We start from the raw sequence: 72,089 nt of genomic DNA, 5'->3' as shown, positions 1-72,089 counted from the left end.
CTAAGGACAGTACTACTTAACACAATATAGTTACCATGGGTCCCAGAACGCATGTGTTGTTATTATATTTTGTTAGGGTAATCATGCAGGCCATATAGACATGCTCCGACAGGGTGAGTAAAAGGTATTAAAATGCTAAGAACAGTACTACTTAACACAACCTATTTACCATGGGTCCCAGACCAAGAGCAGATGTCTTATTATTATATTTTGTATGGGTAATCATGCAGGCCATATAGACCTCCCCCGATAGGGGGAGTTAAAGAGATTAAAGTGCTAAGAATAGTACTACTTAAAGCACAACCTAGTTAACATGGGTCCCAGACCGCATGTCTTATTATTATATTTTGTCAGGGTAATCAGGCAGGCCATATAGACCTCCCCCGATAGGGGGGGTAACAGGGATTAAAGTGCTAAGAAAAGTACTAATTCACACAAGCTAGTTACCATGGGTCCAACACCGTGTGTCTTGTTGTTATACTTTGTCAGGGTAATCATGCAGGCCATATAGACCTCCCTTGATAGGGGGAGTAACAGGGATTACAGTTCTAAGAATAGTACTACTTAACACAACCTAGTTACCATGGGTCCCAGACCAGATGTTTTCTTGTTATACTTTGTCAGGCTAATCATGCAGGCCATATAGAACTCCACCGAAAGGGGGGGTAAGAGGGATTAAAGTGCTAAGCAAAGTTTTACTTAACACAACCGAATTACCATGGGTCCCAGACCGCGTGTCTTGTTGTTATACTTTGTCATGGTAATCATACACGCCATGTAGACCTCCACCAATAGGGGGAGTTACAGGGCTGAAAGTGCTAAGAATAGTACTACTTAACACAACCTAGTTACCATGGGTCCAAGACCGCATGTTTAATTATTATACTTTGTCAGGGTAATTATATATCTAACAAATCTATCTATTTCTCTTCTATCGACTCTATCTAACTATCAATCTATGTATATCTATCCTATCTATTTATCTATTTTCTGTCCAGACTGTTTTGAGACAGATACTTGTGTTTTTGACAAATTTGAAGTAGGAGGACAGACCAATCATCTTCTTCCATCTCCCGGTTCCAAAAATGAAGGCCATATAGACCTCCCCCGATAGGGGTAGTAACAGGTTGTAGTAAACTGCTAAGAATAGTACTACTTAACACACCATGGGTCACAGACCGCATGTCTTATTGTTATACTCTGTCAGGTAAATTATATATATTTCAAATCTATTTATTTATCTATCAAATCGATCGAACTATCAAACGTATCTATCAAATGTAGATTGCATCTATTGATCAATGTAATTCGTATATATAAAATGTATATTACATATTTTGGTTGATGTCATTCGTATCTATAAAATGTATATTGCATCTTTGATTCGATAACATTCGTATCTATCTAATGTATATTGCATCTATTGATCGATGTAATTCGTATCTATCAAATGTATATTGCATCTATTGATCTATGTAAATTGTATCGATCATATGTATATTGCATCGATTGAGCTATGTAATCTATGTATCTATCAAATCTATCTATCTCGTGGTTGTGCAAATGGACTGTTTGCGGTTGTTTGTGGTACGTTACACTTGGAGTTTGCTCTGTCACTGTGAAGCGGCCGTAACCCTTACACTACCTAATAGATACGACATCATAACAGATGTTTTAAAGCACGTTATTGCAAACAATTTGGGAATGTTAGGTGATTTAGGCCCTTTATGGGTTAAAAGCAGACTCTGCATAAACTATGTAATTTTCCATGGGAGTTTTGCCAGTGATCCCCCTCCAGCATGCCACAGTCCCGGTGTTAGTCCCCTTGAAACAACTTTTGAATCACTATTGTGGCCAGAAAGAGTCCTTGTAGGTTTTAAAGTTCGCCTGTCTATGGAAGTCAATGGCGGTTCGCGAACAATACCGGAAGTTCGAGTCCGCCGTTCGTGAACCAAAATTTTTAGGTTCGCGACATCACTATTGTCAGAGGTGTAAAGAATTTATGTCAAATTAAGATGTGGTGGGTTCTGGGATATTTAGAATGGGGTGTAGGCATTGTAATGATTGTGAGGGAGGATCTGTAATAAGGAAGGGGGGTAGTAGGAATGTGTAAAGTGTGAGATCAGAATGGACCTGGCAGATCTACAATAGGCTTTGGGATATAGAGTTGTGGAAGGGATCTGTGAGGCAAGATCTGATTTACAATAGAGTTAAGGCAATTGGGTAAAATGTGGGAAATAGTGAGGTGGAAGGGCATTATATTGATATACTGATGGGTTCCAGCAGTGTTAGTGGCTTAGGCCCCTTCTTCTTTTCAAATTAGAGAAACCCTAAGGCTTACATGAATGGGCCGACATTGCCCTTTTGTGGGTTAGATATAGATTCTAGTGCTCATGTGGCATTTGTTCATGTGCATGTGTGTGGCTGTTTTTTTCTTCACAAGTCAAAGGCAAGGAGTGTAGGGCCTGTCAATGAGATAGTTTTTACTACAGCCAGAAAAATGCCTTTGGGCGGGGAAGCTAGGATGCTCTGTAAGCCTTAAAAGCAAATGTTCTGGGGCACGATAAAGTAAGGGCCTCTCCTTGCACTGTTGCAGGGATCACAGTTGTACTGTATTTCCCCTTGCAGACTGCTTTTCTGGACATGGGTTCATGTTAAGGCAGTAGCTTTCAGACAGCAAGTAAACCATATGATTTCATCTGAAACTTTCCTTTGGAAAGATTTCTTGAAAGCTGCTGCTGCTGCTGCCGTGCTACTCCCGGAGCATGGGAAGTAAGGACCAGATTCAGGGTACATTAGATCTCAAGGAGAAGAGGAACTGATGGCATACCAGTCGCCCTCTGCTGATTTTGCCTTTCTGTGCTACATTAGCATTGCTAGAGGTAGCTCTGGGTAAATCTGATATGTAGGTGCATTTGCAAGGCCCTTTTGAGAAATGCCGGCATGATAAAAATCAGCCATCTTTCCGTGGATTACACTCTCCTCCCTGCCCTTGAGGGCAAGAGTTAGCCTCCCACTGTGCAGCAAAGTATCATTGCTTGATTCCAACATGAAAGAAATGATACCCTTTATAATCAATTAAAAAATAAGGGCCCATTAAGAGAGTTATCTGTGGGTTTTCTGAACTACTGCTTTCCCTATTCCCCCGATTACGCATTGTCTCATATTTCTTCAATTATTACAGGCAGCATGTTGATCGGAATGCAGTTTGCAATAATAAAAAAAAACCACATCTTTGGCTGGCTAGTAATAGCATTTAGGCAAGGTTAAGCAACATAAGAAAAGTAGCAACTCAGCAGGATCGCTATGCTCTACTTTCAGTTGACTGGGGCATTCAGCTAGCCAGGGGTCTACAGCTGCTTTCTGCAGGAATGTGGGGAGAAACCAAAAGGCATTTTATTTTCATGCTTTTAGGCTTTGCATCCATACATTGAAATGTGCCATAGCTGTAGGTGACCCTAGGTCTTAGACATGACTTCTTTTCAAAACATAGAATAAAGTTTGCAAAGCTAGATGAATTCTAGATGAAGTAAATTGGAAAGTTGATTTAAAATTGTATGCTCCATCCCATTCACGAAAAATTATAAAAATGTGGGTTTCATGTTTCTTTAATGCAAGAAAGAGAGTCTGAACAGTAAAGTGATGAACATGTGCCAAGGAGTCAACAACTAGGCCACAACAGTAAAGAAATGGCTTTCTCAAGGAAAATAACATTTCCAAAACAGACATTGATATTCAGCCTGCTAGAAGGACATTCCCCATGAGGAACCTGCGCCAGCTGATGGTTTACAAACTTTAAACCTTCAGCCTGCAGGTAAGCTAAGCACCGCACCACCACGGAGTCCTACGCTTGCCCCTGTCAGGGCAACTACCACATCATTTTTATGATTTTAGACAATTAATAAGGAAACAGCAGTAAAGAGATCATTTGCTTTAAACAGCATTAAAGGCACATGAAACCCCAAATTTTTATTTCATGATTCAGACAGAACATACAATTTTAAACAACTTTCCAGTTTACTTCTTTAATCAAATTTTCTTCCTTGTCTTGGTATCATTCATTTGTTGAAGGAGCAGCAATCCACTACTGGTTTCAAACTGAACACATGGGGAAGCCAATTACAATAGGCATATAAATGCAGCCACCTATTAGCAACTTGCACCCAGGTGCTTTGCTGCTCCTGAGCTTACCTAGATAAACCCTTCAACAAAGGATAACAAGAGAAAGAAAAAATAATAATAGAAGTAAATTGGAACGTTGTTTAATATTGTATGTTCTGTCCAGTGACGTGCAGTGAGGTCAGAGGCAGGTGAGGCACTGGCTAGGATATGCCTTCATTCTTTAGATATCCTTTGTTGAAGAAATAGCAATGTGCATGGGTGAGCCAATCACATGAGGTATCTATTGTGCAGCCACCTATCAGCAGCTACTGAGCATATTTAGATATGATTTTCATCAAAGGATATCAAGAGAATGAAGGAAAGTAGTAATAACGGGTGGGAGAGACAGGGAGAGAGAGATAGACAGAGAGACAGAGGGGGAGAGAGAGACAAAGAGACAGAGGAGAGAGAGACAAAGAGAGACAGAGGGTAGAGAGAAAGACAAAGAGACCATGGGGGAGAATGAGACACATAAGGATAGAGACAGAGGGGGTTGGAGAAACAGGGAGAGAGAGATGGATAGAGAGAGAGAGAGAGACACACAGAAAAAGAGAGAGAGAAGAGAGAGAGACACAGAGGGGGAGAGAGAAAGATACACAGAGGAGAGAGAGACAGAGGGGGAGGGAGAAAGGGAGAGACAGAGGGGGAGGGAGAAAGGGAGATACAGAGGGGGAGGGAGAGAGAGACAGAGGAGAGAGAGAGACAGAGGAGAGAGACAGAGGAGAGAGACAGAGGAGAGAGAGACAGAGGGGAGAGAGAGAGAGACAGAGGGGAGAGAGAGACAGAGGAGAGAGAGAGACAGAGGGGGGAGAGAGAGACAGAGAGGAGAGAGAGGGGGAGAGAGAGAGAGGGATAGGGATAGAGAGACAGAGGGGAGAGAGAGAGACAGGGGGGGAGAGATAGAGAGAGAGAAAGACAGAGGGGGAGAGATAGAGAGACAGGGGGAGAGAGAGAGAGACAGGGAGAGAGAGAGAGAGAGAGAGAGAGACAGGGGGGAGAGAGAAGGGAGAGAGAGAGAGAGAGAGAGAGAGACAGGGGGAGAGAGAGAGGGACAGAGGGGAGAGAGGGGGAGAGGGAGAAAGAGAGGGACAGAGGGGAGAGAGAGAGACAGAGGGGAGAAAGAGAGAGAGAGAAGAGAGAGACAGAGGGGAGAGAGAGACAGAGGGGGAGAGAGAGAAAAAGAGACACAGAGGGGAGAGAGAGAGACAGACAGAGGGGAGAGAGAGAGAGAAAGAGGGGGAGGGAGAAAGGGAGAGAAGGAGGGTGAGGGAGAAAGGGAGAGACAGGGGGAGGGAGAAAGGGAGAGACAGGGGGAGGGAGAAAGAGAGAGACAGAGGGAGAGAAAGAGAGAGAGACAGATGGGAGAAAGAGACAGAGGGGGATGGAGAAAGGGAGAGACAGAAGGGAGAGAGAGAGGGGAGAGAGAGAGACAGATGGGGGAGAGAGACAGAGGGGGATGGAGAAAGGGAGAGACAGAAGGGAGAGAGAGAGAGGGGAGAGATAGAGAGAGAGAGGGGAGAGAGAGAGAGAGAGAGAGAGGGGGGAGAGAGAGAGAGAGAGAAAGAGGAGAGAGAGAGAGACAGAGGGGGAGGGATAAAGAGACAGAGGGGGAGGGATAGAGAGAGAGAGGGGGAGAGAGAGACAGAGGAGAGAGAGAGGGGAGAGAGAGAGACAGATGGGAGAGAGAGAGAGAGACAGAGGGGGATGGAGAAAGGGAGAGACAGAAGGGAGAGAGAGAGGGGGGAGAGAGAGACAGAGGGGGATGGAGAAAGGGAGAGACAGAAGGGAGAGAGAGAGAGAGAGAGAGAGAGAGAGAGAGAGAGAGAGAGAGAGGAGAGAGAGACAGAGGAGGAGGGATAGAGAGACAGAGGGGGAGAGAGAGATGCGGTGAGAGAGAGAGAGACAGAGGGGAGGGATAGAGAGACAGAGGGGGAGGGATAGAGAGACAGAGGGGAAGGGATAGAGAGACAGAGGGGAGAGAGAGAGAAGAGAGAGGTAGAGGGAGAAAGAGAGACACAGAGGGGAGAGAGAGACAGACAGACAGAGGGGGGGAGAGAGAGAGACAGAGGGGAGAGAGAGAAGAGAGGGGGAGAGAGAGAGACAGACAGAGGGGAGAGAGAGAAGAGAGAGGGGAAAGAGAGACAGAGGGGGAGAGAGAGACAGAGGGGGAGAGAGAGACAGAGGGGAGAGAGAGGGGAGAGAGAGAAGAGAGAGACAGTGGGGAGAGAGAGACAGAGGGGAGAGAGACAGAGGGGGAGAGAGAGAAAGAGAGACACAGAGGGGAGAGAGAGACAGACAGAGGGGAGAGAGACAGAGGGGGAAGGAGGAAGGGAGAGACAGAGGGGGAGGGAGAAAGGGAGAGACAGAGGGGGAGGGAGAAAGGGAGAGACAGAGGGGAGAGAGAGAGACAGAGGGGAGAGAGACAGAGGGGAGAGAGAGACAGAGGGGAGAGAGAGAGACATGGGGGAGAGAGAGAGACATAGGGGAGAGAGAGAGACAGAGGGGAGAGAGACAGAGGGGGAGAGAGAGAGAGAGACAGAGGGGAGAGAGAGGGGAGAGAGAGAGAGAGACAGAGGGGGGAGAGAGAGAGAGACAGAGGGGAGAGAGAGACAGAGGGGAGAGAGAGAGAGGGGGGGAGAGAGAGAGAGAGGGGAGAGAGAGAGACAGACAGAGGGGAGAGAGAGAGAGACAGAGGGGAGAGAGAGAGACAGAGGGGAGAGAAACATACAGGGGGAGACATAGGGGAGGGGGGGAGAGACATAGGGGAGGGGAGAGAGACACAGGGGAGGGGAGGAGAGACACAGGGGAGGGGGGTGGGAGGGAGACCCAGGGGAGGGGGGGTGGAGGGGAGACCCAGGGGAGGGGGGGTGGGGGGGAGACACAGGGGAGGAGGGGTGGGGGAGACACAGGGGATGAAATGGAGGTTCTGAAGTCAGCAGTGGTGTACCATTACCAAGCAAATTGAGCAGTGCACATACCTTTAATCTGCAGCTCTGCTAGACATGGTGACACTGTCTGACTGAGCACTTCACACTATGGCACCGGGCAACTGCATTACACACGCACAGGCAGCTTCTTTCCCTCTCAGCAGGAAATGACAGTTTGAAATCAGAGTGCTGTCCCAGGTTACCAAGGCAATGCTCTGATTTAAAACTGTCATGTACCAGTGGGGGGGCCGCGGGGGTCGAGGGGGGGCCGCGGGGGGTGAGGGGGGGCCGCGGGGGGCGAGGGGGGGCCGCGGGGGGGGGGGGGGGGGGGTCGCAAGAAAAAAAAAAAAGTTGAAAAAAAAAAGTTGAGAAAATAAAATTACACCAGCACCAGTACAGTACCATAGTGTAACTTACTCTCTCTAGATTGTCATTGTAGACCTGTAGGCTGCCTGGCTCACAAACAGGGCAATAAAATACTTTAGTTACCGTTATCCAGGGCAGGTCCATCTCAGCACTGTCAGGCTCAGCACTCAGCTCTTCTGTCTTCTCCGGTCTCTTCTCTCTTCTTGTCCTTGATTCCCGCCAGTCCTACTGGAGCAAGCCTCCAATAGCAGTGAGCTCTGAGCCTCTGACACCCACGTCACACTCAGGCAGCTGCTTAGAGAGCAGCCTCTAATAGGATCTGTATGGGCTGCAAAGAGACTTAAGTGCCACTGGGTGGCGCAGTCTCTAGCAGCACTTAGACATGGAGCAGTGAGCTGAGCTCTGACATCACACTCCGGCAGCTGCTTAGAGAGCAGCCTCTATAAGATACGGTATGGGCTGCAGACAGAGACTTAAGTGCCCCTGGGTGGCACATTCTCTAGCTGGCGGGTGGCAGGCGGCAGAGGTGGGGGGGGGGCGGGGGATACCTTGGTTACCTAAAAAAAATTTATATATAAAAATAAAAAATATATATATTTTTTATTTTTAACATTATAAATAAAGTGAGTGTAATTACACACATAGGACAGGGGAGGCGCTGCCTCCCCTGCCTCCTATGACAGCACGTCACTGGTTCTGTCTGAATCATGAATGTCTAATTTTGACTTTACTGTCCCTTTAAATGTATCTTCATTTTGTTAAAAAAATATTGTGCTTGTCTCAAACTCTATGGAGAGGTCAAAACACAAATTCAGTAGCCTTCAAATCAATAATGGTGCTTTAGGCAATGATATTTGTAGGACTTGCATTATGGAGAGCACTTAGCCACAGCAGGATTTGATCTCTAGACCTTCAGCTTTCGAGGAAGCATAGTTTTCCACTAATCCATTGTAGAACACCTTGATTGGTCATGGCAGGATCTGTTGTTATAGACTTGTTGATTTTATTTATATTTTTAAAGGACATAAAACACATTTGCTTTGCTGCTCCTGATCTTACCTCGGTAAACCCTTCAACAAAGGATAAAAAGAGAAGGAAAATAAATAAATAATAGAAGTAAATTGGAAAGTTTTTTAAAAATGTATGCTTTGTCTGAATCGCGAATGTCTAATTTTGACTTTACTGTCCCTTTAAATGCATCTTCCTTTTGTTAAAAATAAATAAATTCATAAATTGTGCTTGTCTCAAAACTCTATGGAGAGGTCAAAACACAAATTCAGTAGCCTTCAAATCAATAATGGTGCTTTAGGGAAGGATATTCGTAGGACTTGCATAATAGAGAACACTTAGCCACAGGTGGATTTGAACTCTTGACCTTCAGCTTTCAAGGTAGCATAGTTTACCACTAAGCCATTATGGGACACCGTGTTTGGATGTGGCAGGATCTGTTTTTATAGACTTGTTGTTGTTATTTATATTTTTAAAGGACATAAAAAACATTTGCTTTGCTGCTCCTGATCTTTCCTCGGTAAACCCTTCAGCAAAGGATAACAAGAGAAGGAAAATAAATAAATTATAGAAGTAAATTGGAAAGTTGTTTAAAGTTGTATGCTTTGTCTGAATCGCGAATGTCTAATTTTGACTTTACTGTCCCTTTAAATGCATCTTCCTTTTGTTAAAAATAAATTAATTAATAAATTGTGCTTGTCTCAAAACTCTATGGAGAGGTCAAAACACAAATTCAGTAGCCTGCAAAACAATAAAGCTGATTTAGAAACGGATATTTGTAGGACACGCATTACGCAGAGTACATAGCAACAGTGGGATTTCAACTCTCGACATTTAGCTTTCAAAGCATCAAAGTTCACCGCTAAGATATCATAGGAAATTTTGATTTTTTGAGTATTTTTAATGAACATAAAATGCCTTTTTTATTTTTATTTTTTGTATAAAAATCGGGCATGTCCCATGCTTCATAGAGAGGTCAAAAAGCAAATGATGTAACCTGCAAATGAATCAAATGTTCAAATAGTTGGTTTAAGGAATGTGCAACATTTTGAAAACCTAGGTTGCAGAATTTTGTTTTTGGCCTCTCTAGGGAGAGTGGGACAAGTACCATTTTTGCATAAAAATAAGAGGTGTATTATGTCTGTTGAAGAAAATATAATAGAATAAAATTTGCAAAACAATTTTTGAGATGCTACTAGTCTGTTAATTGGCAGACATGGAAAATAAATAAAAAAAACTGCTGTAGCAGCCAGATGCGACCTCTCAACCGCCTGCTTGCATGGGTACACACTAGACCACAAGAGTACATCTTGCTTGGACCTGGCAGGATCGGTACTCATTATTTTGCTGACCATGAATTCTTTGGGCAGCTAATTTGGAGTAAAGAGATTAATTGTTTTAAAGAAGATTAAACAAACTCTCTTTTGTGTGCAAATTGTGCTTGTCCCATTCTCCATGGTGATGTCATAAAGCAAATTTTGTAACTTGCAAATGTTTCAAACGATCGCATAGTTGGTTTAGTCAATTTGCAGCATTTTAAAAACCTAGCTTACAGGTTTTGCTTTTTGGCCAATCTAGGCAGAGTCGGACAAATACATTTTTACACAAAAAACAAGAGGTGTTTTATGTCTCTTTAAGTAAATAAAATAGAATACAATTTGTAAAAGACATTTTAACGTTAGAATTATATTTGCAATGTTATTAGAAGTGGATGCAACAAGAACAGCAAACTTGCAACCTGTTACTTGTGAGGTGGGCCAGATAACCACTAAGCTACAACTACCTACGCTTTAGTTACCGGCTGTGCCAGTTCCTATTAATTTTCTATTCAGTCCCAGAGCATATGTCTTATTATTATATTTTGTTCGGTTAATCATGCAGGCCATATAGACCTCCCCCGATAGGGTAACAGGTATTAAAATGCTAAGAAGAGTACTACTTAACACAACCTAGTTACTATGGGTCCCAGACCGCATGTCTTGTTATTATATTTTGTAAGGGTAATCATGCAGGCCATATAGACCTCCACCGATAGGGTGAGTAACAGGTATTAAAATGCTAAGGACAGTACTACTTAACACAATATAGTTACCATGGGTCCCAGAACGCATGTGTTGTTATTATATTTTGTTAGGGTAATCATGCAGGCCATATAGACATGCTCCGACAGGGTGAGTAAAAGGTATTAAAATGCTAAGAACAGTACTACTTAACACAACCTATTTACCATGGGTCCCAGACCAAGAGCAGATGTCTTATTATTATATTTTGTATGGGTAATCATGCAGGCCATATAGACCTCCCCCGATAGGGGGAGTTAAAGAGATTAAAGTGCTAAGAATAGTACTACTTAAAGCACAACCTAGTTAACATGGGTCCCAGACCGCATGTCTTATTATTATATTTTGTCAGGGTAATCAGGCAGGCCATATAGACCTCCCCCGATAGGGGGGGTAACAGGGATTAAAGTGCTAAGAAAAGTACTAATTCACACAAGCTAGTTACCATGGGTCCAACACCGTGTGTCTTGTTGTTATACTTTGTCAGGGTAATCATGCAGGCCATATAGACCTCCCTTGATAGGGGGAGTAACAGGGATTACAGTTCTAAGAATAGTACTACTTAACACAACCTAGTTACCATGGGTCCCAGACCAGATGTTTTCTTGTTATACTTTGTCAGGCTAATCATGCAGGCCATATAGAACTCCACCGAAAGGGGGGGTAAGAGGGATTAAAGTGCTAAGCAAAGTTTTACTTAACACAACCGAATTACCATGGGTCCCAGACCGCGTGTCTTGTTGTTATACTTTGTCATGGTAATCATACACGCCATGTAGACCTCCACCAATAGGGGGAGTTACAGGGCTGAAAGTGCTAAGAATAGTACTACTTAACACAACCTAGTTACCATGGGTCCAAGACCGCATGTTTAATTATTATACTTTGTCAGGGTAATTATATATCTAACAAATCTATCTATTTCTCTTCTATCGACTCTATCTAACTATCAATCTATGTATATCTATCTATCTATCCTATCTATTTATCTATTTTCTGTCCAGACTGTTTTGAGACAGATACTTGTGTTTTTGACAAATTTGAAGTAGGAGGACAGACCAATCATCTTCTTCCATCTCCCGGTTCCAAAAATGAAGGCCATATAGACCTCCCCCGATAGGGGTAGTAACAGGTTGTAGTAAACTGCTAAGAATAGTACTACTTAACACACCATGGGTCACAGACCGCATGTCTTATTGTTATACTCTGTCAGGTAAATTATATATATTTCAAATCTATTTATTTATCTATCAAATCGATCGAACTATCAAACGTATCTATCAAATGTAGATTGCATCTATTGATCAATGTAATTCGTATATATAAAATGTATATTACATATTTTGGTTGATGTCATTCGTATCTATAAAATGTATATTGCATCTTTGATTCGATAACATTCGTATCTATCTAATGTATATTGCATCTATTGATCGATGTAATTCGTATCTATCAAATGTATATTGCATCTATTGATCTATGTAAATTGTATCGATCATATGTATATTGCATCGATTGAGCTATGTAATCTATGTATCTATCAAATCTATCTATCTCGTGGTTGTGCAAATGGACTGTTTGCGGTTGTTTGTGGTACGTTACACTTGGAGTTTGCTCTGTCACTGTGAAGCGGCCGTAACCCTTACACTACCTAATAGATACGACATCATAACAGATGTTTTAAAGCACGTTATTGCAAACAATTTGGGAATGTTAGGTGATTTAGGCCCTTTATGGGTTAAAAGCAGACTCTGCATAAACTATGTAATTTTCCATGGGAGTTTTGCCAGTGATCCCCCTCCAGCATGCCACAGTCCCGGTGTTAGTCCCCTTGAAACAACTTTTGAATCACTATTGTGGCCAGAAAGAGTCCTTGTAGGTTTTAAAGTTCGCCTGTCTATGGAAGTCAATGGCGGTTCGCGAACAATACCGGAAGTTCGAGTCCGCCGTTCGTGAACCAAAATTTTTAGGTTCGCGACATCACTATTGTCAGAGGTGTAAAGAATTTATGTCAAATTAAGATGTGGTGGGTTCTGGGATATTTAGAATGGGGTGTAGGCATTGTAATGATTGTGAGGGAGGATCTGTAATAAGGAAGGGGGGGTAGTAGTAATGTGTAAAGTGTGAGATCAGAATGGACCTGGCAGATCTACAATAGGCTTTGGGATATAGAGTTGTGGAAGGGATCTGTGAGGCAAGATCTGATTTACAATAGAGTTAAGGCAATTGGGTAAAATGTGGGAAATAGTGAGGTGGAAGGGCATTATATTGATATACTGATGGGTTCCAGCAGTGTTAGTGGCTTAGGCCCCTTCTTCTTTTCAAATTAGAGAAACCCTAAGGCTTACATGAATGGGCCGACATTGCCCTTTTGTGGGTTAGATATAGATTCTAGTGCTCATGTGGCATTTGTTCATGTGCATGTGTGTGGCTGTTTTTTTCTTCACAAGTCAAAGGCAAGGAGTGTAGGGCCTGTCAATGAGATAGTTTTTACTACAGCCAGAAAAATGCCTTTGGGCGGGGAAGCTAGGATGCTCTGTAAGCCTTAAAAGCAAATGTTCTGGGGCACGATAAAGTAAGGGCCTCTCCTTGCACTGTTGCAGGGATCACAGTTGTACTGTATTTCCCCTTGCAGACTGCTTTTCTGGACATGGGTTCATGTTAAGGCAGTAGCTTTCAGACAGCAAGTAAACCATATGATTTCATCTGAAACTTTCCTTTGGAAAGATTTCTTGAAAGCTGCTGCTGCTGCTGCCGTGCTACTCCCGGAGCATGGGAAGTAAGGACCAGATTCAGGGTACATTAGATCTCAAGGAGAAGAGGAACTGATGGCATACCAGTCGCCCTCTGCTGATTTTGCCTTTCTGTGCTACATTAGCATTGCTAGAGGTAGCTCTGGGTAAATCTGATATGTAGGTGCATTTGCAAGGCCCTTTTGAGAAATGCCGGCATGATAAAAATCAGCCATCTTTCCGTGGATTACACTCTCCTCCCTGCCCTTGAGGGCAAGAGTTAGCCTCCCACTGTGCAGCAAAGTATCATTGCTTGATTCCAACATGAAAGAAATGATACCCTTTATAATCAATTAAAAAATAAGGGCCCATTAAGAGAGTTATCTGTGGGTTTTCTGAACTACTGCTTTCCCTATTCCCCCAATTACGCATTGTCTCATATTTCTTCAATTATTACAGGCAGCATGTTGATCGGAATGCAGTTTGCAATAATAAAAAAAAACCACATCTTTGGCTGGCTAGTAATAGCATTTAGGCAAGGTTAAGCAACATAAGAAAAGTAGCAACTCAGCAGGATCGCTATGCTCTACTTTCAGTTGACTGGGGCATTCAGCTAGCCAGGGGTCTACAGCTGCTTTCTGCAGGAATGTGGGGAGAAACCAAAAGGCATTTTATTTTCATGCTTTTAGGCTTTGCATCCATCCATTGAAATGTGCCATAGCTGTAGGTGACCCTAGGTCTTAGACATGACTTCTTTTCAAAACATAGAATAAAGTTTGCAAAGCTAGATGAATTCTAGATGAAGTAAATTGGAAAGTTGATTTAAAATTGTATGCTCCATCCCATTCACGAAAAATTATAAAAATGTGGGTTTCATGTTTCTTTAATGCAAGAAAGAGAGTCTGAACAGTAAAGTGATGAACATGTGCCAAGGAGTCAACAACTAGGCCACAACAGTAAAGAAATGGCTTTCTCAAGGAAAATAACATTTCCAAAACAGACATTGATATTCAGCCTGCTAGAAGGACATTCCCCATGAGGAACCTGCGCCAGCTGATGGTTTACAAACTTTAAACCTTCAGCCTGCAGGTAAGCTAAGCACCGCACCACCACGGAGTCCTACGCTTGCCCCTGTCAGGGCAACTACCACATCATTTTTATGATTTTAGACAATTAATAAGGAAACAGCAGTAAAGAGATCATTTGCTTTAAACAGCATTAAAGGCACATGAAACCCCAAATTTTTATTTCATGATTCAGACAGAACATACAATTTTAAACAACTTTCCAGTTTACTTCTTTAATCAAATTTTCTTCCTTGTCTTGGTATCATTCATTTGTTGAAGGAGCAGCAATCCACTACTGGTTTCAAACTGAACACATGGGGAAGCCAATTACAATAGGCATATAAATGCAGCCACCTATTAGCAACTTGCACCCAGGTGCTTTGCTGCTCCTGAGCTTACCTAGATAAACCCTTCAACAAAGGATAACAAGAGAAAGAAAAAATAATAATAGAAGTAAATTGGAACGTTGTTTAATATTGTATGTTCTGTCCAGTGACGTGCAGTGAGGTCAGAGGCAGGTGAGGCACTGGCTAGGATATGCCTTCATTCTTTAGATATCCTTTGTTGAAGAAATAGCAATGTGCATGGGTGAGCCAATCACATGAGGTATCTATTGTGCAGCCACCTATCAGCAGCTACTGAGCATATTTAGATATGATTTTCATCAAAGGATATCAAGAGAATGAAGGAAAGTAGTAATAACGGGTGGGAGAGACAGGGAGAGAGAGATAGACAGAGAGACAGAGGGGGAGAGAGAGACAAAGAGACAGAGGAGAGAGAGACAAAGAGAGACAGAGGGTAGAGAGAAAGACAAAGAGACCATGGGGGAGAATGAGACACATAAGGATAGAGACAGAGGGGGTTGGAGAAACAGGGAGAGAGAGATGGATAGAGAGAGAGAGAGAGACACACAGAAAAAGAGAGAGAGAAGAGAGAGAGACACAGAGGGGGAGAGAGAAAGATACACAGAGGAGAGAGAGACAGAGGGGGAGGGAGAAAGGGAGAGACAGAGGGGGAGGGAGAAAGGGAGATACAGAGGGGGAGGGAGAGAGAGACAGAGGAGAGAGAGAGACAGAGGAGAGAGACAGAGGAGAGAGACAGAGGAGAGAGAGACAGAGGGGAGAGAGAGAGAGACAGAGGGGAGAGAGAGACAGAGGAGAGAGAGAGACAGAGGGGGGAGAGAGAGACAGAGAGGAGAGAGAGGGGGAGAGAGAGAGAGGGATAGGGATAGAGAGACAGAGGGGAGAGAGAGAGACAGGGGGGGAGAGATAGAGAGAGAGAAAGACAGAGGGGGAGAGATAGAGAGACAGGGGGAGAGAGAGAGAGACAGGGAGAGAGAGAGAGAGAGAGAGAGAGAGACAGGGGGGAGAGAGAAGGGAGAGAGAGAGAGAGAGAGAGAGAGACAGGGGGAGAGAGAGAGGGACAGAGGGGAGAGAGGGGGAGAGGGAGAAGAGAGGGACAGAGGGGAGAGAGAGAGACAGAGGGGAGAAAGAGAGAGAGAGAAGAGAGAGACAGAGGGGAGAGAGAGACAGAGGGGGAGAGAGAGAAAAAGAGACACAGAGGGGAGAGAGAGAGACAGACAGAGGGGAGAGAGAGAGAGAAAGAGGGGGAGGGAGAAAGGGAGAGAAGGAGGGTGAGGGAGAAAGGGAGAGACAGGGGGAGGGAGAAAGGGAGAGACAGGGGGAGGGAGAAAGAGAGAGACAGAGGGAGAGAAAGAGAGAGAGACAGATGGGAGAAAGAGACAGAGGGGGATGGAGAAAGGGAGAGACAGAAGGGAGAGAGAGAGGGGAGAGAGAGAGACAGATGGGGGAGAGAGACAGAGGGGGATGGAGAAAGGGAGAGACAGAAGGGAGAGAGAGAGAGGGGAGAGATAGAGAGAGAGAGGGGAGAGAGAGAGAGAGAGAGAGAGAGAGAGAGAGAGAGGGGGGAGAGAGAGAGAGAGAGAGAGAAAGAGGAGAGAGAGAGAGACAGAGGGGGAGGGATAAAGAGACAGAGGGGGAGGGATAGAGAGAGAGAGGGGGAGAGAGAGACAGAGGAGAGAGAGAGGGGAGAGAGAGAGACAGATGGGAGAGAGAGAGAGAGAGACAGAGGGGGATGGAGAAAGGGAGAGACAGAAGGGAGAGAGAGAGGGGGGAGAGAGAGACAGAGGGGGATGGAGAAAGGGAGAGACAGAAGGGAGAGAGAGAGAGAGAGAGAGAGAGAGAGAGAGAGAGAGAGACAGAGGAGGAGGGATAGAGAGACAGAGGGGGAGAGAGAGATGCGGTGAGAGAGAGAGACAGAGGGGAGGGATAGAGAGACAGAGGGGGAGGGATAGAGAGACAGAGGGGAAGGGATAGAGAGACAGAGGGGAGAGAGAGAGAAGAGAGAGGTAGAGGGAGAAAGAGAGACACAGAGGGGAGAGAGAGACAGAGGGGAGAGAGAGAGACAGAGGGGGAGAGAGAGCACAAAAGAGAGGGGGAGAGAGAGAGACAGACAGAGGGGAGAGAGAGAAGAGAGAGGGGAAAGAGAGACAGAAGGGGAGAGAGAGACAGAGGGGGAGAGAGAGACAGAGGGGGAGAGAGAGACAGAGGGGAGAGAGAGGGGAGAGAGAGAAGAGAGAGACAGTGGGGAGAGAGAGACAGAGGGGAGAGAGACAGAGGGGGAGAGAGAGAAAGAGAGACACAGAGGGGAGAGAGAGACAGACAGAGGGGAGAGAGACAGAGGGGGAAGGAGGAAGGGAGAGACAGAGGGGGAGGGAGAAAGGGAGAGACAGAGGGGGAGGGAGAAAGGGAGAGACAGAGGGGAGAGAGAGAGACAGAGGGGAGAGAGACAGAGGGGAGAGAGAGACAGAGGGGAGAGAGAGAGACATGGGGGAGAGAGAGAGACATAGGGGAGAGAGAGAGACAGAGGGGAGAGAGACAGAGGGGGAGAGAGAGAGAGAGACAGAGGGGAGAGAGAGGGGAGAGAGAGAGAGAGACAGAGGGGGGAGAGAGAGAGAGACAGAGGGGAGAGAGAGACAGAGGGGAGAGAGAGAGAGGGGGGAGAGAGAGAGAGAGGGGAGAGAGAGAGACAGACAGAGGGGAGAGAGAGAGAGACAGAGGGGAGAGAGAGAGACAGAGGGGAGAGAAACATACAGGGGGAGACATAGGGGAGGGGGGGAGAGACATAGGGGAGGGGAGAGAGACACAGGGGAGGGGAGGAGAGACACAGGGGAGGGGGGTGGGAGGGAGACCCAGGGGAGGGGGGGTGGAGGGGAGACCCAGGGGAGGGGGGGGTGGGGGGGAGACACAGGGGAGGAGGGGTGGGGGAGACACAGGGGATGAAATGGAGGTTCTGAAGTCAGCAGTGGTGTACCATTACCAAGCAAATTGAGCAGTGCACATACCTTTAATCTGCAGCTCTGCTAGACATGGTGACACTGTCTGACTGAGCACTTCACACTATGGCACCGGGCAACTGCATTACACACGCACAGGCAGCTTCTTTCCCTCTCAGCAGGAAATGACAGTTTGAAATCAGAGTGCTGTCCCAGGTTACCAAGGCAATGCTCTGATTTAAAACTGTCATGTACCAGTGGGGGGGCCGCGGGGGTCGAGGGGGGGCCGCGGGGGGTGAGGGGGGGCCGCGGGGGGCGAGGGGGGGCCGCGGGGGGGGGAGGGGGGGGTCGCAAGAAAAAAAAAAAAGTTGAAAAAAAAAAGTTGAGAAAATAAAATTACACCAGCACCAGTACAGTACCATAGTGTAACTTACTCTCTCTAGATTGTCATTGTAGACCTGTAGGCTGCCTGGCTCACAAACAGGGCAATAAAATACTTTAGTTACCGTTATCCAGGGCAGGTCCATCTCAGCACTGTCAGGCTCAGCACTCAGCTCTTCTGTCTTCTCCGGTCTCTTCTCTCTTCTTGTCCTTGATTCCCGCCAGTCCTACTGGAGCAAGCCTCCAATAGCAGTGAGCTCTGAGCCTCTGACACCCACGTCACACTCAGGCAGCTGCTTAGAGAGCAGCCTCTAATAGGATCTGTATGGGCTGCAAAGAGACTTAAGTGCCACTGGGTGGCGCAGTCTCTAGCAGCACTTAGACATGGAGCAGTGAGCTGAGCTCTGACATCACACTCCGGCAGCTGCTTAGAGAGCAGCCTCTATAAGATACGGTATGGGCTGCAGACAGAGACTTAAGTGCCACTGGGTGGCACATTCTCTAGCTGGCGGGTGGCAGGCGGCAGAGGTGGGGGGGGGAGGGGGATACCTTGGTTACCTAAAAAAAATTTATATATAAAAATAAAAAATATATATATTTTTTATTTTTAACATTATAAATAAAGTGAGTGTAATTACACACATAGGACAGGGGAGGCGCTGCCTCCCCTGCCTCCTATGACAGCACGTCACTGGTTCTGTCTGAATCATGAATGTCTAATTTTGACTTTACTGTCCCTTTAAATGTATCTTCATTTTGTTAAAAAAATATTGTGCTTGTCTCAAACTCTATGGAGAGGTCAAAACACAAATTCAGTAGCCTTCAAATCAATAATGGTGCTTTAGGCAATGATATTTGTAGGACTTGCATTATGGAGAGCACTTAGCCACAGCAGGATTTGATCTCTAGACCTTCAGCTTTCGAGGAAGCATAGTTTTCCACTAATCCATTGTAGAACACCTTGATTGGTCATGGCAGGATCTGTTGTTATAGACTTGTTGATTTTATTTATATTTTTAAAGGACATAAAACACATTTGCTTTGCTGCTCCTGATCTTACCTCGGTAAACCCTTCAACAAAGGATAACAAGAGAAGGAAAATAAATAAATAATAGAAGTAAATTGGAAAGTTGTTTAAAAATGTATGCTTTGTCTGAATCGCGAATGTCTAATTTTGACTTTACTGTCCCTTTAAATGCATCTTCCTTTTGTTAAAAATAAATAAATTCATAAATTGTGCTTGTCTCAAAACTCTATGGAGAGGTCAAAACACAAATTCAGTAGCCTTCAAATCAATAATGGTGCTTTAGGGAAGGATATTCGTAGGACTTGCATAATAGAGAACACTTAGCCACAGGTGGATTTGAACTCTTGACCTTCAGCTTTCAAGGTAGCATAGTTTACCACTAAGCCATTATGGGACACCGTGTTTGGATGTGGCAGGATCTGTTTTTATAGACTTGTTGTTGTTATTTATATTTTTAAAGGACATAAAAAACATTTGCTTTGCTGCTCCTGATCTTTCCTCGGTAAACCCTTCAGCAAAGGATAACAAGAGAAGGAAAATAAATAAATTATAGAAGTAAATTGGAAAGTTGTTTAAAGTTGTATGCTTTGTCTGAATCGCGAATGTCTAATTTTGACTTTACTGTCCCTTTAAATGCATCTTCCTTTTGTTAAAAATAAATAAATTAATAAATTGTGCTTGTCTCAAAACTCTATGGAGAGGTCAAAACACAAATTCAGTAGCCTGCAAAACAAGAAAGCTGATTTAGGAAAGGATATTTGTAGGACACGCATTACGCAGAGTACATAGCAACAGTGGGATTTCAACTCTCGACATTTAGCTTTCAAAGCATCAAAGTTCACCGCTAAGATATCATAGGAAATTTTGATTTTTTGAGTATTTTTAATGAACATAAAATGCCTTTTTTATTTTTATTTTTTGTATAAAAATCGGGCATGTCCCATGCTTCATAGAGAGGTCAAAAAGCAAATGATGTAACCTGCAAATGAATCAAATGTTCAAATAGTTGGTTTAAGGAATGTGCAACATTTTGAAAACCTAGGTTGCAGAATTTTGTTTTTGGCCTCTCTAGGGAGAGTGGGACAAGTACCATTTTTGCATAAAAATAAGAGGTGTATTATGTCTGTTGAAGAAAATATAATAGAATAAAATTTGCAAAACAATTTTTGAGATGCTACTAGTCTGTTAATTGGCAGACATGGAAAATAAATAAAAAAAACTGCTGTAGCAGCCAGATGCGACCTCTCAACCGCCTGCTTGCATGGGTACACACTAGACCACAAGAGTACATCTTGCTTGGACCTGGCAGGATCGGTACTCATTATTTTGCTGACCATGAATTCTTTGGGCAGCTAATTTGGAGTAAAGAGATTAATTGTTTTAAAGAAGATTAAACAAACTCTCTTTTGTGTGCAAATTGTGCTTGTCCCATTCTCCATGGTGATGTCATAAAGCAAATTTTGTAACTTGCAAATGTTTCAAACGATCGCATAGTTGGTTTAGTCAATTTGCAGCATTTTAAAAACCTAGCTTACAGGTTTTGCTTTTTGGCCAATCTAGGCAGAGTCGGACAAATACATTTTTACACAAAAAACAAGAGGTGTTTTATGTCTCTTTAAGTAAATAAAATAGAATACAATTTGTAAAAGACATTTTAACGTTAGAATTATATTTGCAATGTTATTAGAAGTGGATGCAACAAGAACAGCAAACTTGCAACCTGTTACTTGTGAGGTGGGCCAGATAACCACTAAGCTACAACTACCTACGCTTTAGTTACCGGCTGTGCCAGTTCCTATTAATTTTCTATTCAGTCCCAGAGCATATGTCTTATTATTATATTTTGTTCGGTTAATCATGCAGGCCATATAGACCTCCCCCGATAGGGTAACAGGTATTAAAATGCTAAGAAGAGTACTACTTAACACAACCTAGTTACTATGGGTCCCAGACCGCATGTCTTGTTATTATATTTTGTAAGGGTAATCATGCAGGCCATATAGACCTCCACCGATAGGGTGAGTAACAGGTATTAAAATGCTAAGGACAGTACTACTTAACACAATATAGTTACCATGGGTCCCAGAACGCATGTGTTGTTATTATATTTTGTTAGGGTAATCATGCAGGCCATATAGACATGCTCCGACAGGGTGAGTAAAAGGTATTAAAATGCTAAGAACAGTACTACTTAACACAACCTATTTACCATGGGTCCCAGACCAAGAGCAGATGTCTTATTATTATATTTTGTATGGGTAATCATGCAGGCCATATAGACCTCCCCCGATAGGGGGAGTTAAAGAGATTAAAGTGCTAAGAATAGTACTACTTAAAGCACAACCTAGTTAACATGGGTCCCAGACCGCATGTCTTATTATTATATTTTGTCAGGGTAATCAGGCAGGCCATATAGACCTCCCCCGATAGGGGGGGGTAACAGGGATTAAAGTGCTAAGAAAAGTACTAATTCACACAAGCTAGTTACCATGGGTCCAACACCGTGTGTCTTGTTGTTATACTTTGTCAGGGTAATCATGCAGGCCATATAGACCTCCCTTGATAGGGGGAGTAACAGGGATTACAGTTCTAAGAATAGTACTACTTAACACAACCTAGTTACCATGGGTCCCAGACCAGATGTTTTCTTGTTATACTTTGTCAGGCTAATCATGCAGGCCATATAGAACTCCACCGAAAGGGGGGGTAAGAGGGATTAAAGTGCTAAGCAAAGTTTTACTTAACACAACCGAATTACCATGGGTCCCAGACCGCGTGTCTTGTTGTTATACTTTGTCATGGTAATCATACACGCCATGTAGACCTCCACCAATAGGGGGAGTTACAGGGCTGAAAGTGCTAAGAATAGTACTACTTAACACAACCTAGTTACCATGGGTCCAAGACCGCATGTTTAATTATTATACTTTGTCAGGGTAATTATATATCTAACAAATCTATCTATTTCTCTTCTATCGACTCTATCTAACTATCAATCTATGTATATCTATCTATCTATCCTATCTATTTATCTATTTTCTGTCCAGACTGTTTTGAGACAGATACTTGTGTTTTTGACAAATTTGAAGTAGGAGGACAGACCAATCATCTTCTTCCATCTCCCGGTTCCAAAAATGAAGGCCATATAGACCTCCCCCGATAGGGGTAGTAACAGGTTGTAGTAAACTGCTAAGAATAGTACTACTTAACACACCATGGGTCACAGACCGCATGTCTTATTGTTATACTCTGTCAGGTAAATTATATATATTTCAAATCTATTTATTTATCTATCAAATCGATCGAACTATCAAACGTATCTATCAAATGTAGATTGCATCTATTGATCAATGTAATTCGTATATATAAAATGTATATTACATATTTTGGTTGATGTCATTCGTATCTATAAAATGTATATTGCATCTTTGATTCGATAACATTCGTATCTATCTAATGTATATTGCATCTATTGATCGATGTAATTCGTATCTATCAAATGTATATTGCATCTATTGATCTATGTAAATTGTATCGATCATATGTATATTGCATCGATTGAGCTATGTAATCTATGTATCTATCAAATCTATCTATCTCGTGGTTGTGCAAATGGACTGTTTGCGGTTGTTTGTGGTACGTTACACTTGGAGTTTGCTCTGTCACTGTGAAGCGGCCGTAACCCTTACACTACCTAATAGATACGACATCATAACAGATGTTTTAAAGCACGTTATTGCAAACAATTTGGGAATGTTAGGTGATTTAGGCCCTTTATGGGTTAAAAGCAGACTCTGCATAAACTATGTAATTTTCCATGGGAGTTTTGCCAGTGATCCCCCTCCAGCATGCCACAGTCCCGGTGTTAGTCCCCTTGAAACAACTTTTGAATCACTATTGTGGCCAGAAAGAGTCCTTGTAGGTTTTAAAGTTCGCCTGTCTATGGAAGTCAATGGCGGTTCGCGAACAATACCGGAAGTTCGAGTCCGCCGTTCGTGAACCAAAATTTTTAGGTTCGCGACATCACTATTGTCAGAGGTGTAAAGAATTTATGTCAAATTAAGATGTGGTGGGTTCTGGGATATTTAGAATGGGGTGTAGGCATTGTAATGATTGTGAGGGAGGATCTGTAATAAGGAAGGGGGGTAGTAGGAATGTGTAAAGTGTGAGATCAGAATGGACCTGGCAGATCTACAATAGGCTTTGGGATATAGAGTTGTGGAAGGGATCTGTGAGGCAAGATCTGATTTACAATAGAGTTAAGGCAATTGGGTAAAATGTGGGAAATAGTGAGGTGGAAGGGCATTATATTGATATACTGATGGGTTCCAGCAGTGTTAGTGGCTTAGGCCCCTTCTTCTTTTCAAATTAGAGAAACCCTAAGGCTTACATGAATGGGCCGACATTGCCCTTTTGTGGGTTAGATATAGATTCTAGTGCTCATGTGGCATTTGTTCATGTGCATGTGTGTGGCTGTTTTTTTCTTCACAAGTCAAAGGCAAGGAGTGTAGGGCCTGTCAATGAGATAGTTTTTACTACAGCCAGAAAAATGCCTTTGGGCGGGGAAGCTAGGATGCTCTGTAAGCCTTAAAAGCAAATGTTCTGGGGCACGATAAAGTAAGGGCCTCTCCTTGCACTGTTGCAGGGATCACAGTTGTACTGTATTTCCCCTTGCAGACTGCTTTTCTGGACATGGGTTCATGTTAAGGCAGTAGCTTTCAGACAGCAAGTAAACCATATGATTTCATCTGAAACTTTCCTTTGGAAAGATTTCTTGAAAGCTGCTGCTGCTGCTGCCGTGCTACTCCCGGAGCATGGGAAGTAAGGACCAGATTCAGGGTACATTAGATCTCAAGGAGAAGAGGAACTGATGGCATACCAGTCGCCCTCTGCTGATTTTGCCTTTCTGTGCTACATTAGCATTGCTAGAGGTAGCTCTGGGTAAATCTGATATGTAGGTGCATTTGCAAGGCCCTTTTGAGAAATGCCGGCATGATAAAAATCAGCCATCTTTCCGTGGATTACACTCTCCTCCCTGCCCTTGAGGGCAAGAGTTAGCCTCCCACTGTGCAGCAAAGTATCATTGCTTGATTCCAACATGAAAGAAATGATACCCTTTATAATCAATTAAAAAATAAGGGCCCATTAAGAGAGTTATCTGTGGGTTTTCTGAACTACTGCTTTCCCTATTCCCCCAATTACGCATTGTCTCATATTTCTTCAATTATTACAGGCAGCATGTTGATCGGAATGCAGTTTGCAATAATAAAAAAAAACCACATCTTTGGCTGGCTAGTAATAGCATTTAGGCAAGGTTAAGCAACATAAGAAAAGTAGCAACTCAGCAGGATCGCTATGCTCTACTTTCAGTTGACTGGGGCATTCAGCTAGCCAGGGGTCTACAGCTGCTTTCTGCAGGAATGTGGGGAGAAACCAAAAGGCATTTTATTTTCATGCTTTTAGGCTTTGCATCCATACATTGAAATGTGCCATAGCTGTAGGTGACCCTAGGTCTTAGACATGACTTCTTTTCAAAACATAGAATAAAGTTTGCAAAGCTAGATGAATTCTAGATGAAGTAAATTGGAAAGTTGATTTAAAATTGTATGCTCCATCCCATTCACGAAAAATTATAAAAATGTGGGTTTCATGTTTCTTTAATGCAAGAAAGAGAGTCTGAACAGTAAAGTGATGAACATGTGCCAAGGAGTCAACAACTAGGCCACAACAGTAAAGAAATGGCTTTCTCAAGGAAAATAACATTTCCAAAACAGACATTGATATTCAGCCTGCTAGAAGGACATTCCCCATGAGGAACCTGCGCCAGCTGATGGTTTACAAACTTTAAACCTTCAGCCTGCAGGTAAGCTAAGCACCGCACCACCACGGAGTCCTACGCTTGCCCCTGTCAGGGCAACTACCACATCATTTTTATGATTTTAGACAATTAATAAGGAAACAGCAGTAAAGAGATCATTTGCTTTAAACAGCATTAAAGGCACATGAAACCCCAAATTTTTATTTCATGATTCAGACAGAACATACAATTTTAAACAACTTTCCAGTTTACTTCTTTAATCAAATTTTCTTCCTTGTCTTGGTATCATTCATTTGTTGAAGGAGCAGCAATCCACTACTGGTTTCAAACTGAACACATGGGGAAGCCAATTACAATAGGCATATAAATGCAGCCACCTATTAGCAACTTGCACCCAGGTGCTTTGCTGCTCCTGAGCTTACCTAGATAAACCCTTCAACAAAGGATAACAAGAGAAAGAAAAAATAATAATAGAAGTAAATTGGAACGTTGTTTAATATTGTATGTTCTGTCCAGTGACGTGCAGTGAGGTCAGAGGCAGGTGAGGCACTGGCTAGGATATGCCTTCATTCTTTAGATATCCTTTGTTGAAGAAATAGCAATGTGCATGGGTGAGCCAATCACATGAGGTATCTATTGTGCAGCCACCTATCAGCAGCTACTGAGCATATTTAGATATGATTTTCATCAAAGGATATCAAGAGAATGAAGGAAAGTAGTAATAACGGGTGGGAGAGACAGGGAGAGAGAGATAGACAGAGAGACAGAGGGGGAGAGAGAGACAAAGAGACAGAGGAGAGAGAGACAAAGAGAGACAGAGGGTAGAGAGAAAGACAAAGAGACCATGGGGGAGAATGAGACACATAAGGATAGAGACAGAGGGGGTTGGAGAAACAGGGAGAGAGAGATGGATAGAGAGAGAGAGAGAGACACACAGAAAAAGAGAGAGAGAAGAGAGAGAGACACAGAGGGGGAGAGAGAAAGATACACAGAGGAGAGAGAGACAGAGGGGGAGGGAGAAAGGGAGAGACAGAGGGGGAGGGAGAAAGGGAGATACAGAGGGGGAGGGAGAGAGAGACAGAGGAGAGAGAGAGACAGAGGAGAGAGACAGAGGAGAGAGACAGAGGAGAGAGAGACAGAGGGGAGAGAGAGAGAGACAGAGGGGAGAGAGAGACAGAGGAGAGAGAGAGACAGAGGGGGGAGAGAGAGACAGAGAGGAGAGAGAGGGGGAGAGAGAGAGAGGGATAGGGATAGAGAGACAGAGGGGAGAGAGAGAGACAGGGGGGGAGAGATAGAGAGAGAGAAAGACAGAGGGGGAGAGATAGAGAGACAGGGGGAGAGAGAGAGAGACAGGGAGAGAGAGAGAGAGAGAGAGAGAGACAGGGGGGGAGAGAGAAGGGAGAGAGAGAGAGAGAGAGAGAGAGACAGGGGGAGAGAGAGAGGGACAGAGGGGAGAGAGGGGGAGAGGGAGAAAGAGGGGAGAAAGAGAGAGAGAGAAGAGAGAGACAGAGGGGAGAGAGAGACAGAGGGGGAGAGAGAGAAAAAGAGACACAGAGGGGAGAGAGAGAGACAGACAGAGGGGAGAGAGAGAGAGAAAGAGGGGGAGGGAGAAAGGGAGAGAAGGAGGGTGAGGGAGAAAGGGAGAGACAGGGGGAGGGAGAAAGGGAGAGACAGGGGGAGGGAGAAAGAGAGAGACAGAGGGAGAGAAAGAGAGAGAGACAGATGGGAGAAAGAGACAGAGGGGGATGGAGAAAGGGAGAGACAGAAGGGAGAGAGAGAGGGGAGAGAGAGAGACAGATGGGGGAGAGAGACAGAGGGGGATGGAGAAAGGGAGAGACAGAAGGGAGAGAGAGAGAGGGGAGAGATAGAGAGAGAGAGGGGAGAGAGAGAGAGAGAGAGAGAGAGAGAGAGAGAGAGAGAGGGGGGGAGAGAGAGAGAGAGAGAGAGAAAGAGGAGAGAGAGAGAGACAGAGGGGGAGGGATAAAGAGACAGAGGGGGAGGGATAGAGAGAGAGAGGGGGAGAGAGAGACAGAGGAGAGAGAGAGGGGAGAGAGAGAGACAGATGGGAGAGAGAGAGAGAGAGACAGAGGGGGATGGAGAAAGGGAGAGACAGAAGGGAGAGAGAGAGGGGGGAGAGAGAGACAGAGGGGGATGGAGAAAGGGAGAGACAGAAGGGAGAGAGAGAGAGAGAGAGAGAGAGAGGAGAGAGAGACAGAGGAGGAGGGATAGAGAGACAGAGGGGGAGAGAGAGATGCGGTGAGAGAGAGACAGAGGGGAGGGATAGAGAGACAGAGGGGGAGGGATAGAGAGACAGAGGGGAAGGGATAGAGAGACAGAGGGGAGAGAGAGAGAAGAGAGAGGTAGAGGGAGAAAGAGAGACACAGAGGGGAGAGAGAGACAGACAGACAGAGGGGGAGAGAGAGAGAGACAGAGGGGAGAGAGAGAAGAGAGGGGGAGAGAGAGAGAGACAGAGGGGAGAGAGAGAAGAGAGAGGGGAAAGAGAGACAGAAGGGGAGAGAGAGACAGAGGGGGAGAGAGAGACAGAGGGGGAGAGAGAGACAGAGGGGAGAGAGAGGGGAGAGAGAGAAGAGAGAGACAGTGGGGAGAGAGAGACAGAGGGGAGAGAGACAGAGGGGGAGAGAGAGAAAGAGAGACACAGAGGGGAGAGAGAGACAGACAGAGGGGAGAGAGACAGAGGGGGAAGGAGGAAGGGAGAGACAGAGGGGGAGGGAGAAAGGGAGAGACAGAGGGGGAGGGAGAAAGGGAGAGACAGAGGGGAGAGAGAGAGACAGAGGGGAGAGAGACAGAGGGGAGAGAGAGAGACAGAGGGGAGAGAGAGAGACATGGGGGAGAGAGAGAGACATAGGGGAGAGAGAGAGACAGAGGGGAGAGAGACAGAGGGGGAGAGAGAGAGAGAGACAGAGGGGAGAGAGAGGGGAGAGAGAGAGAGAGACAGAGGGGGGAGAGAGAGAGAGACAGAGGGGAGAGAGAGACAGAGGGGAGAGAGAGAGGGGGGAGAGAGAGAGAGAGGGGAGAGAGAGAGACAGACAGAGGGGAGAGAGAGAGAGACAGAGGGGAGAGAGAGAGACAGAGGGGAGAGAAACATACAGGGGGAGACATCGGGGAGGGGGGGAGAGACACAGGGGAGGGGAGAGAGACACAGGGGAGGGGAGGAGAGACACAGGGGAGGGGGGTGGGAGGGAGACCCAGGGGAGGGGGGGTGGAGGGGAGACCCAGGGGAGGGGGGGGTGGGGGGGAGACACAGGGGAGGAGGGGTGGGGGAGACACAGGGGATGAAATGGAGGTTCTGAAGTCAGCAGTGGTGTACCATTACCAAGCAAATTGAGCAGTGCACATACCTTTAATCTGCAGCTCTGCTAGACATGGTGACACTGTCTGACTGAGCACTTCACACTATGGCACCGGGCAACTGCATTACACACGCACAGGCAGCTTCTTTCCCTCTCAGCAGGAAATGACAGTTTGAAATCAGAGTGCTGTCCCAGGTTACCAAGGCAATGCTCTGATTTAAAACTGTCATGTACCAGTGGGGGGGCCGCGGGGGTCGAGGGGGGGGCCGCGGGGGGTGAGGGGGGGCCGCGGGGGGCGAGGGGGGGCCGCGGGGGGGGGAGGGGGGGTCGCAAGAAAAAAAAAAAAGTTGAAAAAAAAAAGTTGAGAAAATAAAATTACACCAGCACCAGTACAGTACCATAGTGTAACTTACTCTCTCTAGATTGTCATTGTAGACCTGTAGGCTGCCTGGCTCACAAACAGGGCAATAAAATACTTTAGTTACCGTTATCCAGGGCAGGTCCATCTCAGCACTGTCAGGCTCAGCACTCAGCTCTTCTGTCTTCTCCGGTCTCTTCTCTCTTCTTGTCCTTGATTCCCGCCAGTCCTACTGGAGCAAGCCTCCAATAGCAGTGAGCTCTGAGCCTCTGACACCCACGTCACACTCAGGCAGCTGCTTAGAGAGCAGCCTCTAATAGGATCTGTATGGGCTGCAAAGAGACTTAAGTGCCACTGGGTGGCGCAGTCTCTAGCAGCACTTAGACATGGAGCAGTGAGCTGAGCTCTGACATCACACTCCGGCAGCTGCTTAGAGAGCAGCCTCTATAAGATACGGTATGGGCTGCAGACAGAGACTTAAGTGCCACTGGGTGGCACATTCTCTAGCTGGCGGGTGGCAGGCGGCAGAGGTGGGGGGGGAGGGGGATACCTTGGTTACCTAAAAAAAATTTATATATAAAAATAAAAAATATATATATTTTTTATTTTTAACATTATAAATAAAGTGAGTGTAATTACACACATAGGACAGGGGAGGCGCTGCCTCCCCTGCCTCCTATGACAGCACGTCACTGGTTCTGTCTGAATCATGAATGTCTAATTTTGACTTTACTGTCCCTTTAAATGTATCTTCATTTTGTTAAAAAAATATTGTGCTTGTCTCAAACTCTATGGAGAGGTCAAAACACAAATTCAGTAGCCTTCAAATCAATAATGGTGCTTTAGGCAATGATATTTGTAGGACTTGCATTATGGAGAGCACTTAGCCACAGCAGGATTTGATCTCTAGACCTTCAGCTTTCGAGGAAGCATAGTTTTCCACTAATCCATTGTAGAACACCTTGATTGGTCATGGCAGGATCTGTTGTTATAGACTTTTTGATTTTATTTATATTTTTAAAGGACATAAAACACATTTGCTTTGCTGCTCCTGATGTTACCTCGGTAAACCCTTCAACAAAGGATAAAAAGAGAAGGAAAATAAATAAATAATAGAAGTAAATTGGAAAGTTTTTTAAAAATGTATGCTTTGTCTGAATCGCGAATGTCTAATTTTGACTTTACTGTCCCTTTAAATGCATCTTCCTTTTGTTAAAAATAAATAAATTCATAAATTGTGCTTGTCTCAAAACTCTATGGAGAGGTCAAAACACAAATTCAGTAGCCTTCAAATCAATAATGGTGCTTTAGGGAAGGATATTCGTAGGACTTGCATAATAGAGAACACTTAGCCACAGGTGGATTTGAACTCTTGACCTTCAGCTTTCAAGGTAGCATAGTTTACCACTAAGCCATTATGGGACACCGTGTTTGGATGTGGCAGGATCTGTTTTTATAGACTTGTTGTTGTTATTTATATTTTTAAAGGACATAAAAAACATTTGCTTTGCTGCTCCTGATCTTTCCTCGGTAAACCCTTCAGCAAAGGATAACAAGAGAAGGAAAATAAATAAATTATAGAAGTAAATTGGAAAGTTGTTTAAAGTTGTATGCTTTGTCTGAATCGCGAATGTCTAATTTTGACTTTACTGTCCCTTTAAATGCATCTTCCTTTTGTTAAAAATAAATTAATTAATAAATTGTGCTTGTCTCAAAACTCTATGGAGAGGTCAAAACACAAATTCAGTAGCCTGCAAAACAATAAAGCTGATTTAGAAACGGATATTTGTAGGTCACGCATTACGAAGAGTACATAGCAACAGCTGGATTTCAACTCTCGACATTTAGCTTTCAAAGCATCAAAGTTCACCGCTAAGCTATCATAGGAAATTTTGATTTTTTGAGTATTTTTAATGAACATAAAATGCCTTTTTTATTTTTATTTTTTGTATAAAAATCGGGCATGTCCCATGCTTCATAGAGAGGTCAAAAAGCAAATGATGTAACCTGCAAATGAATCAAATGTTCAAATAGTTGGTTTAAGGAATGTGCAACATTTTGAAAACCTAGGTTGCAGAATTTTGTTTTTGGCCTCTCTAGGGAGAGTGGGACAAGTACCATTTTTGCATAAAAATAAGAGGTGTATTATGTCTGTTGAAGAAAATATAATAGAATAAAATTTGCAAAACAATTTTTGAGATGCTACTAGTCTGTTAATTGGCAGACATGGAAAATAAATAAAAAAAACTGCTGTAGCAGCCAGATGCGACCTCTCAACCGCCTGCTTGCATGGGTACACACTAGACCACAAGAGTACATCTTGCTTGGACCTGGCAGGATCGGTACTCATTATTTTGCTGACCATGAATTCTTTGGGCAGCTAATTTGGAGTAAAGAGATTAATTGTTTTAAAGAAGATTAAACAAACTCTCTTTTGTGTGCAAATTGTGCTTGTCCCATTCTCCATGGTGATGTCATAAAGCAAATTTTGTAACTTGCAAATGTTTCAAACGATCGCATAGTTGGTTTAGTCAATTTGCAGCATTTTAAAAACCTAGCTTACAGGTTTTGCTTTTTGGCCAATCTAGGCAGAGTCGGACAAATACATTTTTACACAAAAAACAAGAGGTGTTTTATGTCTCTTTAAGTAAATAAAATAGAATACAATTTGTAAAAGACATTTTAACGTTAGAATTATATTTGCAATGTTATTAGAAGTGGATGCAACAAGAACAGCAAACTTGCAACCTGTTACTTGTGAGGTGGGCCAGATAACCACTAAGCTACAACTACCTACGCTTTAGTTACCGGCTGTGCCAGTTCCTATTAATTTTCTATTCAGTCAGGCAAGCCAGCCAGTAGACAAGGAGCATGCACAGAGTTGCTCTGGTGGAGCAGAGGTAAGGTCATGGGCTAGCAAGCACAGCAGCCAGTGGTTCGGTTCCACTCTCTGCCTGAGTTAATGGCTATGACAGATTCCATAATGTTCTATGGAAGGGTATAAATATGGGTAACATATGGAAGGGAATATGAATATATAATAGGAGAAACATATAATAGTAAAATATGGGATATTGGGAGGAGGAGGATCCAGAACCTAGAGGGGAAATGATTGGATCGGGAAGGCTGGGAAAAGTAGGAGGGCAGAAGATGGGAGGGAACTGGAAGGGGAAAAAGTATAGTTGCGGATGGGCTGGGAAAATTAGGAGGGGAGGAGATTGGATGGGAAAAATGGTAGTGGTCTGGATAGGGAAAAACATAGGAAGGGGAGGAGACAGGATAGGGAAGAAGTATAGATGTGGTCAGGCTTGCAATACTCGGGAGGGGGAGGAGACTGGTTGGGGACAAGGGGGAGGAGATTGGAGGGAAAAATGGGAGGGGTCTGAATGGAGAAAAACATGGGGAGGAGACAGGATAGAGAAAAAGTATAGATGCAGTTGGGCTGGGAAAACTGGGAGGGGTCTGGATAATTAGAAGGGGGAGGAGATTGGATGGGAAAAATGGGAGTGGTCTGGATAGGGAAAAACATAGGAAGGGGAGGAGACAGGATAGGGAAAAAGTATAGATGTGCTTGGGCTGGGAAAACTGGGAGGGGTAGGAGACTGGATGGGGAAAATGGGAGGAGACTTAATAGGGAAAATGTGGATGGGAAAAATCTTTTTTCCCACCCAGTCTCCTCCCATTTTTCCCACCCAGTCTCCTCCCATTTTTCCCACCCAGTCTCCTCCAATTTTTCCCATCCAATCTCCTCCCATTTCTATGTTTTTCCCCATCCTGTCCCCTCCCAGTTTTCCAAGTATGAGAAAAAAGGGATATGGAGGAGGGAAGGATCAGATGAGGAAAATAAAAGGGGAGGAGACTGGATGGAAAAAAGGAGAGAGAAAAAAAGAGGAATCTGTATAGCAAATGAGACTAGGGAAAAAATCTGTAGGGTAGGGATTTTGATTGAATGAAGGCTGAGGAGTGGTCCTGCTTTTAAAAAAAAAACCCCACTAGGATGTGGATAAAGGGCAAAGGGGTCTATTTGGGAAAAAATGGTATGGATCTGGAATGGGAAGAGGCAGTTTAGAAAATTAGTACTGTATGTGGATTAGGGAGGTGGGTATGGATCTGGTGTTTGTGTGTGTGTGAGTGTGTTGGGGGGTCTGGTAGAGAAGGAATCGGATGTGGGTCTAGAGGGGTATCTGTATGAAAAAAGTGGAGGGAGATTAAAATTGGGATGGAATGCTGTAATGGAAGAGCAGATAATAACAGTAGGGTACACAGAAGGGGCAGATAGGTAGAATCATCTAGAAAGAAGATGATTGTGTTGTCAGAGGTGTAAAGAATTTATGTCAAATTAAAATGTGGTGGGTTCTGGGATATTTAGAATGGGGTATAGGCATTGTAATGATTGTGAGGGAGGATCTGTAATAAGGAAGGGGGTAGTAGGAATGTGTAAAGTGTGAGATCAGAATGGACCTGGCAGATCTACAATAGGCTTTGGGATATAGAGTTGTGGAAGGGATCTGTGAGGCAAGATCTGATTTACAATAGAGTTAAGGCAATTGGGTAAAATGTGGGAAATAGTGAGGTGGAAGGGCATTATATTGATATACTGATGGGTTCCAGCAGTGTTAGTGGCTTAGGCCCCTTCTTCTTTTCAAATTAGAGAAACCCTAAGGCTTACATGAATTGGCCGACATTGCCCTTTTGTGGGTTAGATATAGATTCTAGTGCTCATGTGGCATTTGTTCATGTGCATGTGTGTGGCTGTTTTTTTCTTCACAAGTCAAAGGCAAGGAGTGTAGGGTCTGTCAATGAGATAGTTTTTACTACAGCCAGAAGAATGCCTTTGGGCGGGGAAGCTAGGATGCTCTGTAAGCCTTAAAAGCAAATGTTCTGGGGCACGATAAAGTAAGGGACTCTCATTGCACTGTTGCAGGGATCACAGTTGTACTGTATTTCAATTTGCAGACTGCTTTTCTGGACATGGGTTCATGTTAAGGCAGTAGCTTTCAGACAGCAAGTAAACTATATGATTTCATTTGAAACTTTCCTTTGGAAAGATTTCTTGAAAGCTACTGCTGCTGCCGTGCTACTCCCGGAGCATGGGAAGGAAGGACCAGATTCAGGGTACATTAGATCTCAAGGAGAAGAGGAACTGATGGCATACCAGTCGCCCTCTGCTGATTTTGCCTTTCTGTACTACATTAGCATTGCTAGAGGTAGCTCTGGGTAAATCTGATATGCAGGTGCTTTGCAAGGCCCTTTTGAGAAATGCTTATCTTCTGGGGTTAGCAATATATATATAAGCCGGCATGATAAAAATCAGCCATCTTTCCGTGGATTACAGTCTCCTCCCTGCCCTTAAGGGCAAGAGTTAGCCTCCCACTGTGCAGCAAAGTATCATTGCTTGATTCCAACATGAAAGAAATGATACCCTTTATAATCAATTAAAAAATAAGGGCCCATTAAGAGAGTTATCTGTGGGTTTTCTGAACTACTGCTTTCCCTATTCCCCCAATTACGCATTGTCTCATATTTCTTCAATTATTACAGGCAGCATGTTGATCGGAATGCAGTTTGCAATAATAAAAAAAAACCACATCTTTGGCTGGCTAGTAATAGCATTTAGGCAAGGTTAAGCAACATAAGAAAAGTAGCAACTCAGCAGGATCGCTATGCTCTACTTTCAGTTGACTGGGGCATTCAGCTAGCCAGGGGTCTACATCTGCTTTCTGCAGGAATGTGGGGAGAAACCAAAAGGCATTTTATTTTCATGCTTTTAGGCTTTGCATCCATCCATTGAAATGTGCCATAGCTGTAGGTGACCCTAGGTCTTAGACATGACTTCTTTTCAAAACATAGAATAACGTTTGCAAAGCTAGATGAATTCTTGGGCAGCTATTTGTAATGTTTCACTAGCTGGATACACCACCCTAAAAGCTTTGATGCCACAGCTGGATTCCAAGCTTCAGCTGCTGCTGTGCACCACTGCTAAGCAAACCACAGAGCCACAATGACCCACGCCGCCCAAACCCGCAGGGCCACTACCCATTATTTTTCTGATTTCAGATCATTGACCTCAGATACTGTGTGTACACAGTAGAGAGATAGCTTGTTGTAAAGAAATTAAAGAGAATAACTTTGCCAACCAAGATTCACCTTTGGATTGCTAGTTGCAAGGGGGTACACAACGTTTAGAACACAACAAGCTACTTGCAAGGGGGTACACAACATGCAGAACACAACATACTAGTTGCAAGGGGGTACACAACATGCAGAACACAACATACTAGTTGCAAGGGGGTACACAACATGCAGAACACAACATACTAGTTGCAAGGGGGTACACAACATGCACAACACAACATACTAGTTGCAAGGGGGTACACAACATGCAGAACACAACAAGCTAGTTGCAAGGGGGTACACAACATGCAGAACACAACATGCTAGTTGCAAGGTGGTACACCACATGCCTCTTCTTATTGACTCACTCATTATGTTCAGCTAGCTTCCAGAAGTGTGTTGCTGCTACTACTTCAACAAAGGATACCAAGAGAATAGAGACAAATTTAATAATAGAAGTAAAATGGAAAGTTGATTTAAAATTGTATGCTCCATCCCATTCACGAAAAAATATGAAAATGTGACTTTCATGTTTCTTTAATGCAAGAAAGAGAGTCTGAACAGTAAAGTGATGAACATGTGCCAAGGAGTCAACAACTAGGCCACAACAGTAAAGAGATGGCTTTCTCAAGGAAAATAAAATACAATAGAAAATAACATTTCCAAAACAGACATTGATATTCAGACTGCTAGAAGGGCATTCCCCATTAGGAACCTACGCCAGCTGATGGTTTACAAACTTTAAACCTTCAACTTGCAGGTAAGCTAAGCATCGCACCACCACAGAGTCCTACGCTTGCCCCTGTCAGGGCAACTACCACATATTTTTTATGATTTTAGACAATTAATAAGGAAACAGCAGTAAAGAGATCATTTGCTCTAAACAGCATTAAAGGCACATGAAACCCCAAATTTTTCTTTCATGATTCAGACAGAACATACAATTTTAAACAACTTTCCAGTTTACTTCTTTTATCAAATTTGCTTCCTTGTCTTGGTATCATTCATTTGTTGAAGGAGCAGCAATCCACTACTGGTTTCAAACTGAACACATGGGGAAGCCAATGACAATAGGCATATAAATGCAGCCACCAATCAGCAACTTGCACCCAGGTGCTTTGTTGCTCCTGAGCTTACCTAGGTAAACCCTTCAACAAAGGATAACAAGAGAAAGAAAAAATAATAATAGAAGTAAATTGGAACGTTGCTTAATATTGTATGTTCTGTCTGAATCATGAATGTCTAATTTTGACTTTACTTTCCCTTTAAATGTATCTTCATTTTGTTAAAAAAAAATTGTGCTTGTCTCAAACTCTATGGAGAGGTCAAAACACAAATTCAGTAGCCTTCAAATCAATAATGGTGCTTTAGGCCAGGATATTTGTAGGACTTACATTATGGTGAGCACTTAGCCACAGCGGGATTTGAACTCTAGATCTTCAGCTTTCAAGGAAGCATAGTTTACCACTAAACAATTGTAGAACACCTTGATCGGTCGTGGCAGGATCTGTTGTTATAGACTTGTTGATTTTATTTATATTTTTAAAGGACATAAAACACATTTGCTTTGCTGCGCCTGATCTGACCTCGGTAAACCCTTCAACAAAGGATAAAAAGAGAAGGAAAATAAATAAATAATAGATGTAAATTAGAAAGTTGTTTAAAAATGTATGCTTTGGGACATGCTCTACATTGCATGCTCTAGGGCAGTGCTTTCCAAACTGTGTGTCGGGACACACTAGTGTGTCGGCAGCAGTGTGTAGGTGTGTCCCTGCTTCAGCACAAATTTTTTTAAATTTAATTTTTTTTTTTTTATTGTTTTTTGGTTTCTGACTTTCCACCTGCCTGCTACGCATATCACATGGTTGACACGTGATTGATACCTAGTGGGTCACAGATCATCTTAACCAATTGGCACAGCTCAGGGGGAACTGAAACTATTACCATTGGCGGATTTGGCGGCACATTGGCTCCTGACTGCACGTGTAGTCTCCTTAATTGGCCCGTGACTGCAAGTGTAGCCAGTGAGTGGGACAGCAGTGTGTTTGCAGCGCAGGCAGTAGTCAGTCGGACTCACAGAGCTCTGAGGGTGGCAGCTTAAACGCTGAGCTGAAGTCAGAAGTCATTGGATTTTTTTGCAGCTAGCTCCCAGTAGTGCATTGCTGCTCCTGCTCTTGATATATGGATAGGAAGTGGAAGCTTAAAAATGCTTGATGATGAAATGTGAGTGTCTTTATCTAATATTACACCAAATATTCCGAAACTGTGTTCATCCCATCAACCTCATACATCCTTTTTGCTAGTACAACTGAATTACTGTGTCGCGAAATGATGTAGGTCTACAAAGTGTGTCACCAACATGAAAAGTTTGGAAAGCTCTGCTCTAGGGGGAAGAGGAGGAGTCTGTCCATAAAGCAGGTGTTTCTCCCCTGCAGGTATTCCAGAGGCTGTTTTTTTCGCGCCAGGTATCTCTGTGAAGAGAAGAACTGCAACCAGTTTTTTGTACATCACCTGGGTAATTCCCCCCTACAGCATATATTGCCAACAATGCTGAAAATTCTATCTGCCTGGAGCTAGATTCAGATGGCTGTATGAATAAAGCTCCCTCTTAGGCTGAAAAGACCCATTAAAATCCCCCCCTCTCATATTGGGAGTACGGTGTGGACAGCCAACTCAGCTTACACCTTAGCCTTGTCAGAATTGTTCCTGACTTACTACTCACCCCAAAGACCACCTAGCCTGTCACCAGCATTTCCCTCCTCACCCACCGGTGCTGCGTGTGAGGAGGTGGTAAAAGCAATTACTCTGTTGGGTTACTTGATCTGGCTCTCCCGGTCAGTTGGCAGCTGGAGGCACAAGTGAAGGCGACTTACTAAGAAGTCAGAAAACCCAGCCGTATTCCCGAATAAATAATCAAAAATCATACCGCGGACCTGGTTCCTTGGCCGCTTCCCCCACCCACCGGTGCTGCGTGTGGGGGTTGGTGGTGCGGTGATCCTCGGTAGAGACGCTGCTGGAGTCGATGCCGAGTCCTGTCACTTGCCCGGCACGCTGACGGAGGGAGGAGCGATACGGCTACACGGAGCGAGCTCAGGAGAGGCGTAAGTTCCGGAGCTAGTTAGAGTGAAGCCAGGAGACGGATGGTCCCCATAGAAGGTGTGCTGACACAATTGCCTAAAAACGCCGAAACAGTCGGCTCTGTGAATAGCCGAAAACACTAAGGCATCAGGCTGCTGGTTGCAGGGACTGTGAGCAAAAAATCGAAAGAGGGGTGAGTGGAACTCTTACAAAGAACATTGTTATGCCTCCTTGGATGTTATATGATAGATAGAGGAGTCTCAGCCCAAACCTTCGCAAAACAGAACAGTGTTATAATTTACGGGAGGTTAATGACTGTATAAATCCCCATAACTAAAATGTTCATAATTATATCACTACCATATGAATAGGGGTATATTGTAACTCTACAAAATTTCATATAACTTTGGATATAAAACTGCAGAAGCAAGGAGAGAACGAAAGAAGAGGAAAAGGAGAATACTTTAAATAATTGTAGAGACTTCTTCAAACTTCCTATAGTCTAATCCTCCAGATTATTTGTTATTGTGTTTTTCTTCAGATACTAATTTTTAAATTTGCTCTATATTATGGAGTTTTAGGTCACTTGCTTGTGTATATTAGAGGACAACATCTGTTAGCCATAATTGTAACATTATTTCCTTTTTGTCTTTTCTTGTTTTTTTCCAAAAAGGGTATGTTAACAGAATTTTTTCTTCTAGCAGGAATATAACTAATGGTGTTGAAGAAAAATGCATATAATGATATAAGTGTTTGATCTAGGCCATACCTAATAATTCCTCACCTGCTCAACAAAAAGATTGTATTAAGGACAAGGTAATGATATACTGATCCTCAGGGTGTGTTGAGTTAATTGGTCAATCTCACTTAGCCTTCCTCAAAGGGAAGAGAGGGGAGGGGAGGGGAGGGAGAGAAAAAAAAAGAAAATAGCTAATACCTGAACAAGTATAATCTACTGAGAGGCTAATAATCGCTTCTTCTTGGTAAAGTAATATAGTGTTAATTGAGATGGATGAGAAAAAGAGAAAGTGAAATTTAACTCCCATAGACTCAGACCAGGAAAGACTTTTGTAATAAGGAAGAAAAAATAAATAAAGAGCATACCACATTCTATCAAACCTTAAGAGAGTCCAAAGTCTAGAAATATTCTCACACAGAGCTTATGAATGATAAGTTATTGTGGCTGAGTGCATAAAAGCGGCAATTAAGAGTCCCTCCGCTCCGCAGTCTTCCAACTGCTTAAATCCCTATAATAATAAAGAGGAAAAAAGGAAAAAAAGAAAATATAGGAGGCTAAATAAATTAGACCAAAAAAGAGAACTTAAAGTTTCTGTGCTGACAAAATTTAATTCCTACTGGTCGCCATCACTTGAATATATAAATTGGTTGTCACTTGTTTCTTTTATCACTTTTGTGCACTTTTTTCACGATTATTTTCACTTTTCTTGATAGTTTTCACTTTTATCTTATGGGGTATCACACTACGCCCTAAATCTCACATATCACGTTCACTCACCCCTCCTTAAAAGGAGAGGGAGAGAAAGAAAATGTTTTTTTCTTTTTTTTCCTTACCCTTCCTTCCTTCTCCCTCACTATTATCACTCCTTGCCCTCGTCTAAGGGGAGCTCTTCTACACTAAATCACAGGTTACACAACTGTGTCCTTAATTAATGGATAAATATATCACCTCACCCACTGTTACTTTTAAACACAATCAAGGCATGGCGTCTAAGAATAGGGAACGTAAGAATAAGAATACTACAGAAGCCGCAGTAGAAAATTCAAATGAAGTCATCACATTAAAAACTCAAAAAATAGCAGTATCACAAGAGAATCAAGAATTGGTAGCCAATATTCTAGAAGCAATCTCCCCTAAATTTGATATTCTAAAAAATGAACTGAAACATGATTTCTCTCTATTAACGACAGAAGTGAGACAATATTCTAGGAGACTCCAAGAAGTGGAGCAACGAATCTCAGATTTAGAAGATATAACAAACTCTCACATACCCCAGATTGAGGGCACCCAGAGTGAAATTTTAAAATTACAAGCAAAAATAGACGACTTAGAAAATAGGTCAAGAAGAAATAATCTTAGAATTATTGGATTTCCAGACCCTTTTAAGCAGGAAGATCTCATGAAAGTTATGACAACTATTCTACCTCAAATTATTAAAATTCCAGAATCTCAGTCATCTATCTTAATTGAGAGAGTCCACAGACTGGGGAGAGCTGCAGATAGTCCTAATACTCCTTCTAAACCTCGACCAATTATTGCAAAATTCTTAAACTTCCAGGATAAAATACTTTACCTGCAATATTTTTGTAAAAATCAACCTATCATGTACAATGGCAATAAAATCTTGTTTTTTCAGGACTTCTCTATAGAGACATCTCGGAAAAGGAGGGAGCTCTCCCCGGTCTGTGGCAAGATGCTCAAAGCAGGGTGGCTGCTAGACTTAAATTGCTGCTGCTAGACTTAAATTGCTATTAGGGGGTCAAACGTTTTGTTTTTACTCAGTAGAAGAGGCGGAGAAAAAGTTAGTAGAACAGGGGATAAACTGATAAATATCCCTCTCCATTCTTTTTTTTTTATTATCTTCTGTATATAGAGTATGAGAGTAAGAAATAACAGGTGTACAATGCAATGGGGAATGTATTCCCTGTTTTACTATATAGAACATACTGTGTTTTTTTCTTCTTCTTTCCTATCTCTCTCTCTCTCTCTCTCTCTCTCTCTCTCTCTCTCTCTCTCCTACCTTGTTGTCCTCCCCTCGCCGGCCCCCGTTGGTTCTCTTCTCTCCCCCCCCTACCCCCCTCCCTTATTCCTTTGGGGGGGGGAGGGGGGCTTCCATGGACAATAGTAAATGAATAACACAATTAGAATAACGTCCTGGAACATAGGGGGTATAACCTCTCCAATTAAACGAAAAACGATCTTAGCCCATCTCAGGAAACTCAATACATCTATAGCATTATTACAGAAGACACATCTAAATAGTGAAGTCCCTGAAATTAAAATCTTCATGGGTAGCAGAGGTAATATTTGCTCCGTCACTAAAAAGAAAAAAAGGAGTTGCTATTCTACTAGGCAAAAAGCTACCTTATGAGATAGTAGATACAATAATAGATATAGATAGCAGATATATAATATTAAAGATGAAAATTTCTAATGCAGTATATACCATCTGCAATCTCTATGCCCCGAATGTAATCGATCAACGATTCTGGGACTCTCTCCAATCCAAAATGTTACAGGTAGCAGAGGGTCATGTGGTGATAGCGGGCAATTTTAATATGGCTCCTCGATGCCCCTTGGATAGATTTAGACATGGAAATATACAAAGAAAGACTAAAAAAGACAATTTAGAAGCAAAACTGTTTAATACTATTTTTCATAATCTCACAGTAAGGGACGTGTGGAGGGCTCAAAACCCAGATAACAAAGGATACACTTGCCATTCGAAGGCATCTAAATCTCTATCGAGAATAGATCTTATCTTAATAAACGACAAGTTGTACAATATAGGAGTCAAGGCAGCAATCATGGAAATATGTATTTCAGATCATGCTCCCATAACTCTAGATATTCCAACTCAAAAGAATCAATCAATAGGGTCACGTTTCTTTTATCCAAAATATTTAACAAATAATCAAAAATACAAGAATTGGCTAAAAAATAAAATGGAAGAATTTTTTAATTTAAATGAAGGTTCAGTGCCTAGTCCATCAATTATCTGGGAAACGGCAAAAGCCGTGTTAAGGGGAGATATCATTTCTTACATCGCAAAAATTAAAAAAAATGCATGTCTAAAGGAAAAACAATTATTAAATTCTGTTGCGAATGCATATAATAGATACCTGATTTCCCCACTAGAGGAATATTGGAAAAAATATGTCAAATTAAAAGAGGAACGAGACACTTTTATAATCTCCCAGACAACACAAACAGAACTAAAATATCAATAAAGATTTTACAGGTATGGCAATAAATCAGGCAGACTATTGTCTAAACTGATGAAAAACTCTAAACAGTCTAATATAATTGAATGTCTACAGGTGGATGGGAATCGTCTCACCACAACGGAGGAAATTTCAGAGTCTTTCTTGCAATACTATAAAGCCATATATTCCACCTCCATATCTGAGGTAGATGCACAAGACAAATTTTGGAAGGATGTACCCATCACAAAATGTGATACTGAGTTTAAAGCTAAGTTAAACGCTCCAATAACCGAATTAGAAGTACTGCAAACAATTAGAACATTAAAAACTGAGAAAGCTCCTGGTCTTGATGCAATCCCAAACGAATTCTATAAAAGTTTAGAAACATCAATTACTCCCCATCTAACCAAACTTTTTAACTATTTTTTTTACGGAAGATGTTCAAATTCCATCAAACTTTGTGGAATCTTATACCACTCTTATACTTAAACTAGGAAAAAATCCACAACGTAGGGAATCATATAGACCTATTGCTTTATTAAATTCCGACTACAAGATATTTTCTTCTATTTTAGCTAAAAGATTACAGGGGGGATTAGCTGAGATCATCCATAGTGACCAGGCGGGGTTCCTATTCAAACGCAGCTCAGCAGCTAAAATAAGACAACTTCTTCTGATTGTTGATTATTTCAACAATTCAGAAGAAAGATTACCCACAAGTTACCCAGACGCGGCTGTTCTAGCCATTGACGCTGAGAAAGCGTTCGATAGGGTTTATTATGAACATTTATTTGACACATTAGAATGATTTGGATTGGGAAACAAATTTATTAACCTAGTTAAAAAATCTGTTTACAAGCATCCACAAGTTTAGTTATTAATGGGTTAGCATCTGATAAAATAAGATTAAAAAAAGGGACACGGCAAGGGTGCCCGCTATCACCTTTATTATTTGACTTAGCAATAGAGCCACTTGCTATCAAAATTAGACAACAAATTGAGGGCATTAAGATTCTTAACAAGGAGGTTAAGGTGGCTTTATATGCAGACGATCTTTTGGTGTATATCTCAAATACCTTAGTTAATATCCCAAAACTATTGGGAATAATTGAGACATTTGGTCACTTCTCAGGTTATAAAATGAATAATATGAAATCAGAATTATTATAGCTAAGAATGAAGGAAAACTCATATATAGATAACCCTTTCAAGGTCGTGACCAAAACGTTTAGATATCTGGGAATATTGATCTCTATTCACCCCCAGGAATGGTACTCTTTAAATATATCACCAATTCTCTTACAAGCTATAACGCAGATGAGAAATTGGCAGAATCTACCTCTTTCATTAGCTGGACGTATCGCATTATTTAAAATGGTGATTCTGCATAAGATCTGCTACATACTTCAGAATCTTCCTATTAGATTAAAATCATATGACTTTAAGAAATTTAACACTGCATTGCGTAAATTTATATGGCAATTAAAAAAACCTAGAATATCCTTGCAAAGATTATATCTATCTAGACATTTGGCGGGTCTGGCATTGCCTAATATATATCTTTATAACTTAACGTTCTTAGGGTGAGTTGCAGCAGATTGGATCGCGAGATCAAATCATTTTTCAGATTATGACCTTGAAGCCAGCATGATACACCCCTTGCTGCCTACATCTTTGCTTCACATCCCACTTCATTTGATTCCTAAGCAAGTGGAACATTTTAAAACTATACATACGATAATTGTTGCCTGGAGAAAAATAGCCACATATCTTGAAGTAGATACCAATATACCCAGATTTCAAATTTTCCTAGGGAATTCAGAATTCCAGGAGGGATCTCAGTCGGTAAAACTGCGACATTGGCACAATCAGGGATTACAATTGGTCTCTCAATTCCTTAATCCAGAGACAGGTAATATTAAATCATTCGAGGAACTGAAACACGAATTTAACCTGAGTAATCAGGATTTTTTTTACTTATCTCCAAGCTAGACATTACACTTCACATCTAGTAAATAAGTATCCTTGGAGATGGTCCTGGGGAAGATTGGAAAATTGGATAGCTCTGACCAGGGCAGGTCTTTTTTCTATATCACCCTGGTACACTCTTATGGTTTCATATAAAGGAAATGCGAACTTAGAGAGGATAGCTCATAAATGGGCAACTCTTAGCAATATCAATATAGAGGGTGGTATACATGTGGCTAGATCTATAAGATCATTAAATGATGCTACAATTGCAGAGACTTGGAGAGAGTCCCATATAAAGTTATTATATCAAACCTATTTCACCCCCGATAGAGGCTACAGATGGTATAATCTAAACTTTAATAAATGCCCAAAATGTAGTTTACCGGCAGCAGATTTAATTCACATGGTATGGAATTGCCCTAGCCTTAAACAATTCTGGTGTAAAGTAGAATATTTGCTACTTAAAGTGATGAAGATTACTCCCATCAAACTTTCGCTACCCATGATTATTTTCTTGTCGAACAACAATAGGGACTTCACTGATTCCAAAATAGTAAACTTAACTATTTTAGCAGCTAGAAATTTAATCTTCAAATAGGTTTGGCCCTTCAATTAATGAGCTCAGGAATTATCTCAAAAAACAATTTTTAATTGAACAAAAAGCAACGGATTTATCTTCAGAATGAGAAATAGTAGCTTTTTTCAGTAAATGGGCTAAATTTATTAGGATGTTTCCATCTTCTGAAATAGATCATTTAATCCATCCATTCAGAAACTCTGATTTGGTCTTATTGGATGTTTGGTGAGGGGGGACTGGTGTTGGGAGGGGGGGAGATAGGAGAGTTCTTGGTTGCTTTTTTTTTGTTTGTTTTTGTTTTTGTCTTTTGTTTTGGTTGGTTGTTATCATGGTTGGCTTAGAAATTAATTAACCGTAACCATGTATGATTAACTGAGTTAGTTGGAAATTGAAACTGCATATAAAACTCTCTGGTCAATGATAACTCCTGAGAAAAGTTGATCACTTATAATTTAGATTATAAGGAGCCTTAGTTAGGTATGATAAATTGAGTTGGGGTTGATGTAAGAAACGCATGTAAAACTTTATTGATAATGTTCTTTTTTGGAAAAAATTGATGTAATGCTGATGTAAAATAAAAAAAGAAATTGAAAAAAATAAATAAAAAATGTATGCTTTGTCTGAATCGCGAATGTCTAATTTTGACTTTACTGTCCATTTAAAAGCATCTTCCTTTTGTTAAAAATAAATAAATTCATAAATTGTGCTTGTCTCAAAACTCTATGGAGAGGTCAAAACACAAATTCAGTAGCCTTCAAATAAATAATGGTGCTTTAGGGAAGGATATTCGTAGGACTTGCATAATAGAGAGCACTTAGCCACAGGTGGATTTGAACTCTTGACCTTCTAAGCCATTGTGGGACACCATGTTTGCTTATGGCAGGATCTATTTTTATAGACTTGTTGGTGTTATTAATATTTTTAAAGGAAATAAAAAACATTTGCTTTGCTGCTCCTTACCTCGGTAAATCCTTCAGCAAAGGATAACAAGAGAAGGAAAATAAATAAATTATAGAAGTAAATTGGAAAGTTGTTCAAAGTTGTATGCTTTGTCTGAATCGCGAATGTCTAATTTTGATTTTACTGTCCCTTTAAATGCATCTTCCTTTTGATAAAAATAAATTATTTAATAAATTGTGCTTGTCTCAAAACTCTATGGAGAGGTCAAAACACAAATTCAGTAGCCTGCAAAACAACAAAGCTGATACATACTTCAGAATCTTCCTATTAGATTAAAATCATATGACTTTAAGAAATTTAACACTGCATTGCGTAAATTTATATGGCAATTAAAAAAACCTAGAATATCCTTGCAAAGATTATATCTATCTAGACATTTGGCGGGTCTGGCATTGCCTAATATATATCTTTATAACTTAACGTTCTTAGGGCGAGTTGCAGCAGATTGGATCGCGAGATCAAATCATTTTTCAGATTATGACCTTGAAGCCAGCATGATACACCCCTTGCTGCCTACATCTTTGCTTCACATCCCACTTCATTTGATTCCTAAGCAAGTGAAACATTTTAAAACTATACATACGATAATTGTTGCCTGGAGAAAAATAGCCACATATCTTGAAGTAGATACCAATATACCCAGATTTCAAATTTTCCTAGGGAATTCAGAATTCCAGGAGGAATCTCAGTCGGTAAAACTGCGACATTGGCACAATCAGGGATTACAATTGGTCTCTCAATTCCTTAATCCAGAGACAGGTAATATTAAATCATTCGAGGAACTGAAACACGAATTTAACCTGAGTAATCAGGATTTTTTTACTTATCTCCAAGCTAGACATTACACTTCACATCTAGTAAATAAGTATCCTTGGAGATGGTCCTGGGGAAGATTGGAAAATTGGATAGCTCTGACCAGGGCAGGTCTTTTTTCTATATCACCCTGGTACACTCTTATGGTTTCATATAAAGGAAATGCGAACTTAGAGAGGATAGCTCATAAATGGGCAACTCTTAGCAATATCAATATAGAGGGTGGTATACATGTGGCTAGATCTATAAGATCATTAAATGATGCTACAATTGCAGAGACTTGGAGAGAGTCCCATATAAAGTTATTATATCAAACCTATTTCACCCCCGATAGAGGCTACAGATGGTATAATCTAAACTTTAATAAATGCCCAAAATGTAGTTTACCGGCAGAAGATTTAATTTACATGGTATGGAATTGCCCTAGACTTAAACAATTCTGGTGTAAAGTAGAATATTTGCTACTTAAAGTGATGAAGATTACTCCCATCAAACTTTCGCTACCCATGATTATTTTCTTGTCGAACAACAATAGGGACTTCACTGATTCCAAAATAGTAAACTTAACTATTTTAGCAGCTAGAAATTTAATCTTCAAATAGGTTTGGCCCTTCAATTACTGAGCTCAGGAATTTTTCAGTAAATGGGCTAAAATTATTAGGATGTTTCCATCTTCTGAAATAGATCATTTAATCCATCCATTCAGAAACTCTGATTTGGTCTTATTGGATGTTTGGTGAGGGGGGACTGGTGTTGGGAGGGGGGGAGATAGGAGAGTTCTTGGTTGCTTTTTTTTTTTTGTTTTTGTTTTTGTCTTTCGTTTTATTTTGGTTGGTTGTTATCATGGTTGGCTTAGAAATTAATTAACCGTAACCATGTATGATTAACTGAGTTAGTTGGAAATTGAAACTGCCTATAAAACTCTCTGGTCAATGATAACTCCTGAGAAAAGTTGATCACTTATAATTTAGATTATAAGGAGCCTTAGTTAGGTATGATAAATTGAGTTGGGGTCGATGTAAGAAACGCATGTAAAACTTTATTGATAATGTTCTTTTTTGGAAAAAATTGATGTAATGCTGATGTAAAATAAAATAAGAAATTGAAAAAAATAAATAAAAAATGTATGCTTTGTCTGAATCGCGAATGTCTAATTTTGACTTTACTGTCCCTTTAAATGCATCTTCCTTTTGTTAAAAATAAATAAATTCATAAATTGTGCTTGTCTCAAAACTCTATGGAGAGGTCAAAACACAAATTCAGTAGCCTTCAAATCAATAATGGTGCTTTAGGGAAGGATATTCGTAGGACTTGCATAATAGAGAGCACTTAGCCACAGGTGGATTTGAACTCTTGACCTTCTAAGCCATTGTGGGACACCATGTTTGCTTATGGCAGGATCTATTTTTATAGACTTGTTGGTGTTATTAATATTTTTAAAGGAAATAAAAAACATTTGCTTTGCTGCTCCTTACCTCGGTAAACCCTTCAGCAAAGGATAGCAAGAGAAGGAAAATAAATAAATTATAGCAGTAAATTGGAAAGTTGTTCAAAGTTGTATGCTTTGTCTGAATCGCGAATGTCTAATTTTGATTTTACTGTCCCTTTAAATGCATCTTCCTTTTGATAAAAATAAATTATTTAATAAATTGTGCTTGTCTCAAAACTCTATGGAGAGGTTAAAACACAAATTCAGTAGCCTGCAAAACAATAAAGCTGATTTAGGAAAGGATATTTGTAGGACACGCATTACAAAGAGTACATAGCAACAGCTGGATTTGAACTCTTGACATTTAGCTTCCAAAGCAGCAAAGTTCACCACTAAGCCATCATAGGAAATTTTGTATATTTAATGGACATACAACGCCTTTTTTATTTTTATTTTTTGTATAAAAATCGGGCATGTCCCAAGCTTCATAGAGAGGTCAAAAAACAAATGATGTAACCTACAAATGAATCAAATGTTCAAATAGTTGGTTTAAGGAATGTGCAACATTTTGAAAACCTAGGTTGCAGAATTTTGCTTTTGGCCTCTTTAGGGTGAGTGGGACAAGTACCATTTTTGCATAAAAATAAGAGGTGTATTATGTCTGTTTAAGAAAAAACAATTTTTGAGATGCTACTAGTCTGTTAATTGGCAGACATGGAAAATAAATAAAAAAAACTGCAGTAGCAGCGAGAGGCGATCTCTCAACCGCCTGCTTGCACGGATACACACTAGACCACAAGAGTACACCTTGCTTGGACCTGGCAGGATCGGTACTCTTTATTTTGCTGACCATGAATTCTTTGGGCAGTTTATTTGGAGTAAAGAGATTAATTGTTTTAAAGAAGATTAAACACACTCCGGTTTGTGTGCAAATTGTGCTTGTCCCATTCTCCATAGTGAGGTCATAAAGCAAATTTTGTAACATGCAAATGTTTTAAACGATCGCATAGTTGGTTTAGTCAATTTGCAGCATTTTAAAAACCTAGCTTACGGGTTTTGCTTTTTGGCCAATCTAGGCAGAGTTGGACAAATAAATTTTTACACAAAAAACAAGAGTTGTTTTATATCTCTTTAAGTAAATAAAATAGAATACAATTTGTAAAAGACATTTTAACGTTAGATTTATATTTGCAATGTTATTAGAAGGGGATGCAACAAGAACAGCAATCAGCCTGAGCCGAGTTTCAAACTTGCAACCTGTTACTTGTGAGGTGGGCCAGATAACCACTAAGCTACAACTGCCTACTCTTTAGTGACTGGCTGGGCCAGTTCCTATTAATTTTCTATTCAGTCAGGCAAGCCAGCCAGTAGACATGCTGTAATCACAGAGCTGCTCTGGTGGAGCAGTGGTAAGGTCATGGGCTAGCAATAGGGTTGCCACCTCAGCCATGTTTTCCTGGACACTTATAAGTTACACATGCTGCAGGGTGTGCTGGGAGGAATATGTATAGTGTATATGAATAATGCTGTCCAGAAACACAATTCATGTTCCTTCCTGCACACCCTGCAGCATGTGTAACTCATAAGCGTCCAGGAAAACATGGCTGAGGTGGCAACCCTAGCTAGCAAGCACAGGGCCAGTGGTTAAGTTAATAGCTATGACAGATTCCATAATGTTCTATGGAAGGGCAAAAATAAAATATAAATATGGGTAATATATGGAAGGGAATATGAATATATAATAGGAGAAACATATAATAGTAAAATATGGGATATTGAGAGGAGGAGGAGCCAGAACCTAGAGGGGAAAAGATTGGATCGGGAAGGCTGGGAAAAGTAGGAGGGCAGAAGACGGAAGGGAACTGGAAGGGGAAAAAGTATAGTTGCGGATGGGCAGGGAAAATTAGGAGGGAGAGGAGATTGTATGGGGAAAATGGGAGTGGTCTGGATAGGGAAAAACATAGGAAGGGGAGGAGACAGGATAGGGAAGAACTAAAGATGTGGTTGGGCTGGGAAAACTTGGGAGGGGGAGGAGACTGGTTGGGGACAAGGGGGAGGAGATTGGAGGGAAAAATGGGAGGGGACTGAAATAAGAAAAACATGGGGAGGAGACAGGATAGGGAGAAAGTATAGATGTGGTTGGGCTGGGAAAACTGGGAGGGGTTCTGGATAATTAGAAGGAAATTGGAAAAATGGGAGTGGTCTGGATAGGGAAAAACATTTGAAGGGGAGGAGAGAGTATTAGGGAAAATGTATAGATGTGGTTGGGCTAGGAAAACTTGGAGGGGTCTGGATAATTAGAAGGGGAGGAGATTGGATGGGAAAAATGGGAGTGGTCTGGATAGGGAAAAACATAGGAAGGGGAGGAGACAGGATAGGGATAAAGTATAGATGCAGTTGGGCTGGGAAAACTGGGAGGGGTTTGGATAATTAGAAGGGGGAGGAGATTGGATGGGAAAAATGGGAGTGGTCTGGATAGGGAAAAACATAGGAAGGGGAGGAGACAGGATAGGGAAAAAGTATAGATGTGGTTGGGCTGGGAAAACTGGGAGGGTGAGGAGACTGGATGAGGAAAAACCATAGGAAGGGGAGGAGACTGTATGGGGAAAATGGGAGGAGACTTAATAGGGAAAATGTGGATGTGCTGGATGGGGAAAATCTTTTTCCCCTCCCATTTTTCCCATCCAGTCTCCTCCCTTTTCCCCATCCAGTCTCCTCCCATTTTTCCCATCCAGTCTCCTCCCCTTTCTATGTTTTTCCCCATTCTGTCCCCTCCCAGTTTTCCCAGTATGAGAAAAAAGGGATCTGGAGGAGGGATGGATCAGATGAGGAAAATAAAAGGGGAGGAGACTGGATGGAAAAAAGGAGAGAGAAAAAAAGAGGAATCTGGATAGCAAATGAGACTAGGAAAAAAATCTGTAGGGTAGGGATTTTGATTGAATGAAGGCTGAGGAGTGGTCCTGCTTTTAAAAACAAAAACAAATAGGATGTGGATAAAGGGCAAAGGGGTCTATTTGGGAAAAAATGGTATGGATCTGGAATGGGAAGAGGCAGGTTGGAAAATTAGTATGTGGATGAGGGAGGTGACTTTTTTGGGGAAAAATAGGGTATGGATCTGGTAGAGAAGGAATGGGATGTGGGTCTAGAGGGGTATCTGGTGTGAAAAAAGTGGAGGGAGATTAAAATTGGGATGGAATGCTGTAATGGAAGAGCAGATAATAACAGTAGGGTACACAGAGGGGCCAGATAGGTAGAATCATCTAGAAAGAAGATGTGTTGTCAGAGGTGTAAAGAATTTATGTCAAATTAAGATGTGGTGGGTTCTGGGATATTTAGAATGGGGTGTAGGCATTGTAATGATTGTGAGGGAGGATCTGTAATAAGGAAGGGGGGTAGTAGGAATGTGTAATGTGTGAGATCAGAATGGACCTGGCAGATCTACAATAGGCTTTGGGATATAGAGTTGTGGAAGGGATCTGTGAGGCAAGATCTGATTTACAATAGAGTTAAGGCAATTGGGTAAAATGTGGGAAATAGTGAGGTGGAAGGGCATTATATTGATATACTGATGGGTTCCAGCAGTGTTAGTGGCTTAGGCCCCTTCTTCTTTTCAAATTAGAGAAACCCTAAGGCTTACATGAATGGGCCGACATTGCCCTTAAGTGGGTTAGTTATAGATTCTAGTGCTCATGTGGCATTTGTTCATGTGCATGTGTGTGGCTGTTTTTTTCTTCACAAGTCAAAGGCAAGGAGTGTAGGGCCTGTCAATGAGATAGTTTTTACTACAGCCAGAAGAATGCCTTTGGGCGGGGAAGCTAGGATGCTCTGTAAGCCTAAAAAGCAAATGTTCTGGGGCACGATAAAGTAAGGGCCTCTCCTTGCACTGTTGCAGGGATCACAGTTGTACTGTATTTCACCTTGCAGACTGCTTTTCTGGACATGGGTTCATGTAAAGGCAGTAGCTTTCAGACAGCAAGTAAACCATATGATTTCATCTGAAACTTTCCTTTGGAAAGATTTCTTGAAAGCTAGATGAATTCTTGGGTTGCTATTTGTAATGTTTCACTAGCTGGATACACCACCGTAAAAGCTTTGATGCCACAGCGCTGCTGTGCACCACTGCTAAGCAAACCACAGAGCCACAATGACCCACGCCACCCACACCCGCAGGGCCACTACCCATTATTTTTCTGATTTCAGACCATTGACCTCAGATACTGTGTGTACACAGTAGAGAGATGGCTTGTTGTAAAGAAATGAAAGAGAATAACTTTGCCAACCAAGATTCACCTTTGGATTGCTAGTTGCAAGGGGGTACACAACATGCAGAACACAACATACTAGTTGCAAGGGGGTACACCACATTCAGAACACAACATGCTAGTTGCAAGGGGGTACACCACATGCCTCTTCTTATTGACTCACTCAATATGTTAAGCATGCTTCCAGAAGTGTGTTGCTGCTGCTACTTCAACAAAGGATACCAAGAGAATAAAGACAAATTTAATAATAGAAGTAAATTGGAAAGTTGATTTAAAATTGTATGCTTCATCCCATTCACGAAAAAATATAAAAATGTGGCTTTCATGTTTCTTTAATGCAAGAAAGAGTGTCTGAACTGTAAAGTGATGAACATGTGCCAAGGAGTCAACAACTAGGCCACAACAGTAAAGAGATGGCTTTCTCAAGGAAAATAAAATACAATAGAAAATAACATTTCCAAAACAGACATTGATATTCAGACTGCTAGAAGGACATTCCCCATGAGGAACATGCACCAGCTGATGGTTTACAAACTTTAAACCTTCAACTTGCAGGTAAGCTAAGCACTGCACCACCACGGAGTCCTACGCTTGCCCCTGTCAGGGCAACTACCACATATTTTTATGATTTTAGACAATTAATAAGGAAACAGCAGTAAAGAGATCATTTGCTTTAAACAGCATTAAAGGCACATGAAACCCCAAATTTTTCTTTCATGATTCAGACAGAACATACAATTTTAAACAACTTTCCAGTTTACTTATTTTATCAAATTTGATTCCTGCTCTTGGTATCATTCATTTGTTGAAGGAGCAGCAATCCACTACTGGTTTCAAACTGAACACATGGGGAAGCCAATGACAATAGGCATATAAATGCAGCCACCAATCAGCAACTTGCACCCAGGTGCTTTGCTGCTCTTGAGCTTACCTAGGTAAACCCTTCAACAAAGGATAACAAGAGAAAGAAAAAATAATAATAGAAGTAAATTGGAACATTGTTTAAGATTGTATGTTCTTTCTGAATCATGAATGTATAATTTTGACTTTACTGACCTTTTAAATGTATCTTCATTTTGTTAAAACAAAAATTGTGCTTGTCTCAAGCTCTATGGTGAGGTCAAAACACAAATTCAGTAGCCTTCAAATCAATAATGGTGCTTTAGGCAAGGATTAGCTACGGTAGGATTTGAACTCTTGACCTTCAACTTTCAAGGAAGCACAGTTTACCACTAAGCCATTGTGGGACACCTTGTTTGGTTATGGCAGGATCTGTTGTTATAAGTGTGCAAGGTGGGGGTGGGGAGCGCTCAAAAAAGAGCTGTGAGTTGGACTGTGATTCTTAACTATTCCTTAAAATCCTTCAAATCTTCTCACAAAAATTCTAAATTAAAGTGTTAATAAATTAATCGCTATGCTGTGTGGTAGTAGACGTTTCTACAAAAAATATACTTTGTGTTAAAACTTATTTCCCCTAATCGGCAATTTTGTAACAATATATATTGTTTGAAACTTAGTTTAAAGTGCAGTGCGGTATTTATCCTATTTCTTAATACTTCTATCCGTAATGTGTAAACACAATGTTGTGAATACAATATACTTTAAGTGAATGAAAAAATTACAGTGGTTTAGAAAAAAACATTTACTTAAAACATGTTAAAATACAAATACAAATACTGTTGCTGAAAACAATTCATATGATGTTCCGTATCTTTATAAATCAAGCATATATAAGAGCATATCCATATCCTATGAAAAATTGTAATTGTTTAAAAATAATGTTTTTCGGTGAGTTCAGATATTGTGATTCTTTAGTAATGTATCTGATAAGGTATTCTTAAGTTGTGGCCACAACTAGTCCATAGATTAAAAAGTCCCAAAGGTAAAAACAAATTGGCTCAACTCCCCCTAACCGGACCTCCGATATCCCTTACCTCCGTGATATTAATCGTGGTGCCGTGGGTTCTGGGAAGAGTGCTTCTGTGTACAAGCCGAGTTTGTTGTGTCTCCCGTCGGCGTGCCGCCGTTTGGGTCGCTTCCGCAACTACTTCCTACCCAGGTGTGTTTGATGTCCGTCTGACGTGGTGCACGGAGGACCTATCGGGTAGCCGGATCGTGGGGGGAGTGTTTCCTGTGATCCTTCTGCTGGAGCTAATAGTATCCACACTCAATGTCGTTTTCTACGCGTTTCAGCGCTGTACCTTGCGCCTTTATCAAGACTGTATACTCTAGTGTGTTCCTTAAGCTCCTTTATAGTCTTTAGAAATTTGGATACTCCCCCTAATCAATTAGAGGTTGTGCTCTTAATATGCTGAGGGTTTATTAGATGTTGTTATTATTCTAATAACAATATTGGCAAGAATAGGTTAACAAAAAGAGATTGACAAAATGAGATGAAATACAATCGCTAAATAGAAATAAATAGTATATGGCGATTTATGCTAAGTGGGGAGATATATAATAGCTGTATAGAGAATGTGTTCCTCGAATTACAAAGTCTAAAGATATTCTGATATACATTATATATTACATAGGTAAAGTGGCTGGTTCCATATATATTGCCTGTATATTTGGCATGGGATACATATAGGAGAAGTGTTTACAAATTCAAACATTCATTTAGTTGTTTATATAATCAATATTTTATATATAATACCTATAGGATTGGAGTGTGTTGGTATTCTAATGTAAGTTTCCTTTATTATATAAATGGATTTAGGTTGAGTTCTGCATTCAGGCCATTAGGAGTAAGTGTATTAAACTTAAATATTAATTCAGCTTCCTTTAATAACAACATTTTTTCCATGTTACCTCCTCTGTCATTATGTACTTTTTTTATGCCCCAATATGTAAATCCTACCGGTTTTTTATGGTGTTGTTCTTTAAAGTGTTTGGAAAGTAAATGTTTACAGTTGCCTCTTTTAATATTGGAAAGGTGTTCTCTGATCCTATCATGTAATGGTCTGCTCGTTTGTCCTAAGTACTGTAATTTACACTGGCATTGAATTAAGTATATTATGTTTGTGTCAGGGCATCTAATGGTATCTTTTATGGGATATTTGTAATTATTATTGGAGGATATTACTTCTTTACTTTTTTTGCCAAATTTGCATGCTTTGCAGCTGGTACAGGGAAAGAAGCCCTGCAATGTATTTCCCTGTAGATCTTTATCTCTTGATTTTAGTGTTTTATTAAACTGACTGGGAGCTAGTATATTTTTCAAATTATTTGTCTTTCTGAATATAAGTGTTGGGCGTTGTTTGACAATATCTGATAGTAGTGGGTCCTTTCTGATTATGTGCCAGTGTTTATCTAAAATCTTTTTTATAATTTTATGATCCTCATTGTATTCTGTAATAAATGATATTTGATTCTGAAATTTATTTTTATTCTTTTTTGCATATTTTAGTAATTCTGTTCTATCTTTATTTGTTGCTTGAGCTTTAGCTTCTTGTATTATTGTATCTTTATATCCTTTTTCTATGAATTTCATTTTCCTGAAATGTGTTTTCTTCTGAGCAGTTTTTCCTAATTCTATAGAACTGGCCTTTAGGTGTGTTATTGATCCATCTTTCTAAATGGCAGCTGTCGGGATGTATATAACTATTTGTATCTGTGGGTTTGAAATATGTTTCCGTTGTTATAGTATTGTTTTTGATGTTTATTTGAACATCTAAAAAATGTATATTGGTTTTACTATATTCGTGGGTGAAGCTTAAACCCCAAGTATTACAATTTATGTCTTCTAGAAATAGATTCAGGAGTTCTTGATCTCCCTTCCAGATTAGAAATATGTCGTCTATGAATCTCCTATAGAGCACGAGGTTTGCACCCCATGGGGAGTGTAGGATATGTTTATCCTCAAATCTCCCCATGAATAGATTTGCGTAGCTGGGTGCAAACCTCGTGCCCATAGCCGTTCCTTGTAATTGCAAATAGAATGTTTTGTTGAAATTAAAATAATTATTTTCTAATATAAATTGCATACAGTTTAAGATGAATTTGATCTGAGGGGTTTTCATTTCATAATCTGTATTTAAGTAGTGTTCTGAAGCTTCTATTCCTAATTTATGTTGTATGTTGGTGTATAATGAATTTACATCACATGTAACTAATGTATAGTCTTCTTGCCATGTTATAGTTGTCAGTATATTTAGAAACTCCGTGGTGTCTTTTAAGTGTGATGGTAGGTTGTGTACATATTTTTGCAAGAATGTATCCACGTATTGTGACATGTTTGAAGTAAGGGCATCAATTCCGGAAATTATGGGACGGCCAGGCGGATGATTTAATGTTTTGTGTATTTTGGGGAGATAATAGAAAACTGGTGTTTTTGGATATTGTATGTTTATGAATTGGTACTCTTGATTGTTTATTATTCCTGCTGTTTTAGCAGTATTTAAGATTATTTCAAATTTTTTTGTTTGTTTTTGAATTGGGTTGAATGGTAATTTTCTATAGGTTTCTGTATCTCCTAGTATTCTATTAGCTTCTATTATGTAGTCTTTAGTGTTTAGTATAACCAGTCCTCCACCTTTATCTGCTTGTTTTATTGTAATTGTTGGATCTTCTTTAAGTTCTTTTAGGATAGTTTTCTCCTTCCTAGTCAGATTAGATGGTTTCCTTTTATTAATTTCACATTTTTTTATATCCTCTTTTATTAGTCTTTCAAACATTTCAATATGTGTTCCTTTATCCTGTGTTGGGTAATATGATGATTTAGGTTTAAGTGATGTGTGGATGTATTCAGTTCTTTTGGTTTGTAATTGATTTTCTTGAGGATTTTTTACAAAATGTCTTTTTAAAGTGAGTTTGCGTATAAATTGATTTGCACTTATTAGAGTATTAAATTTATTTAACCGTGTAGTTGGGGCAAATGATAAACCTTTGGCCAGGATATTCTCCTGTTCTTTATTTAAAGGTTTGTCACTTAGATTAAAAATGCCTTTATTTGTATTGTTGGTAGCTGAACTGTCTATCTCACTTTTTTGTGATTTCTTGGGCTCTCTGCCTCTTCTTCCTCTACTACCTCTAATCTTCTTTTCTTTTGATTTTTTAATCTCTCTCTGTTTTCTTGCTGTAATGTGTTCGATGTGGATGGGTGTTCTTGTCCTATCCCTAAAAAATGTTGGTTTCCATTTGTATTTTCATCTAAGGGTTCTAATGCTTCATATCTATTCTTTAATTCTATCTTTCCTTGTGAATCTCTAATTTCTTTGTTCCTACCTTGATGTCTATTATAATCAGAATTATGTTCCCTATAGTTTTGATATCTTGGATAATCATTATATGTAGTATATGTTCGTCTGTCATAGTTTGAATTATATTCTTCCTGGTTGTAATGTCTGTAATTCTGTCTTTCTTGGAAATTTCTATCTGAATTTTGTGTATGCCTCCTCCAATTTTGTCTTCTATCCCAATCATTCGTATAGTGTTCTCTATTCCTCCAATTATTTGTATAATTATTTCTATTTGAGTTTTTATATTCCCAATGGTATGTTTGGTTATAGTTATGATTATTGGATCTGTCTCTATGATTAGTGTCTCTTATTCTATTATAATCATCTCTGTCTTTATAGTTTTGCCCATATCCATTTCTATGGGTTCTATAATTCCTTTTTGGATAATATCCGGAATTATCTTCCTCCCTATGTCTATCTGAATGTATCCCTGTGTGTTGTTCATAGTTTTCTTCATATTCTATTTTATTATTATTCCGTCTTTCTCTATTTCCATATTCGTTTCTATTATTTGAATATTGTTGATTCTTTTTATTGGATTTTTTAAAAAGATCATTATTACCATTTTTATTTTTATTAGTTGTATCTTTTGTTGTTATTCCCATCTCTATTTCTTCTATTTCTGTGTCATTTTCTTCGATACATTCCCCGTTTTTAGATGTGATTTTTTTATTTTGGTTATAATCTGTTTCATCTCTTTCTAATTTTTTCCTTTTGCTATTATATATACTAGCGTTTAAATCTTTCATATTTTGAATGATAGTCAGTTGTTTTTCTTTAAATTTGATGTCCTCCATATAAGGTTTTAGCGTTTCTTTAAATTGATTAATTTTTATAGAAAGGTTCCCTAATGTCCTAGTACGGGATTTAATAATCACTTGCATTAGATCTAAAGATGCTTTTTCAAGCACATTGCACCATTCGTTTTCATGATCTTCTTCTAATTCAAAAGTGCAATTTTTCTTTAATCTAAGTCCCCTTGGGACCATATTAGAACTGGTGTATTTTTCCATAAATATTATTTCAATTTTATGTTTAATTTCTCTCATCATTATATTTTCTAGTTCAATCATTTCTTCTTGTATATCTATGTTCGTGTTGTCTGATTGTATATCATCAGAGTTATTGGATATGTCAGATAATATGTTATCTCTAAGGTTAAACATGTCCATATTGTTTCTAATGTTCACTCAACGGGAGAAAATTTGATTACAAAAAGAGGGGGTGAGGAGTGAAGATTAGATCAGACTCAGCTTGCTTCCCCAAGTCTGATATGCTCCCAATATCAGATGTGTGAAAGTGTGCAAGGTGGGGGTGGGGAGCGCTCAAAAAAGAGCTGTGAGTTGGACTGTGATTCTTAACTATTCCTTAAAATCCTTCAAATCTTCTCACAAAAATTCTAAATTAAAGTGTTAATAAATTAATCGCTATGCTGTGTGGTAGTAGACGTTTCTACAAAAAATATACTTTGTGTTAAAACTTATTTCCCCTAATCGGCAATTTTGTAACAATATATATTGTTTGAAACTTAGTTTAAAGTGCAGTGCGGTATTTATCCTATTTCTTAATACTTCTATCCGTAATGTGTAAACACAATGTTGTGAATACAATATACTTTAAGTGAATGAAAAAATTACAGTGGTTTAGAAAAAAACATTTACTTAAAACATGTTAAAATACAAATACAAATACTGTTGCTGAAAACAATTCATATGATGTTCCGTATCTTTATAAATCAAGCATATATAAGAGCATATCCATATCCTATGAAAAATTGTAATTGTTTAAAAATAATGTTTTTCGGTGAGTTCAGATATTGTGATTCTTTAGTAATGTATCTGATAAGGTATTCTTAAGTTGTGGCCACAACTAGTCCATAGATTAAAAAGTCCCAAAGGTAAAAACAAATTGGCTCAACTCCCCCTAACCGGACCTCCGATATCCCTTACCTCCGTGATATTAATCGTGGTGCCGTGGGTTCTGGGAAGAGTGCTTCTGTGTACAAGCCGAGTTTGTTGTGTCTCCCGTCGGCGTGCCGCCGTTTGGGTCGCTTCCGCAACTACTTCCTACCCAGGTGTGTTTGATGTCCGTCTGACGTGGTGCACGGAGGACCTATCGGGTAGCCGGATCGTGGGGGGAGTGTTTCCTGTGATCCTTCTGCTGGAGCTAATAGTATCCACACTCGATGTCGTTTTCTACGCGTTTCAGCGCTGTACCTTGCGCCTTTATCAAGACTGTATACTCTAGTGTGTTCCTTAAGCTCCTTTATAGTCTTTAGAAATATGTATCCCATGCCAAATATACAGGCAATATATATGGAACCAGCCACTTTACCTATGTAATATATAATGTATATCAGAATATCTTTAGACTTTGTAATTCGAGGAACACATTCTCTATACAGCTATTATATATCTCCCCACTTAGCATAAATCGCCATATACTATTTATTTCTATTTAGCGATTGTATTTCATCTCATTTTGTCAATCTCTTTTTGTTAACCTATTCTTGCCAATATTGTTATTAGAATAATAACAACATCTAATAAACCCTCAGCATATTAAGAGCACAACCTCTAATTGATTAGGGGGAGTATCCAAATTTCTAAAGACTATAAAGGAGCTTAAGGAACACACTAGAGTATACAGTCTTGATAAAGGCGCAAGGTACAGCGCTGAAACGCGTAGAAAACGACATCGAGTGTGGATACTATTAGCTCCAGCAGAAGGATCACAGGAAACACTCCCCCCACGATCCGGCTACCCGATAGGTCCTCCGTGCACCACGTCAGACGGACATCAAACACACCTGGGTAGGAAGTAGTTGCGGAAGCGACCCAAACGGCGGCACGCCGACGGGAGACACAACAAACTCGGCTTGTACACAGAAGCACTCTTCCCAGAACCCACGGCACCACGATTAATATCACGGAGGTAAGGGATATCGGAGGTCCGGTTAGGGGGAGTTGAGCCAATTTGTTTTTACCTTTGGGACTTTTTAATCTATGGACTAGTTGTGGCCACAACTTAAGAATACCTTATCAGATACATTACTAAAGAATCACAATATCTGAACTCACCGAAAAACATTATTTTTAAACAATTACAATTTTTCATAGGATATGGATATGCTCTTATATATGCTTGATTTATAAAGATACGGAACATCATATGAATTGTTTTCAGCAACAGTATTTGTATTTGTATTTTAACATGTTTTAAGTAAATGTTTTTTTCTAAACCACTGTAATTTTTTCATTCACTTAAAGTATATTGTATTCACAACATTGTGTTTACACATTACGGATAGAAGTATTAAGAAATAGGATAAATACCGCACTGCACTTTAAACTAAGTTTCAAACAATATATATTGTTACAAAATTGCCGATTAGGGGAAATAAGTTTTAACACAAAGTATATTTTTTGTAGAAACGTCTACTACCACACAGCATAGCGATTAATTTATTAACACTTTAATTTAGAATTTTTGTGAGAAGATTTGAAGGATTTTAAGGAATAGTTAAGAATCACAGTCCAACTCACAGCTCTTTTTTTGAGCGCTCCCCACCCCCACCTTGCACACTTTCACACATCTGATATTGGGAGCATATCAGACTTGGGGAAGCAAGCTGAGTCTGATCTAATCTTCACTCCTCACCCCCTCTTTTTTAGGATCTGTTGTTATAGACTTGTTGATTTTATTTATATTTTTAAAAGACATAAAACACATTTGCTTTCCTACGCCTGATCTTACCTCAACAAAGGATAAAATGAGAAGGAAAATAAATAAATAATAGAAGTAAATTGGAAAGTTGTTTAAAAATGTATGCTTTGTCTGAATCGCAAATGTCTAATTTTGACTTTACTGTCCCTTTAAATGCATCTTCCTTTTGTTAAAAATAAATAAATTAATAAATTGTGCTTGTCTCAAAACTCTATGGAGAGGTCAAAACACAAATTCAGTCGCATTCAAAACAATAATGGTGCTTTAGGTGAGGATATTTGTAGGACTTGCATGATGGAGAGCATTTAGCCACAGGTGGATTTGAACTCTTGACCTTCTGCTTTCAAGGAAGCATAGTTTACCACTAAGCCATTGTGGGACACCAAGTTTGGATGTGGCAGGATCTGTTGTTATAGACTTGTTTTTATTTATATTTTTAAAGGACCTAAAACACATTTGCTTTGCTGCTCCTGATCCCTGATCTTACCTTGGTAATCACTTCAACAAAGGATAACAAGAGAAGGAAAATAAATAAATAATAGAAGAAAAATGGAAAGTTGTTTAAAAATATTGACTTTACTGCAGTGATGTGCGGTGACTTCAGAGGCTGGTGAGGCAGTGGCTAGCAATCGGATACGCCTTCATTCTTTAGATATCCTTTGTTGAAGAAATAGCAATGCACATGGGCGAGCCAATCACATGAGGTATCTATATGCAGCCACCAATCAGTATCTACTGAGCATATTTAGATATGATTTTCAACAAAGGATATCAGATTTTCTTCATTCTTTTGATATCCTTTGTTGAAAAGCATATCTAAATATGCTTAGTAGCTACCGAGCATATGTAGATATGCTTTTCAACAAAGGGTATCAAATGAATGAAGAAAATCAGATATCCTTTGTTGAAAATCATATCTAAATATGCTCAGTAGCTATGATCATATTTAGATATGCTTTTCAACAAAGGATATCAAAAGAATGAAGAAACTCATATCTAAATATGCTCATAGCTACTGAGCATATTTAGATATGATTTTCAACAAAGGATATCTGAATTTCTTCATTCTTTTGATATCCTTTGTTGAAAAGCATATCGAAATATGCTCCGTAGCTACTGAGCATATCTAGATATGCTTTTCAACAAAGGATATCAAAAGAATGAAGAAATTCAGATATCCTTTGTTTAAAATCATATCTAATTATGCTCAGTAGCTAAGAGCATATTTAGATATGCTTTTCAACAAAGGATATCAAAAGAATGAAGAAACTCAGATCTAAATATGCTCATTAGCTACTGAGCATATTTAGATATGATGTTCAACAAAGGATATCTGATTTTCTTCATTCTTTTTATATCCTTTGTTGAAAAGCATATCTAAATATGCTTCGTAGCTACTGAGCGTATTTAGATATGCTTTTCAACAAAGGATATCAAAAGAATGAAGAAAGTCAGATATCCTTTGTTGGAAAAAATATCTAAATATGCTCAGTAGCTAATGATTATATTTAGATCTGATTTTCAACAAAAATACCATAGCATAGCAACTTGCAAGTTTTGCTTAATAAATGTATTTTGTGTATGACCTGGTCAGTGTTGTAAGTTACATTTATTAAGCAAATAAGCACAAAATCACAAAATGGCTGCTCATTAAAATATATTTATAATTTAAATATATTTAGTACGTTACAATACTGACCTTGTCAAACACAAAATACATTTATTAAGCAAATAAGTACTAAATCACAAGATGGCTGCAAGATGGCTGCTCATTAAAATATATTTATTAAGCTGCCAAAGAAGTAGCGAACATCAACATCATACCATAGCAACTTGGAAGTTTTGCTTAATAAATGTATTTTGTGTATGACCTGGTCAGTGTTGTAAGTACTTACAACACTGACCGGGTCATACACAAAATACATTTACTAAGCAAATAAGCAGAGAAGAGGATCAGACTGAGTCACAAGTTCCTTCCAACACGGTCACACAGGCACTTAACATGTCAGATTCAGAGCAGCAGAGGGGGGGGGCACCCATCTGAACTGATCATCACTAAGTAGTCCTATCCTAATCTAAATCAACAACAATTCGAGGCTCAGGCTCAGTCACTATAAGAGCAGTTTTGTATTTAATAAATATATTATAATTCATTCATTAATTTTCACTGACACTCACTGAATTTAATTATCCAAAAAAATATCAATTATCAAGTAATAGAACCGACAGTCAAGTGCCGCTACCTACCTAAAAAAGATGCGCTAATAGATAGATTAGACTTAGTCTTCTCCGGTTGCTGTAAATTGAAAGTAGTTCACTCACTGACATCTGTCCACTCCACCACGTCTGACTCCGTCTCTGAGTTGAGCTGCTCTGAGAGAACAGTCACGTGACCGCACGTGACACGCTGACGCGCGCCTCAATTCTATTTCCTTCCCGCCCGGCACTCAGCGACAGCCAGCCCCAGAGAGACTCAGACGACTTGCTGAATTCTGATTGGCTGAGACTCAGGGCTGAGTCCGTAGGCTTTCACAGTCAAGCCTCCAGTGGGAGCGTATGGGGCGCATTGGAGAGCACTGCATTAGCACCTTTTCTCCTCTTGGTGGCAGTCTCTCAGCGGCCCATACACTTCCACAGTGAGTCAATACATTCATATTGCGCAATGCAAGGACAGCTGGCTGGCCTTGTCTTGCGCAATATGAATGTATTGAATTATGTATATTGTATTACTTTTTTTTATATAAGTTTTACACAAGCACATGAATTTGGTGGAGGGGTGGTCACCTTTTTTTATTAAAAAAAAAATATGAAAAAAAAAGATCTAATTTTTTTTTCTCAAAAGGCTGTTATTACATACATTGGCCAGGGGAGGCACTGCCTCACCTGCCTCCTGTGACTGCACGTCACTGTTTTCCTGTCCCTTTAAATGCATCTTCCTTTTGTTAAAAATAAATAAATTAATAAATTGTGCTCGTCTCAAAACTTTATTGAGAGGTAAAAACACAAATTCAGTAGCCTGCAAAACAATAAAGCTGATTTAGGAAAAGTTATTTGTAGGACATGCATTACGCAGCGTATATAGATTGGATGGGAAAAATGGGAGTGGTCTGGATAGGGAAAAACATAGGAAGGGGAGGAGACAGGATAGGGAAGAAATATAGATGTGGTCGGGCTGGGAAAACTTGGGAGGGGGAGGAGACTGGATGAGGAAAAACCATAGGAAGGGGAGGAGACTGGATGGGGAAAATGGGAGGAGACTGGATAGGGAAAATGTGGATTGGCTGGATGGGAAAAATCTTTTTCCCTCATCCAGTCCCCTCCCATTTTTCCCATCCAGTCTCGTCCCATTTTTCCCATCCAGTCTCCTCCCCTTTCTATGGTTTTTCCTCATCCAGAAGGATCAGATGAGGAAAATAAAAGGGGAGGAGACTGGATGGAGAAAAGGAGAGAGAGAAAAAGAGGAATCTGGATAGCAAATGAGACTAGGGAAAAAATCTGTAGGGTAGGGATTTTGATTGAATGAAGGCTGAGGAGTGGTCCTGCTTTTAAAAACCCCCCAATAGGATGTGATTAAAGGGCAAAGGGGTCTATTTGGGAAAAATGGTATGGATCTGGAATGGGAAGAGGCAGGTTGGAAAAATGAGTATGTGGATGGTGGTGGTGACTTTTTTGGGGAAAAAATAGGGTATGGATCTGGGGTTTGTGTGTGTGTGAGTATGTTGGGGGTCTGGTAGAGAAGGAATGGGATGTTGTTCTAGAGGGGTATCTGGTGTGAAAAAAGTGGAGGGAGAGGAGGGAGATTAAAATTTGGATGGAATGCTGTAATGGAAGAGCAGATAAAAACAGTAGGGTACACAGAGGGGCCAGATAGGTAGAATCATCTAGAAAAAATATGTTTTGTCAGAGGTGTAAAGAATTTATTTCATATTAAGATGTGGTGGGTTCTGGGATATTTAGAATGGGGTGTAGGCATTGTAATGATTGTGAGGGAGGATCTGTAATAAGGAAGGGGGGGGGGGTAGTAGGAATGTGTAAAGTGTGAGATCAGAATGCACCTGGCAGATCTACAATAGGCTTTGGGATATAGAGTTGTGGAAGGGATCTGTGAGGCAAAATCTGATTTACAATAGATTTAAGGCAATGGGGTAAAATGTGGGAAATAGTGAGGTGGAAGGGCATTATATTGATATACTGATGGGTTCCAGCAGTGATAGTGGCTTAGGCCCCTTCTTCTTTTCAAATTAGAGAAACCCTAAGGCTTACATGAATGGGCCGACATTGCCCTTTTGTTGGTTAGATATAGATTCTAATGCTCATGTGACATTTATTCATGTGCATGTGTGTGGCTGTTTTTTTCTTCACAAGTCAAAGGCAAGGAGTGTAGGGCCTGTCAATGAGATAGTTTTTACTACAGCCAGAAGAATGCCTTTGGGCGGTGTCATGAGATGCAGGACATATGCAGGACACAGCACTGATGGTACAACTCTATTTTATTACAGAGCAGAGAAACATACATCTAGTCAGGTTGATTTCACTAACTAACTGCGACACAGACTACCGGACTACCCACCCCAACTAGTGACATCACATCCTGCTCTCATCACATCTTCCCCTTTTTCAAAGGCGAAGCATAAATTTGAATATAACAAATCACAAGGTATACGAACAGAGTAAACAACAACATTTTTTCGAACAATATATATAAACAAATAGGTTCAGAAAATATAAACACATAAATGACATCCTGACTTGGACATCGGGGTAGACTACCCTAGTCCACAGTGATCATGGGATTATTCTGCCCATACGTCCGGTCACTGTTCTAGCTAAAGTCAGTTCCTATATCGGGCCGGAAGTCTCACCACTCTTCCGCTTGATGTAACTTTGCATGAACTGTCCTCTGATACAGAAGATGGTGAATTAGAGTCCGGTGGAGGCAAAGATATATCCCCGCTGTGATCTTGCTGAGGGGAAGGCACCTCTTTTAGAACAGGGGATCCCACCGGCGGTGGTACTGAGGCATCCAGTTCCAGACTCTCAGGTACAGGCTGAAGATGTCTTCGGTTACGGCGTGTAACCGTCCCTCCCTCAGTAAGGACTGTATAAGACCTTAGTTCTGGAGAGCGGCCAACTACCGTAGCAGGCATCTTCCATTTCTTCTCATCATCCAGTTTAATTCTGACACTTTGCCCCGCATTCAGTTCCTGTAAGGGCCTGACAGAATGTCTCCTGTCGTAGAAGAATCGATAACCCTTTTTGGCCTCTTCATCCCTCCTAAGGACTTTGTCCCGAGGAACAGGGCCAGGCGGCTTGAAGACACCCACTGAGGGTAAAGTGGTGCGAATCTGGCATCCTAGCATCAGCTGTGCCGGGCTAAACCCGGTAGCTTGAATGGGCATCGCCCTGCATGAAAAGAGGGCCAGGTACGGCTCAGATTGCTTTAGAATGAATTTTGTTGTTTGAACTGCCCTTTCAGCCATTCCGTTGGCCTGTGGATAATGTGGACTTGACGTGGAATGTACAAAGTCATATTCCCTGCTGAAAGCACTGAACTCTGTAGAAGCGAACTGCATACCATTATCACTCACCAGCTCCACCGGGCGAACAAGCTCTTCAGGCGAATGATAACGGCTTGACTTGTGATATCATTCAGGGGTGCAATTTCCAAGTACCTGGAATAGTAGTCGATCACAACAAGGAACTTTTTTCCATGCAGTTCACACAAATCAGCAGCTATTTTCTGCCACGGCCCCGCAGGCAGCGGAGTAGAAATCAAGTGCTCCCTTCTCTGATTAGGCCGGCGTTCCCGGCAAAAGGCAAATTTAGACACGTAATTTGCAATGTCGGAGCTGATCCCAGGCCACCACGCAGCTGTAGCTGCCCTCTCTCTGCACTTTGTAATCCCTAAGTGGCCATCATGAATCCTGTTTAACATCTCCTTCCTCATGCTGACAGGAATTACAGTGCGGTCTTGGAACAGCACCATCCCCTCCAACTCCGTGAGCTGCGACCTCTCTGGCTGGTTAGCACTTAAAGACATCCAGGCTGCCCGGCTCTCGGGCCAGCCTTCTTTTATGTACCTTATAACCTCTTGCAGATCTGTGTCCAAATATGTCTCTTTCTTTATTTCCTCCAGTTTCCTTGAAGAAATAGACTTAGAGGCCAGAACTGAATCAACATACACTTTCACATCAGATTCTGTGGAGGATTCTTCAGCAGCAGCCAGCGGGAGCCTGGATAGTTTATCCGCCACAACCAGTTGTTTCCCCGGCACATGCACTGCCTGAACATTGAACCTGAGCAGTCTCATTAAAAGTCTCTGGCATCTCAAGGGTGTTTTGTCAATGTCATAAGAGTTGATTAGAGGGACTAGCGGTTTGTGGTCAGTTTCCAGACTAAATTTCTCCAAACCCACTAGATAACGCTGAAAGCGCTCACAGGCCCAAACTGCAGCCAGGCACTCTTTCTCAATTTGAGCGTATTTTGACTCCGCAGCCGTCAGTGTGCGGGAACAGTAGGCGATGGGCTGTAGTTTATTTTCATTTAACTGCAGGAGTGCAGCCCCCAACCCATAACTGCTTGCATCGGCACTAACCACAGTCTTTTTTGAAGGGTCATAGAACCCCAGCACTGGGGCAGACCCCAGCAGGGACTTGGCCTGCAGAAAAGCTTTTTTTTGTGAAGGTCCCCAGACCCAGGCAACGTCTTTCTTAAGCAACTCTGTGATAGGGTGTAAAACTGTTGATAAATCTGGAAGAAACTTGCCCACGTAATTTACAAGGCCCAATATCTGTCTCAGCTCATGTACATCAGAAGGACTTTTCATCTGTTCAATAGCACAAATTTTCTCGGGGTCTGACTTGATGCCATCCCCGTTGATGATATGCCCAAAGTAACATAACTCAGTTTTCTTAAAATGACATTTTTCTTTATTCAGCTTCAGCCCAGACTCTTTGATAGCCTGTAGCACACAACTTAAACGCTGATCATGCTCCTCCACTGTAGACCCGTACACTAGAATGTTGTCCATGACGACCACTGTGCCCACGTGGTCACTCAGGAGAGAACTCATTTCCCTTTGAAAGATTTCAGGAGCGGAGGATATCCCAAAGGCGAGTCTGCAGAAGCAGAACCGACCTACCGGTGTGATAAAGGTAGTCAGTTTGTGGCACTTTGGATCCAGGGGGATCTGCCAAAAGCCGCTAGAAGCGTCTAATGTGGAAAATAACTTCGCCCCAGCCAACTTTGGAGCTATATCTTCTAATGTTGGCAGCACAAATCTCTCTCTCTTCACTGCCTCATTCAACCTTTTCAGGTCCACACAGATGCGCACCTTTCCGTTTTTCTTTGCAACTGGAACAATAGGGGCACACCAATCAGTCGCTTCAACAACCTCTTCAATAACCCCCATGGACTTCATGCGCATGAGCTCTTTCTCCACTTGAGGCATGAGCGGGAACGGAATTCTACAGGGAGTAGAAATACTGTATGGGACTGCGTCACTTTTAAGTGCTATACGGACTGGTTTGCAATTCAGTAGGCCCAACTCGCCAAACATAGCTTCGGAAATCTCATTCACTCTGGCCACGAGGCCCAAGTCACAGGCTGCTTTTCTGCTCAATAAATTGTTAACACACTGACCTCGGATCACATGCACCCACATGGTGAACTTCCTTTGCTTGTACTCACAGCTGGCAAGAAATTTCCCCATACAATCAATGCAGCCACCAGGACTATGGACATTTGTAGTAACCTTCGCCAGCTGGGGCTGTCGAGGCAGTTTCATAAATTCAGCAAAAGACATTACAGTGATATCTGCTCCTGTGTCAATCTTAAAATCAACTTTGGCTCCCATTACAGTAAAAGTAACTTTCCAATCTTCCTCTGAGCTTGGCCGTTCCACAACGGACCCCACAAAAGATACTTCCTGACCCTCCGGGTCACTGTCCACCTGCATCTCCTTAATGTATTCAGTTTAACACACCACTTCAAAATGGCCCATTCTGTTACATTTTCTGCATCTTTTATCTCTGGCCGGGCATATAACACTCTGATCATGGGCACGGTAGCACCGTGTGCAACGGGCATGTTGCGCCCATCCACTTCTAGGCCTTTCCATTACTTTAGATCTACCGCTCACACTGTGCCTTTCACTAGCAGTTTTCCTGGACTGTTGCACTTCATCCACAATACTCTCAGACCTCAGATCAGCACTCTGCTTTTTCACCAGTTCACTCTGGCGGGCCATCCTAATAGCCCCATCTAATGTTAAATCAGGCTCTAACTGCAGCTTCAGTGAGACTTCAGCATCTGCAATTCCAATAACTATTATGTCTCTGATTTGCTCTTCTTTAGCAACACCAAACTCACAGAATTCAGCTAGTTCATACAGGCTGCGCACAAATGACTCCACAGATTCTCCCACACGCTGATTACGTTTGTGAAAACAAGCTCTCTCATGAATCACATTTCTTTTGGGCACAAAGTGGGCACTGAGTTTATCCATAACTATATCAAAGTTAAATTCTTCCCCTTCTTGGAAAGTAAAAGCATTGAACACTGGCTCCAAATCTTTCCCCATAGAGTATAAAAGAGAATTAACTTGTACATCACCAATCTCCTTGTTCAGTTTGGAAGCAATCCTGAAGTGCTGAAACCGCTGACGCCATGTGGGCCAAGCTGCAGGCTGAGAGAAGTCAAAAGGCTCAGGTGGGGTTAACTTTGACATTGCAATTGATCAGGAACAGAAGCGCAGGCCAGAACTTCTGACACCATGTCATGAGATGCAGGAAATATGCAGGACACAGCACTGATGGTACAACTCTATTTTATTACAGAGCACAGAAACATACCTCTAGTCAGGTTGATTTCACTAACTAACTGCGACAAAGACTACCGGACCTAAGCCCCACCCCCAACTAGTGACATCACATCCTGCTCTCATCACAGGCGGGGAAGCTAGGATGCTCTGTAAGCCTTAAAAGCAAATGTTCTGGGGCACGATAAAGTAAGGGCCTCTCCTTGCACTATTGCAGGGATCACAGTTGTACTGTATTTCACCTTGCAGACTGCTTTTCTGCACATTGGTTCATGTTAAGGCAGTAGCTTTCAGACAGCAAGTAAACCATATGATTTCATCTGAAACTTTCCTTTGGAAAGATTTCTTGAAAGCTGCTGCCGTGCTACTCCCGGAGCATGGGAAGGAAGGAACAGATTCAGGGTACATTAGATCTCAAGGAGAAGAGGAACTGATGGCATACCAGTCGCCCTCTGCTGATTTCGCCTTTCTGTGCTACATTAGCATTGCTAGAGGTAGCTCTGGGTAAATCTGATATGTAGGTGCATTTGCAAGGCCCTTTTGAGAAATGCCGGCATGATAAAAATCAGCCATCTTTCTTTCCGTGGATTACAGTCTCCTCCCTGCCCTTGAGGGCAAGAGTTAGCCTCCCACTGTGCAGCAAAGTATCATTGCTTGATTCCAACATGAAAGAAATGATACCCTTTATAATCAATCCAAAAATAAGGGCCCATTAAGAGAGTTATCTGTGAGTTTTCTGAACTACTACTTTCCCTATTCCCCCAATTACGCATTGTCTCATATTTCTTCAATTATTACAGGCAGCATGTTGATCGGAATGCAGTTTGCAATAATAAAAAAAAAAAACACATCTTTGGCTGACTAGTAATAGCATTTAGGCAAGGTTAAGCAACATAAGAAAAAGTAGCAACTCAGCAGGATCGCTATGCTCTACTTTCAGTTGACTGGGGCATTCAGCTAGCCAGGGGTCTACAGCTGCTTTCTGCAGGAATGTGGGGAGAAACCAAAAGGCATTTTATTTTCATGCTTTTAGGCTTTGCATCCATCCATTGAAATGTGCCATAGCTGTAGGTGACCCTAGGTCTTAGACATGACTTCTTTTCAAAACATTTTATAAAGTTTGCAAAGCTAGATGAATTCTTGGGTTGCTATTTGTAATGTTTCACTAGCTGGATACACCACCGTAAAAGCTTTGATGCCACAGCTGGATTCCAAGCCTCAGCTGCTGCTGTGCACCACTGCTAAGCAAGCCACAGAGCCACAATGACCCACGCCACCCAAACCCGCAGGGCCACTACCCATTATTTTGCTGATTTCAGACCATTGACCTCAGATACTGTGTGTACACAGTAGAGAGATGGCTTGTTGTAAAGAAATGAAAGAGAATAACTTTGCCAACCAAGATTCACCTTTGGATTGCTAGTTACAAGGGGGTACACAACATGCAGAACACAAGTGCTAGTTGCAAGGGGGTACACAACATGCAGAACACAACATGCTAGTTGCAAGGGGGTACACAACATGCAGAACACAACATGCTAGTTGCAAGGGGGTACACAACATGCAGAACACAACATGCTAGTTGCAAGGGGGTACACCACATGCCTCTTCTTATTGACTCACTCAGTATGTTCAGCTAGCTTCCAGAAGTGTGTTGCTGCTACTACTTCAACAAAGGATACCAAGAGAATAGAGACAAATGTAATAATAGAAGTAAATTGGAAAGTTGATTTAAAAATTGTATGCTCCATCCCATTCACGAAAAAATATAAAAATGTGTCTTTCGTGTTTCTTTAATGCAAGAAAGAGTGTCTGAACAGTAAAGTGATGAACATGTGCCAAGGAGTCAACAACTAGGCCGCAACAGTAAAGAGATGGCTTTCTCAAGAAAAATAAAATAGAATAAAATAACATTTCCAAAATAGACATTGATATTCAGACTGCTAGAAGGACATTCCCCATGAGGAACATGCGCCAGCTGTTGGTTTACAAACTTTAAACCTTCAACTTGCAGGTAAGCTAAGCACCGCACCACCACGGAGTCCTACGCTTGCCCCTGTCAGGGCAACTACCACATATTTTTATGATTTTAGACAATTAATAAGGAAACAGCAGTATAGAGATCATTTGCTTTAAACAGCATTAAAGGCACATGAAACCCAAAATTTTTCTTTCATGATTCAGACAGAACATACAATTTTTAACAACTTTCCAGTTTACTTATTTTATCAAATTTGATTCCTGCTCTTGGTATCATTCATTTGTTGAAGGAGCAGCAATACACTATTGGTTTCAAACTGAACACATGGGGAAGCCAATGACAATAGGCATATAAATGCAGCCACCAATCAGCAACTTGCACCCAGGTGCTTTGCTGCTCCTGAGCTTACCTAGGTAAACCCTTGAACAAAGGATTACAAGAGAAGGAACAAATAATAATAGAAGTAAATGATAATCTTAAACCTAAAGAGCGTAAGGTACTTAAATCCCTACAGGAGAATAAAGAAATTAGGATCAAGCCAGCCGATAAAGGCGGCGGGATCGTGATCATGGATACCCAATATTATCTAGAGGAGTCATATAGATTACTAAATGACAAAACAACATACACTAAATTAAAAATAATACCTTAATGGACCAAATGA

This window comes from Bombina bombina, chromosome 6, assembly GCF_027579735.1.
Source record: "Bombina bombina isolate aBomBom1 chromosome 6, aBomBom1.pri, whole genome shotgun sequence".
NCBI classification, from domain to species: Eukaryota; Metazoa; Chordata; class Amphibia; order Anura; family Bombinatoridae; genus Bombina; species Bombina bombina.
Note: the sequence above shows the minus strand (reverse complement) of the source record.